The sequence below is a fragment of the Triturus cristatus genome, chromosome 6, assembly GCF_964204655.1.
Source record: "Triturus cristatus chromosome 6, aTriCri1.1, whole genome shotgun sequence".
Taxonomy (NCBI): Eukaryota; Metazoa; Chordata; class Amphibia; order Caudata; family Salamandridae; genus Triturus; species Triturus cristatus.
The window spans coordinates 1,882,838,895-1,882,910,983 of record NC_140589.1 but is presented as its reverse complement, the minus strand read 5'-3'; positions in this window follow the sequence as shown (position 1 = coordinate 1,882,910,983).

The following is a 72,089-nucleotide window of genomic DNA, read 5'->3' as shown; positions in this document are numbered from 1 at the left end:
GGGCAAAGTAGCCGCCAGGTGCTTCCAGTAAGCGCCACTACTCTGCGTTGCAGAGAGGTGGTGCAGGCCATGCCCCTTTTTACACCTCTCTGCAATGGAGCTTACTGGACGTACCTAGTGGGCTATTTTGCCCCTAGGAACCCTCAGGATTCAAGGGGACTTCATCTCCCAACTTAAAAAACGGCCACATCGCGTGTTTACACAGTGGAGAAGGGAGGGGATGGGGCCTGAGGTGACGTGTGCAAACAATCCTATTTTAACTCACCCACTCACGTTATTATACACATAGCACCAGTTGCCCACAAACATCCTTCACATACGCGATCTCAGATCAAAAGAACTCTGCCAAAGCAGCCACCAGGCCCGTTGGACACTGCAGCGCCGGTCCTACAAGGAGCGCCCTATGATGAAGCATGACACCCTAACAGGTGTGTGAGGGCATTATGATCTGAAATTCAGATCTCCCAGCGACAAAACACTCCTGGCATATAGTGACACCTTTCACATACATGCCATTACAGAGGAACTGTTTACCCACTGTGTCTTGCATACACTGTAAATGCACCCACTATCACAGTGCAATTCTATACAGGATTTTAGCATTTAGAATAAATCGCAAAGGTGCACCTCGTGTGTTTTTGCACCGGAACGCCTACTCTGCATCTCATTATCAGCACTTTAATGCAACTACAGTTGAGATAAATCTAACACACTATTCAGAAGCTGATGCAAACTGCAGACATCACCAGTATTCCCGCGATAACTGCCTCAAAATTTAACACCATGGTGGACACCACCAAATAACAATAATAAGAATGAGAAAAAGTCACACAGCACTTAACTAACAACCAAAAACTTTACAGATTTTTTTTTCCAACTTTATTTTCTCATAAACGTATATATAAAGGATAAAGAAAATTTAACAAAATGAACACAAAACAACAAGGCAGAATACTCCTGTCGGGAGCATGAATGTCGACGACACACCCTGGAAACTAAAGCACAAAATAGGGACGTGTGTAATGTGCATATCAAAGGAACGAGACACAGAGAAGGAAAAATAATCCAAAGAGAATAAGAGAGGGAAGGAAAAAAGGGAGTGAGAAAGGGAGAAGGGAGATCGAGAAAGAGAAGGAAAGGAAGGCAGAGAGTGACAGAGAGAGTGAAGAGAGGGAAGTGAGAAAGATAGAGATACTGCCATCCCTGTGCATCCATGACCAAATAATTACCTGTTGCCACGGAGTGTGTACCAGTGGGCACTCCACGTGCCGGTCAAAGCTCCGTGGCCCGGCCGATCTCACACATGTCGCTGAGTCCTGAGTCATCAATGGTGGAGACCACATCAGCTTTGGGTGCCGCTAACCCTGTGCAACGCAAGTCAGCGGCAGGTGGGGGTAGGCCGCTGACGGCCATACAACTTAGGGTGCGACTAACCCTGTGTAACTCAAGTCCGCGCCACGTGATGGTAGGCCCCTGACGGCCACATCAGTTTCGGGTGGCACTAACCCTGTTCAAGTCAAGTACGGGCCATGTGGTAGTAGGCTCCTGATGGCCATACAGCTCAGGGTGTGACTAACCCTCTGCGCAACTTTTCATGGGCTCTTTATGATTGAGACCCGTGGAGTGTCTGCCATCCAGTCACCACCGGCAATAAAGGACGTGATGTCATCGATGTATTATATTTGCGAGGTCACATGGTCTGTGACGTATGTGCCGGATGGGTGTGATGTGTGTGCAAACCTGCCCTCGGGGAGTGACCATGATATGTTGACAACTAGAGCACTGACCTGCACACCAGCAGCGAGTACGCGTGCGTCAGGTAGCTAAGTGGGGGTGTGACAATGTGTTTTCTCAATGGATTTTCCATAGGAAACTTTAGACAAGGCTACAGGTCAAACTGCTGAAATGAATTACGCCAAGTTTGGTAGGGAGAATGGTCATGGTCCAGAAAGCGCACTTTCTTGCATCAAGTGAAAATATAAAAGAAAGGTCCCAGGGGCAATTTAATATACCGGAGATCTGTCTGTGCGAGATAACCCTTTCACGCTCCCTCTTCCCAACATCACCACTTCGCAGCTATAGCGTTAGAAACCAGTCCGTCGGGTCGCATCTCTCTACCTTTGCGAGCTAGTACGCTGCTGTGCCTGTACCTCTATGAGCTACTACGCTGCTGTTCCTTTGGGAGCTGATGGGTCATAGTACTGTGTCTGTGAGTCAACCAGACAGGCGGCAGTTGTCCCTCTGCGAGCCTGGGTGCGAACTGTTCATAAGTCACACTACATAAGCATTAAAAAAGCCATTTTGTGATTCAGTCTGTCAGCTGGCATCTATCCAAGGCATTTCTGAAAACATACCGGAGTTCTTTCTGTGAGAGATACCCCGTTCACATCAGCAAGTAACGCACCCTCCTCCCACATTACTAACATACCCCCAACAACCTTCTTGGTCCCAGAATTATCCCTGTGTGGTTGGACACACAAGAATCTTAGTCATGTATAGATTTACATAAAAAATATTTTATTTAAAGAAAACAACAACAAATAAAACTGAAGGGAGTCTGGTTCTGTGGTCACTGCCACGAAGTTGGGGTTACTGCCATTCAGGACTCAGGACACAGTTCCACATGTGGGATCAGCTGGTGTTGAAAAGGGTTAGTGGCACCATGTGTCACCGGCCTTGCATATGGAAATATGCCTAACTGATCAAAGGGAGTATGCTGCTGTGGTCGCTGCCATGGACTTGGGGTTACTGCCATTTAGGACTCAGGACACAGTTCCACATGTGGGATCGTTCGGCTTGTGTTGAACAGGGTTAGTGGCACCATGTGTTGCCAACTTCTGTTGAACAGGGTTAGTGGCACCATGTGCTGCGGCTTGCGTTGAAGTCTGCCTCAATAAGTCCATGTGGTGATGACTTGTGATGCAGTGAGTTAGTGGCACCTGAAGCACTCAGGTTGTGTGCACCCTGTGATGATGCATGGTCCGGGTGGGCCTCACTGGTAGCAATGTCTTTATATGCTTTGAAAGAATCTTCATAGTAGTCAAAATCTCCAAGTAATTCCATTTCAGTCCTCCAAGGTTTGAAGAGTTGCAGAAGATCTAAATAAAAAAACTCTCTCTTATCTGGAATATCACAACTTAATTTCCTGTGATTAATCAAGTTTCCCTTGGCATTCTTTAAGAAACATCCATCAGATCCAATTACAGCATATTTCCCTTCATTTATTTTTTATGTAACATTTTTTCAAAACTATAATGTTGCTGTATTTCATACAGACATATGTTTTCCAGGTATGGACTTCTATTTGGATAGTATGCGAGGAACAGTAATTGAGTTATCTGCAACTTATTAAATGTCCATATTTGCATTCCACATCTTCAAAATTACTGGATTGTAATCATTAATGTACTTCGATTCTTGTGTTCTTTTTATATATTAAGTATTTTTGCGCGATTTTTGAGTGACAGTATGCCTCACTGCTGACATAAAACTGTTCACTCTTCCTTGCAATGACTTATGGTGTACTGAGTTAGTAGTACCTTTGGAACTCAGAGTGTACGTACCCTGCGATGATGCGTGGTCTGGGAGGGCCGCATTCGGAGCAATGTCTTTTGTCTATTGGATTCTGGCTCAATAAGGCCACGTGGCGATGACTTATGGTGCACTGTGTTAGTAGTACCTTTGGCGCGCAGCGTGTATGTATCTTACGATGGTGTTTGTCTAGGAGGGTCGCACTCGGATCAATTTCTTTTGTCTATTGAAGTCTGCCTCAATAAGGCCACGTGGCGATGACTTATGGTGCGCTGAGTTAGTAGTACCTTTGGCGCTCAGTGTGTATGTACCCTGCGATGATACGTGGTCTGGGGGAGCCTGCACTTGGAGTAATGTCTTTTGTATATTGAATTCTGCCTCAGTAAGGCCACATGTCGATGACTTGTGGTGCACTGAGTTGGTGGTACCTTTGGCGCTCAGCGTGTGTGCACCCTGAGAAGATTTGTGGTCCAAGAGGGCCGTATTGGGAGGAATGTATCTTGCGTACTGGACTGCGTCATCTGCAATCACTACTCCATCTGAATTGGGATGCCTGCTGTCCGCAGTGTAGATCAAAGGAAGTAGTCTATACAGACATAAATCTGAGGTGCTGTGCTGCTGGTTTCACAGGAACCTGTGTCGAGGAGACCCGCGGTCATGGCAGCAGCCTCGTGGCAGGGTGAGACCAGCCACTCTGGCACAGTCGTTGGTCTTCACAGTTCACAAGTGAACCACTCCCAGAGCTCCAGCCTATTTATTCACACTCCTACGCTGAAGTGGTGTACGTCGGACCAGCCCACTCCGGTTATGCTTATGCTTACAGGGGGGGCCATACAGCTACATGACTGAGATCGTCCCTTGTGTTTGACGTAACATGGTTGGGTCCACTGTCCACAACACTACAAGAACCAGTAGTATTTGTGCAAATGGAGAGGTGTGTGTTCTGCATACTGAGATGTGTCCAGCACATCACCGCTACTCTTTGCATTGTGTGCATTGTTATTTATGGGTGAATTGCTTCCTTCACATAAAATTTGCTCACACCTGTCCCAATATTCAGCTATTGTGTGGCTGAGGGGCCATGCCTTGGTCGGAAAGTTTGCTGTCTTGTTTTGCACTGCCTTGGTGGTAGAGGGGGGGGGTCCTGGGCGGGTGGTGGCTGTTGTGGCGTTCTTGGGTGTCGGAGCTGCTTGATCAGTAGGTCTATGACATATGTTGGTCTTCAGATGTGGCTCTGGGCTGGGGTCCCCTTCATACTGTATGTAGTTGTTTAATATTTAAAAAACAAGAAGACATTAAATAATAAATAACAAAATACAAAAGCAATTTTTAGGATATTAAAGTTACAAAATATCACATTTTTTTAAAAATAATTATGAACATTATAATTAGAAATTAGTATTTAAATAACCTTTGAAACTCACAAAAAACATAGGTCTTAGGTAGATTAAAGTTAGAAATTAGTATTTAAAAAAAAAATCAACTTTACTGAAAAAACGATTGCCACATTTAACAACATGGAGCTATTATATGGCTAAGGGACCATGCCATTTTTGGAGGGTTTGCTGTCCTGTTCTGCACTGCCTTGGTGGTAGTAGGGAGAGGGGTTGTATGGGGGGGAGGTCCTAAGGGTTTTGGCAGTGGGTGTTGTTCTTCTTGGGTTAAATGAACATTATAACTAGAAGTTAGCATTAAAAAATACTTTGAAATTCACTGAAAAAATAGGTTTTAGGCACGTTATAGATAGAAATTAGCATTTAAAAACCTTTGAAGTTCACTGAAAAAACCATAGGTTTCAGGGACGTTATAGTTACTTGGACATTTGACTCAGATAAAACCAGCGAAATTTGCCTGTTATAGTTAGTTGAGCTAACTATAACTTGCGCGCCCGCAATGCACTGGTTATGAAATCACATATTACATCACTCATGACATGGTCAGTGACATCACTGATGACATCTTAAATTACATATATATATATATATATATATATGCAAACGCCTTTTTTCTGACATGCCTTTCGGTTTGGAGTGACGCGCAAGATTTGCGAAGTGTGGTGTGGTGTTTGGAAGACACAGCGCGTCACCCCCCCTGATGGTTTGATGGACTCACCTGATCTTGTGACCATTGGGGGAGAGAGCAGGCAGCTGACAGAAGTGGTCCGCTGCTTGGAAGTGGCCAAAGTTGAAACTGACTTATTTGCCTCCTTAAGGGACCACCGGAGCAAAAGTGCTTTCCACAGCCAAACAATGGTTTGGAACACCACTGGGTGTTTGAAGATGCCGATCATTGTATCTGCATTTTGCAGTGGAGGACACGGAAAATCCGACATGGACTGTCACGGGATTGTGTGGGGCCAAAAGCGAGGAGGTTGGGCTAGTGTGATGCTCCAATTAGTGAGGAGTTAATAAGACCTCATTTAAAGAACCTCCAGGTGTAACATCAGTAAAGTGAAGCGGGCACTGAAGAAAGCCGCAAGGCTGAAACGCGTCTGCCCAGGTGTTTCGCTATTCCAGCATTATGGGAGCCCCCCATTGCAATAAAGTTACCTTTGGCCACCGAGCATGTGTCGGACCCGTTCCTGTGGAGTGGTATGGTTTTTATATATATATATATATATATATATATATATATATATATTCACTGAAAAAACCATAGGTTTCAGACATGTTATAGTTAGGAATTAGAATTCAAAAAACCTTAGAAATTCACTGAAAAAAACATAGGTTTCAGGGCTGTTTTAGTTAGCTGGACATTTCACTCGTACAAAACCATTGAAATTCCTCCGTTATAGTTAGTTGTACTCACTATAACTCGTGTGTCCGCAATCCACTGCTGATGATGTCACATATTACATCATTCATGACATGGTCAGTGACATCACTGATTACATCACTGATGACATCTCAAATGACATCACTGATGACATCATCCACGTGACAATAATACAGCTCATCATACACTAGTGTAACCTTTCATCACTCACTGTAAAATACAGAGTACCATATTAGAATCTATTGACACACCAATACAAGTTTCTAAAAACCCACTCAGTGATTCCTAGGTCTACACACACATCTAATCAGTTACCTATAGATTCACTCATACATGCTGTCAATGATCAATAGAACACTATCAAATATACTTATACACCTATATCGACATTAAACACCAGCTCACATCCTATTCACTTATGCAGTCATCCTACTAATTTATGCAAACAACGAATCCTACTTACATTTACTCAGCTACACACATATACAAACACCACTTCATTTATTCATATAGATAGTAACTCACACTTAGTGTGTCATTAAATCACTATTACAAGTATATAGTTATCCATACAGTCACTCATACAATCACTGAGTCTTATGTATACTTATTTATATACAACAACTGTCACATACACTGCCTTTTATTTTTCTAGTTTGTTGGACATGTACCATTAAGAGATATATTTGCTCATCAGCACACCCATAAAGATATTCACTCACCCAAACAACTGTTATAACATGTAGTCTTGACGTCATATACCAACTGAATCAACTATTCACACATCTTTCGGCAATCACACCCCCTCACCGAACCACACACACATTTACTCTCCCATACAAATACTCAGTTAACTAATCAACAACTAATATAGACTTTCGCATAGCTAGTAACCAACTGGTACAGCAGTTTACACAACAACTGACAAAGTGATATAGATATTCACACAGTTTAGTCACTATCCAATATATTTAGTGAGACACTATAAAATAGGCAGGTAAACAGTCAATCACACTGCTACTAAATCCTCCATCCAGATATTTATATTTATATATCCACTGATTCGTCAATGCAGATTGCTATAAATATCATATATATTTAACTAACTAACCAAACCACATTCACTGGATGATGTCATCAGTGATGTCATTTGAGATGTCATCAGTGATGTCACGGACCATGTTATGAATTATATAATATGTGACATCATCAGCAGTGGATTGCGGGCGCGCGAGCTATAGTGAGTACAACTAACTATAATGGAGGAATTTCAATGGTTTTGTACGAGTGAAATGTCCAGCTAACTATAACAGCCCTGAAACCTATGGTTTTTTCAGTGAATATATATATATATAAAGTCCACAAGAGCCAAACCACCCCCCCAGGCAGACCAATTGTTTCTGCCAAGGGTAGTCTTCTAGAAAATACTTCTATTTTCCTAGATTCTTTCCTTGCACCCTATGTGTGGTCTCTCTCGTCATACTGCAGGGACAGCACATATTTTATCAATAAAATTGAAAGTATACTGTGGCAGGAGAACTTTTGGCTTGTAACGGTTGATGTGGTGTCATTGTACACCTGTATAAGACACTCTGATGGAATACAAGCATGCAAATACTTTTTCAGGGACAGATCCATTTTTTTATATGACCAAACAAACATGCTGTTGGATATGTTGACATTTTGTCTGGAAAATAACTTTTTTCTCTTTGAGGATCAATGGTTCAAGCAAGAGGTTGGCACGGCGATGGGAAGTTGCTTTGCGCCAAGCTACGCTTGCATGATGATGGGGTGGTGGGAGGAGCAACTATTGTGGACTGATGTGAATGAATTTTTGACGAAAGACATTGTCTTTTACACAAGGTTCATTGATGATATTTTTTTGATTTGGGGTGGATCCAAATCAGATCTTGACAGGCTATTTGAGACCTTCAATAGTAATGATGTGAACCTTCGCTTTACACACAAAGCTACTCAGGATGAGATGGACTTCCTTGATATACGAGTCAGGATTGAGGAGGGGGTTTTGACTACCAGCCTGTTTAGAAAGTCCACAGCTGGGAACAGCATTCTCCATGCTAGGAGCCAGCATCCCCCGAAACTTAAGTGGAGCATCCCCTATGGGGAACTACTACGGGCTGGACGTAATTGTAGCTCCGAAAGTAGTTTTGAGAAAGAACAGGAGACCATGTTACACAGGTTTCGTGATAGGGGTTACCCTGAGGATATCTTTTTAAGTGCAATGGACAAAGTATCCAAACAGAGGAGAGCTACATTATTGATAAAGAGACCTGTTGCTGACAAAGTGGGCAATAATGTCAGGATGATTACCACATTTAATGTGGCAGCAAGGGCTGTAAGATGTGGCAGCAAGGGCTGTAAGTGATACTCTCAATAAACACTGGCATCTGATTAGAAACGACCCAGTTGTGGGTGCAAGTGTTAATACACATCCACAAATAACTTACCGCAAAGCACGTTCCTTACAGGATATGCTTGTGAGAAACTATTTGGGAGCAAGCAAGAGACTGACATGGATACAACAGCAAAAAGGCTTTTTTAAATGTGGGAAATGTAAAGCCTGCAGTACCAGCAAAATTTTTAAAACCTATCCCTTACCCACAGGGAAGATTGGTACGATTAAGAAATTTATGAATTGTAATTCAGATTTTTGTGTGTATGCCATCAGATGTCCATGTGTCAAATTGTATATTGGGAGTACGATTTTTCCTGTAAAAAAGCGCATTCTTGAACATCTCAGAGCGATCAAAAATGTGGATTTGAACTATTCAACTGCTAGGCACTGGTTGAAACATCACAACAAGGATGTTAATTGTTTTTCATTCTTTGGAATTGACAGGGTGCCGGCAAACCCCAGAGGGGGAGATCGTGAGAAACAATTAAGAGTTCTGGAGTCACAGTATATCATTCTTCTTGAGTCTAAGAATCCTTATGGCCTGACTGAAGATGAGGAACTTTTTGTTCATATTGGATAAGCAGTCATTGGGTGAAAATACCTGCTCCGCACTGATCTGTGAAAATGTTTATCTGTTTTGAATAATATAAAAACAAGAACCCAAGAATGTGGTTTGAATATTAATTTTGTGAAGTAAACAAGAAATATATCATAGTCTTGACATGTGTTTCTGGGATTACGTTTTGCGGATTGGATGCCCTCTGCCGTCTCTTGCTGCATTCATAACACTGCATTAAATTTCCTTTGTGATTTGTAATTTCACTCTAATTTTTTCTGTTTAGGACCATATGACCACTTGATCAGGTTTTTGAGAGTATGTAGGGGGAAACACTGAATGTATGTCAATTATAGATGTTGTTTTCAGAAATTTCATTGCCACTTGGCAATTATATTCATAATCCAATACTCTTGTGTTATAAATGTGAAAATACTGCACTTGCGTTGGAAAGTATTGAGAATCATATATGTTTCTTTTTTTTTTTATTTAAAGTTATGTGAAAGTCCTCTTTCTTTTACCATGTTTTGGACTTTAAGGACATTTTTGGTCCTTCCTTTATGTTTGTAAACACACTAGAAATGGTGGACGAGTGATTTACCATTGTGGCTAGTGAAGAAGAGCGTTTGCTCGAAACGCGTTGCCATTAAAACGTTTTTCAAAACAACGAGCCTTGGAGTGCGAGTATTCCTTTACTGGATTCAGTATTGTGGAGTTTTCGAAAAAAAAAAAAAAAAAAATATATATATATATATATATATATATATATATATATATATATTCGCAGAAAAAAACATAGGTTTCAGGCACGTTATGGTTAGGAATTAGCATTTAAAAAACCTCAGAAATTCACTGAAAAAACCATAGGTTTCAGGGGTGTTATAGTTAGCTGGACTTTTCACTTGTACAAAACCATTGAAATTCCCCCGTTATAGTTAGTTCAGCTAACTATAACTCGCGCGCCCGCAATGCATTGCTGATGACGTCACATATTACATCACTCATGACATGGTCAGTGACATCACTCATGACATCGCTGATGACATCTCAAATGACATCACTGATGACATCATCCAGTGAATGTGTGTTTTTCTGAAAATTAAATATGTTTTATATATGTATATCTCAAGGTTGATTGAAGAATAAATAGGTATATAAGTGTCTAAATGGATGATTTATTTTTGAAAAATTGATTGTGTAACTGACTGATTAAGTGTATCATAGTGAATACATGGCTTAGTGAGTAATGTTTAAATATGTAAATATCTGTATCAGTCTCTCACTTTGTGTATAAGTGGCTTCATGAGTTGGTGAGTAGCTACATGGGTGTCTATATAGGTTATTTGAGTATCAGTCTGAGTGTCTGCATGGTTCGGTGGGGGGTATGAGTGACTCACTGTTTGAATGTGTTGAAGACAGCATGTGTGCAGGACTGTATGGGTGGATGAGTATGTGTATGGGTGTGTTAGTGAGTGAATGACTGTCTCAATAGTGTCTTTATGAGTAACTACATATGATTTAAACTAGTATATGGTGTATATAAGTGAGTATATGTGAGAGTGAGAGATTGAAAGAGTTCCTGTATGAATAAGTATGTGTTTCTATAAGGGATTGTTTAAAAGACTAAGTATGTGTAAGTTTCCGTAGAAGTAAGTGTGGTGGTGTGTGTATAACTGTATATGCAAGTAAATGTATGTTTGATTCTTTATTAGCATGAGTGACTATGTGTGTGAGTAACTCTATGGATGAGTGGCATTGTGTAACAGAATGTATAGGTGTATGAGTACATATGATGAGTGAGTACATGTATGAGTGACTGTATAGGACTGTTAGTGAATGAGTGTATGTGTATGTGGATCTTAGAATTACTGAAGAGGTTGTTGTAACTGGTATTGGTATGTCCATTGTTTTGAAAATTGTAGTCTCTATTTTTGAATGTGTGTATCAAAGGTTATATTAGGGTGAGAGGAGGTCTGCCACTCTATCACAAGGATGATGTCATCAGTGATGTCATCAGTGATGTCATTTGAGATGTCATCAGTGATGTCATGAGTGATGTCACTGACCATGTCATGAGTGATGTAATATGTGACGTCATCAGCAGTGCATTGCGGGCGCGCGAGTTATAGTTAGCTGAACTAACTATAACGGGGGAATTTCAATGGTTTTGTACAAGTGAAAAGTCCAGCTAACTATAACACCCCTGAAACCTATGGATTTTTCAGTGAATTTCTGAGGTTTTTTAAATGCTAATTCCTAACTATAACGTGCCTGAAACCTATGTTTTTTTCTGTGAATTTCAAAGGTTTTTTAAATGCTAATTTCTAACTATGCCTACAGAGATAGTACATGTGAAGAAAGAAGAAAAGATGCACAGAAAGAAAAAAAAGAAGTGCAGAAAGAAGCAGCAGAAGTCCTCAAAGACGAAGAAAAGTGCAGGAAGAAGGATAACGTGCAGAAAGAACAAAAAGAAGAGCAGAAAGAAGCCTTGTTGCAAAATCATCCTGTACCTTCAACTTTTTCAGACGGATACTGGTGGTAACTGAGTCTGACTAACCAGTCCTAGAGCCAGTGCTATGTTAAAAGACACTTAGAATACAGTGAAAACACCTACATACACGAGGGAACATTATGCGTTGGGGTCCCCCTGTGATTAGCATGACCTCCTCTGTAAGCCCCTAGTATATAATAGGGCAGGGGGATTAAAACTACCTCTTAAAACAGGCCACAGGGCGTTTTTGCACACGTTAACTCAGGCCCCGTCCCCTCCCTTCACCACTGTGTAAACACGCCCTGTGTCCGTTTTTAGTTGGGAGATTAAGTTCATTTGAATCCTGAGGGTCCCTAGGGTCCAACTAGCCCACTAGGTACCTCCAGTAAGTGCCACAGAGCTGCATTGCAGAGAGGTGTAAAAAGTGGCACGGCCTGGACCACCTCTCTGCAATGCAGCTCAGTGACGCTTACTGGAAGCACTTGGCCCGCAGTATTGAAGGGAAATTATATCTTCAATTTAAAACGTGCCATAGTGCGTGTTTGCACACGTCACCTCAGGCCCCGTCCCCTCCCTTCACCACTGTGTAAACGCACCCTGTGGCTGTTCTAAGTTGAGAGATTAAGTCTCCTTGAATCCTAAGGGTCCCTAGGGTCACTAGACCACTAGGTACCTCCAGTAAGCACCACAGAGCTGCGTTGCAGAGAGGTGTAAAAAGGGGCTTGGCCTCAGAACACCTGTCTGCAGCGCAGCTCCCTGGCGCATACTGGTGATGCCTGTTGGGCTAGTTGGCCCTCAGGGACCCTCAGTATTGAAGAGGAATTAATTCCTCAACTTACAACTCGCCAGGGGGCGCGTTTGCAGAGTGCTGAAAGGAGGGGGCGTCGCATCCGGCACGATGCCAGTCTTTTATTTATTTTAATTTTTTAAGAAGGGGGGCTGTGTGGTTCCCCTTCTTATTCTAATTTATTGGCCCTGATGACCCCATCCCCCAGGGCCTGTCTCCTAATTATATTTTTTTGACCCCAATCCCCAGGGCCGGCCACTGTTTTTTATTATTTTTAAAAAATATATATTTGTAGACACACCTAGGACATGCTGGACAAACTGTACGTACATATCACCATGACGATTTGCATGATATTCATTAAAAGGCGACTATGCATACAATGAATCCACGTGGAATGTATTTACACCACTAGTGAAGCTCTGACATGTCTGATGCCCTACCGTGCCTAATCCCGGTAGACACCCTTGTCGTTTATTTATACAAACATGGGTAGCTATTGACGGGCACATTTAATACACATGCACACCAAGCCATTCAAAGGGGATTCGACAAAAAATCGACCAAAACTATGCAAGAAACCCCCCTCACGATTAATAAAACACACATACACTGCCGGATGTGTAATACTTTTTATTTTACTCTCTGGAAAGGGGACGAACATCACTTGAGAGTCACAGCGCGCTCCTGGCAGAGCCCAATGCTGTGTTACACCCACCATTGCCTGCTGAGTGCCACACACCTCTGTGTTGTATTCCACTAGCTAGTGCATATGCTATGACACTCTCTAGCCCATGTGCACTGTAACACCACCCCGTGAATATGTCAAGCCACACTTGTCTTCGTACTGGTTATATTGCCCCATCTAACGTGCCTTCCTCGATGCCTATGTTATAACGCACAGTGCTATGCCATACATATTACAATCTGGGATCCATATTTTTGTCACAGTGCATGTGCAACGTTACACTCCCCAGCACATATTTTATATTGCAACTTTAGAGACTAGTTAGGTTACACAACACTGCCCTGTGCATATTACACTCCAAGGCGCATATCGCATAGCACGCAATAGTGCCTGTGCTATCTCGCGCTCTCCAATGAATCTGTCACTGCGCACAATGTATTGCATGATATATTTCACGCCCGGTTCATCTTATATCACAACTTTTGGTGCATAGTTTATACCATACACTATATCTAGTTTTCATTTTCAATCGTGCTCTCAGGACTATGTTCTATATAACACTGTGTTCACCTACTCTTTTCACGGGCATTACATTTTGTGATAGGGGGTGGAGGGTCAGGGGGTGTTTCTGCCAAGTGAGCCCGGAGTCACAGTTACAAACGTCCTCTTCTTCCTGAATAAAAGTGAGATTATGCTGCATACTTGTTCATATTTTAAGTAGTTCGCACAGACACACGTTTTAAAAACAATAAAGTTTCTAATACCCGCCTTCTCTGAACAGTTAGCTTGCTGCCCCATCCCCCTCCTCCCTATCCTCTTTTGTGTGAATCCATGGACTAGCCTCCTCCCTCCTGCCATGCATGGTCTGATGTGCTGCCACTGCCCTCAATTTAGTATGATGTACAAGTCCACTCCTCCTGCCATCAGTGATGTCATTTGAGATGTCAAGAGTGATGTCATCAGTGATGCCACTGACCATGTCATGAGTGATGTAATATGTGACATCATCAGCAGTGCATTGCAGGGGCGCGAATTATAGTTAGCTGAACTAACTATAACAGGGGAATTTCTAGGGTTTTGTACGAGGGAAATGTCCAGCTAACTATAACACCCCTGAAACCTATGGTCTTATCAGTGAATTTCTAAGGTTTTTTAAATGCCAATTCCTAACTATAAAGCACCTGAAACCTTTGGTTTTTTCAGTGAATTTCAAAGGTTTTTTAAATGCTAATTCCTATCTATAACTTATCTCTGAAGATATCATGAAAAGCATTCTTTTTTAAAAGTAGGGTGCACATTAGTTTTGTGGAAAAGCATCTTTGTGATTGGTTAAGAAAAAGCAGTTTCAACGTGGAGTACATATCATAGGATAAAATTTGCTCAGCTCAACCACACCTGCTACTTACATTTGGAAGGCACTGTTCGAAGTTTAAACAATCGTCAACTTTTAACCTGCACGTGTCGTTAAATGTTCAAGAAAATGTTACAAAAAACATATCGTAAAGTTTTAAAAAATTGATGAACTTTTAACCTGCACTTATTGTAGAATGTTCTAGAAAGTGTGTTGATAGAATACGTTGCACTTCTGACTTCTATGTGTTGTTGAATATTGAAAAAAACGGTTCATATGGAAAATTAAAAAGAAACCAATAGAGAAGTTTTGAAACCTAAAGGAATCAATGAACAATTCTAATTTCATTCTTTACATGTATTTATGTGTGCAGCAACAAAATTATAGACACAACAGCACTAGGAAGAGGAAGAAGCAGGGAGTGGGGGGAGGGGGGGAGATGGGCAGAATGGCACACATGCACAATTAAGTACAACACACATATAGACTAACAATGGCCAAAATGAAACACATGAACAAGGAGCACAAGTCACACAACCTGCCAACATCACACCACTGAATGAGCATAGAAGTGAAAACCACGCTGCATTCATACAGGATGTGTACAAAGGCCAGTCGTTGGTGTTGTGGGATGTCTGCGACCGGGGTCATCATGGATGAGATACCCAGCATGTGGCACATGGTCGAGTTCACTGTGTGTTATGTTGCCAAACGGCTGCTCCTCCCACCCACGAGCCCCCACACTTTTGTACGGTGAGCTGTTGTATTTCGTGCACTCGTACAGCAAGCCATTGTAATGCCTATTTGCGCATGTCCTGCTACATTCCAACTACAACATCACAGTGCCGTTTGGAGGTGGTGCATGCCACTTTACAACATCGACTGCTGCGGCTCTTGTAACAGGCCACACCAGAACACAGAGACACACTTACTGCACTTCCTGTACACAGACATGTCCGAGACACCCCGTTCCCCTTGCCGGATAGGCACACCCCTGCACTGACCTGTGAACAACAGACCAGCACACGCCAGTTGTGCATGCAGGAGGATGCGTACGTAGCTACACATCCAGGCTCACTGCCAACGCTGAGGTGACAGCACACTGTGATGTTGCAGGGCTCGTGCCCATCATGCTAAGACAATGACCACAGGGACACACTTACTAAGATGTGGGTTTGGGGGGCCTTGGCGGTCCTGGAGTTGTTGAGATGAGTCTTCTGGCCCTCATGGGTATCCCTGTATCATGCTCATTGACTCTATGGCACCTGTTGGTGTTCTTGTGTGGGTCTTGGCTGCGTTCCCTTTCATGGTGCAGGTAGTTGTCCTGCTTAACACCAGCAGAAAGCAGGTGTAAAAATGTGTCTTATCGCCGGAATTTGTTTCGCATTGCAATTGGCGTGAAAGTTGTGATGTGATTTTTTTCGTGTGCACAGCAATATACGAACTGAGCAGTGTATCTCGTCAAGATCCAGCACCTGACGCACTATTCCCAATCAACATAAATCCAATGAGATTTCTTAATAGATTTTGTGTGTACACTGTAAGTGCAGCCAATACCTCAGTGCAATACAATACAGGATTTTAGTATTTAGAATAAATCGCAAAGGTGCCCTCGTGTCTTTTTGCACGGGAACGGCTACTCTCCATTTCATTATCAGCACTTTAACGGAAGTAAAGTTGAGATAAATCTAACACACTATTCAGAAGTTGGTGCAAACTGCAGATATCACCAGTATTCCAGCGATAAGTGCCCCAAAATTTAACACCATGGTGGACTCCATCAAATAACAGTAATAGGAACAAGAAAGTGTCACACAGCAGTTAAGAGAACAACCAAAAACATTATTCATTTTTTTTTCAAACTTTTTTGTTATAATAATAAATATATAAACGATAAACTATTTTCAAACTTTCTTTTTTTATTGACATAAATATAAATAATAAACTAATAAACAAAATGTAACAACAATAATACAAAACAACAAGGCGGAACACTACTGTGGGAACCACGGATGTCGACGACAGACCTGGAAAATCAGAAATATTGTTAAAAAAAAACCAACATGGTATTCTCAACAAAATACCACAAGAAACAAATCACAGATATATAAAATGTATACAGCTAACAAAATTGTATGAGTTTAACTTACAAAAACTGTCAATTTTGCCACTTTAAAATATTTACCGAATCTGAGGAATTTTTTTTGCCGAAGGCACCACGCCCACAACGTTTTTCTTCAGTGGTGAAGAAATGTTTAACTTTTTCCAAGGGGCAAACAAAGACCAATGCCACCTTCTTCATTCGCAAGATTTGCCAAAGAGTTCTGTTACGAGGTGATCCTAACAAAAAATACTCGTGCGGCACAGCAAGTATGATGAAACACCTAAGGACCCTTCATCCAAACAATCTTGCACGAGAAGAGTGCAAACAGATGAGAAACACTCCTGTTCTGTATCTGTAAAAAAGAATCACAAATAAATGTATATTAATAACTTTCAAATGTATACTATTCCATTACTGAACAAACACATTTTATATAAAAACTGACTAAGAAACTATAGCCCTGAACCACAAGTGTGACAATCGTTAAAACACTACATGCATAGTGCATACTACTTTGAAGCAGTTCATGCCCTAAAGCCTACCTCACTAAAAGACTACATGCTAACTGACTAAATGATTACAGTATTATAAGGAGACACACTGGGTGAGTGACAGGGTGTTTGCTAGAAGAGTAATACTAACATGGGATATTAAACGTGTGAAACACAACTGTGTAGGTGATTAGAGGACTGCATCCATACTGCATAGGGATTTAAAGCAGTCCAAGTGCTAAGGCCTGGCTCACTGCATCACTACTTGGGTACTGACTGAATGAATAGAGTACAGCAAGGAGAGTGCCTAGGTGAATTTATTAGTGCTAGGCTTTTCGCACAGGGAATGGATTAGTACTTGGTACTGAATGGGTCACTAGAGGAGTGCAAAGGCAGTCACAAGTGCTGGACTGTATGGGTACTGACTAGGAAATTGAAAGTGTGAAGGACAAGTGTCTAGGTGGTTAGAAGACTGCATGCATAGTGCATAGGGGTTTGAAGCAGTCCATGTGCTAAGGCCTGACTCAGTGTATGAATACTTAGGCACTGACTGAATGATTAGAGTACTGCAAAGGTAGTATCTTGGTGAATTTATAAGTGTTTGGGTTTTAGCACAGTGAATGGATTAGTACATGGTGCTGAATGGTTCACTAGAGGACTGCAAAGGGAGTGACAGGGTATTGCCTGGAAGTGTATGGATACTGACTAGGGAATTGAAGGTGAGAAAGACAATTGTGTAGGTGGTTAGAGGACTGCATGCATAGTGAAGAAGGGTTTGAAGCAGTCCATATACTAAGGCCTGGGTCACTGGATTTGTACTTGGGTACTGACTGAATGATTAGAGTACTGCAAGGAGAGTGCCTGGGTGAATTTATTAGGGTTTGGCGCAGTGAATGGATTAGTACATGATGCTGAATGGGTCACTAGAGGAGTGCAAATGGAGTGACAGGTTGTTTGATAGAAGTGAACAGATACTGACTGGGGAATTGAAGATGTGAAAGACAAGTGTGTAGGTGCTTAGAGGACTGCATGCATAGTGGATAGGGGTTTGAAGAAGTCCATGTGCTAAGACCTGGCTCAGTGCATGAATACTTAGGCAATGACTGAATCATTAGAGTACTGGAAAGAGAGTGTCTTGGTGAATTTATAAGTGTTTGGGTTTTGGCACAGTGAATAGATTAGTACATACTGTTGAATGGATCTCTAGAGGACTGCAAAGGAAGTGACAGGATGTTTCCTGGAAGTGTATGGATACTGACTAGGGAATTGAAGGTGAAAAAAGACAAGTGTATAGTATGTTAGAACACTACATGCATACTGCATAGACATTTGAAGCAGTCTCTTTGGTACTTAGAAACTGACTAAATAATCAGACTACTTCTAGGACAGTGCTTAGGTAAAACTTTTACATTTTCAGTTCTGCCACAGTGAACAGAATAGTACATGGTACTGCACCTTAGTGTCAAACCCTGACTCATTTTATCAATGCATAAGCAAAGACTAGCTTCTAATGCTACTAAAACTTGACAACATGATAGGTTTTAAATTAGTTATCTGTCAGCAAATACACAATGTTGCCAATTGCTTGTCTCACAGTGGTTCTCAAATGCACACAGACTCACAGTGTGATTCTAGACAACAACCACTATACCTAGGAGTTTTCCAAAAATCATTCACTACTGTGGAGGTGGTAAGCAAACTGCACACAATCTTCATATTTCAGGACTGCACTTTTATGTCAAAGTCTGACTCATATAATCAAAGCATAAGCAAAGACTGGCTTCTAATGCTATTAAAACTTCACAACATGACCGGTTTAAAAACAGGTATATGTCAGCAAATACACAATGTTACCAAATGCTTCTCTCACAATCCTTACCCAAATGCACACAGACTCACAGTGTGATTTTAGACAAGCAACACTATCCTAGGAGTTTACCAAAACTCATTCACTACTCTGGAAGAGTTAATGGTACTGCACACAATCTACAAATTTAAGTACACCACATCAGTGTCAAAGCATTACTCATTTAATCAACGCATAAGCAAAGACTGGATTCTAATCCTACTAAAACTTCACAACATGACAGGTTTTAAAAGAGTTATCTGTCAGCAAATACATGATGTTACCAAATGCTTTTCTCACAGTGATCCCAAATACACACCTTCTCACAGTGTGATACTAGACAAGCACCACTATCCCTCTGAGTTTACCAAAATTCATTCACTACAGTGCAAGTGGTAAGGGAACTGCACACAATCTACATATTTCACAACTGCAATTTACTGTCAATGCCTGACTCATATAATGAAAGCATAAGCCATAACGGTCTTCTAATGCTACTAAAACTTGACAACATGACATGTTTTACAACACTTATCTGTCAGCAAATACACGATGTTACCAAACACTTCTCTCACAGTGGTTCCCAAATGCACACAGACTCACAGTGTGATTCTAGACAAACAACACTATCCCTAGGAGTTTACCAAAACTCATTCACTACAGTGGAAGAAGTAAAGGAACTGCACACAATCTACATATTTTGCGACTACACTTTAATGTCAATGCCTGACTAATTTTATCAACTCATAAGCAAAGACCGGCTTCTAATGCTACTAAAACTTCACAACATGAGAGGTTTTAAAACAGTTATCTGTCAGTAAATACACTATGTTACCAAATGCTTCTCTCACAATCCTTACCCACATGCACACAGACTCACAGTGTGATTTTAGACAATCAACACTTTCCTAGGACTTTACCAAAACTCATTCACTACTGTGGAAGGGGTAAGGGGACTGCACACAATCTACATATTTAAGTACAGCACATCAGTGTCAAAGCATGACTCATTTAATCAACATATAAGCAAAGACTGGATTGGTGAGCAGTCTATATATCGACTTTTTAATATCGAGGGACATAAATATCGAGTCAAAAATATTGAATGTACAAAATATCGAAATAGATAATATCGATGTGAAAAATATCGTTTTTTTTTTACTTATATGTCGATGTAAGTAATATCGTTAGTAATAATATCGACATGTGAAAATATCGTTATTGTGTGTTTAGTAAATATTTTGAAGTTGTTTGTATAAATAGTTAAAATGTATATAATATGAGAAATATTTATATTGTTTTAGGGGCGGGATGTTGGGTTATAGGGGATAAGGGTGGGGAGTGTTTTAAAAAAGTTAATTTATTTGTTAATTTAAAAAAAAAAATTATTTAGAAATTGTAAATTAAATTTAGAATTTTACAAATAATTTTAGGAGCGGGATGTTGGTTTATAGGGGATAAGGTTGGGAAGTGTTTTAAAAATGTTTATATATTTGTTAATTTAAAAAAAAAATATTTAGAAATTGTAAATTAAATTTAGAATTTTACAAATCATTTTAGGAGCGGGATGTTGGGTTATAGGGGATAAGGGTGGAAAGTTATTTAAAAATGTTTATATATTTTTAAATTTTAAAAAATATTTATTTAGAAAATGTAAATATAATTTAGAATTTAACAAATACCATAATTAAAAATAGATTTGAGTCAGAATAGTAAATTAATTAATTTCAGTGTCCAGCACTTATCTTAATTAAATATAGACTGGAGTGGGAATAGTAAATTAATTAAGTTCATTGTCCAGCACCTACTGTAATTTAATATAGTTTGGAGTGAGAATAGTAAATTAATTAAGTTCAGTGTCCAGCACTTATCTAAATTAAATATAGACTGGAGTGGGAATAGTAAATTAATTCAGTTCAGTGTCCAGCCCATACTATAATTAAATATAGGTTGGAGTGAAAATAGGAAATTAATTAAGTTCAGTGTCCAGCAGTTATCTTAATTTAATATAGACTGGAGTGGGAATAGTAAATTAATTAAGTTCAGTGTCCAGCACATACTCTAATTAAATATAGGTTGGAGTGAGAATAGTAAATTAATTAAGTTCAGTGTCCAGCACTTATGTTAATTAAATATAGACTGGAGTGGGAATAGTTAATTAATTAAGTTCAGTGTCCAGCACCTACTCTAATGTAATATAGGTTGGAGTGAGAATAGTAAATTAATTAAGTTTAGTGTCCAGCACTTATCTTAATTAAATATAGACTGAAGTGGAAATTATTAATTAATTCAGTTCAGTGTCCAGCATATACTCTAATTAAATATAGGTTGGAGTGAGAATAGTAAATTTATTAAGTTCAGTGTCCAGCAGTTATCTTAATTTAATATAGACTGGAGTGGGAATAGTAAATTAATTAAGTTCAGTGCCCAGCAGCTACTCTAATTTAATATAGGTTGGAGTGAGAATTGTAAATTAATTAAGTTCAGTGTCCAGCACTTATCTTAATTAAATATACACTGGAGTGGGAATAGTAAATAAATTTAGTTCAGTGTCCAGCAGCTACCCTAATTTTATATAGGTTGGAGTGAGAATAGTAAATTAATTAAGTTCAGTGTCCAGCACTTATCTTAATTAAATATAGACTGGAGTGGGAATAGTAAATTAATTAAGTTCAGTGTCTAGCAGCTACTCTAATTTTATATAGTTTGGAGTGAGAATAGTAAGTTTATTAAGTTAAGTGTCCAGCACCTACTCTAATTTAATATAGGTTGGAGTGAGAATAGTTAATTAATTATGTTCAGTGTCCTGCACTTATTTTAATTAAATATAGACTGGAGTGGGAATAGTAAATTAATTAAGTTCAGTGTCCAGCAACTACCCTAATTAAATATAGATTGGAGTGAGAATAGTAAATTAATTAAGTTCAGTTTCCAGCACTTATCTTAATTAAATATAGATTGGAGTGGGAATAGTAAATTAATTAAGTTCAGTGTCCAGCACATACTCTAATTAAATATAGGTTGGAGTGAGAATAGTAAATTAATTAAGTTCAGTGGCCAGCAGTTATCTTAATTAAATATAGACTGGAGTGGGAATAGTTAATTAATTAAGTTCAGTGTCCAGCACCTACTCTAATGTAATATAGGTTGGAGTGAGAATAGTAAATTAATTAAGTTCAGTGTCCAGCACTTATCTTAATTAAATATAGACTGGAGTGGGAATAGTAAATTAATTCAGTTCAGTGTCCAGCACATACTCTAATTAAATATAGGTTGGAGTGAGAATATTAAATTTATTAAGTTCAGTGTCCAGCACTTATCTTAATTTAATATAGACTGGAGTGGGAATAGTAAATTAATTAAGTTCAGTGTCCAGCAGCTACTCTAATTTAATATAGATTGGTGTGAGAATAGTAAATTAATTAAGTTCAGTGTCCAGCACTTATCTTAATTAAATATAGACTGGAGTGGGAATAGTAAATTAATTTAGTTCAGTGTCCAGCACCTACTCTAATTTAATATAGGTTGGAGTGAGAATTGTAAATTAATTAAGTTCAGTCTGTAGTGGGAGTAGTATGTTAATTAAGTTTGGTAAATAGCAAATATTAGACTTATATATAGAGTTGAATAGGAACAGTTAAATTAATTTGTTTTAATTAAGAAAAAATCTGTAGATTTTAGTTTAGGTTGGATAAAAGATAGAAGTTATATCAGAATGCAAATTCCAATTTTTTTTATAAAATAGTAGAAAGGAAAATAAGATTTGTTTTATAGTTGTTGGAATGTATATTAATTAGAGAGAAAATATTGTTTATTATTACGCATATTCTAATAATTAAATCATTGAAATAAATATGTAATAAAATAATTAATATTTAACATTTGTATTATTGTCATAATTTTTTTATAATGGATATATAATTGTTTAATGTATATTTTGGACATGAATATATGAACACACAAAATATTTAAAAATAAAAAAATCAGATTTTATACCTGTTTAATATTTTAAAATTTATATTGTGTACTCTCAATATTTTTAGACTTTATTTTAATTTATAAGAAATTGTATGTTTTGAAATATATGATAAATATATTTTAATTATTAATATTTATATTAGATAATTAATATTGAAATTGTTTACATTTTAGAATATGTATTTTTATTTTTAGTTTTGGTATGTTGTAGATACAATATATTAATTATATCATGTTCATCAATTTATTTTGGTAATATATACAGTTTTATTATTATATTAATAAATATTTTTTATATATTATATTTATTTGTATACATTAAAAAAATTTCACATAGATAAAAAAAATAGGTATTCTTTTTGAGTATTTTATTCTAATGTTTTACTAATTTTTAAAGTAATGTGTAATGTTAAATAAATAGTTAGGGCATTTATTGGTATTTTTTTAGTTGTTATGTTTGTTTGGGTCTTTTATTTTGTAACCGCTCGCTGTTGTTTTGGGTTATTTTGGTCGAATCCAGGTCGCGGTCGGGAGCTGTTCCGCGTTTGAGAAGGTAAGAGTTATTTTCTTTATTATTAAATAGTTTTAAGTGTTTTGTGGAAGTAGTAATGTTGTAATAAGTGTGTATGGATTGATGTTTGAGAAGTTAGGGTGTTAGTAATAGTTTGAATACGGTTTTATTATTTACGTTGTGTTCCGTGTTTGTGGCTTTGTTAGTGTTTTGTTATTTCGGTGTGTTAAAGTTTTATAGTGTTTGAATAATGTTTGCAGTGATGTTTTTAGGTGCCTTATGTGTGTTTGTGTGTGGGTGGGAATGTTTGTTTCTCTTTTGTAGGTTTTACGGAGAAGATATTTTCGTCGGTTTCAAACACCTTTTTTTTTTAAAGGAAGTGTGTATTAGTTGTGTTTACTAATCTTTATTTTACACTTCCTTTATTGTTCGGGTTTCCAGGAGCGGTTATTTACCTTTTTAATATTTTTCGGGATTTTTATGGTTAATGGATAGTCGTTTTTTTGCGTAGACGTTGTTTTCGATAAACAGTTGTATTTTTACATTTTATTTGGATTTCTTTTTGATACCTATGGATTTTGAACTACCTGGATTTATTTGGAAGGAATGTTATTATCCCATTGGAGCAACTACACAGGTAAGTTCATTTAAATATTTTTATTGTTGGTGGCCAAATCTTATATATTTAATATTGTTGTTGTGTACTTGGTTTGTTTAATTATGTTGTCTAAATATATGTCGATATAAATTATTTATATATTTTAGACAACATAATTAAATATGTGATATAATAAAGTGGTTTATTTATGTTGTGATAGTTGTTTTAGTAGAATTGTGGGATAATATTTAGGAAAGGGTTTAGAAGAGAGTTTGAGCTATTATATTTAAGTACTCAAGTCCTCTTGTGGATGGGTATAGCTGTACCTGTTGTTGTAGGTAATTATACATTTGAGTAGTTTGTCTAGATTGTTTTGGTTTTAATTGTAGGACAGATTGTTGCATTCTTAATTCTTGGAAACTTTGTTCCTTTTGTATGGCAATTAGTAGTTTTTGTAGAGTTGGAGTTGTTCTCCCAGTAGAAGTTAGGAATGCATTATGCCAGCCCTCGACGGCGTTGTTAGTTTTGGCTTGTTGGTTGAGTGTACTTACATATACATTCCACCAAGGTATTTGGAACTTGGGCTGACGTCTATGGCCTGATCTGTGTAGTCTCCCCACCCAGGTATCCTCAAAATAATCTAATAGGGGAGATAACTTTACTTCATTTTGTTTGTAGAATGGACTTTCTAATAAAAGATTGTAATGTTCTGCAACATCTGTGGGTGGTACATAAGCTAGGGCTGTTAGAAGTTTTATTTGATGTGCAAAACTTATGTTAGTGGCATATTCTACACTTAGTGAAGATTTTTGTAAATGTCTCCATATACATTGGTTTAGATGGAAGTAACATCCTTGGATAGCTGTATGAGGGTACAGTTTTAGAATGCAATTTATCATGGCTTGCTCAAAATCTATGATAATTCTTTGAGGGTAAAAATCATTTGATTCTTGTTTTAGTTTTCCTAGCATTTCATTATATGTTGTGTTTTGTTTGTTAGGTAATAGTGCATAAATTAAAGGTATGGAAGTGTTGTGATATTGACCGTGTATTGTGTAAAGCTGGTAGAATGGTTTTGGGCATATTGTAAAGGTGCCATCCATCATCCATGTTTGGCATTGTTGGAGTTTTGTTATATCGTTTGCAGTAGCAAACATTATGATTCTTTTTTCTGTGCTTTTGTTATCAAAAAAAATAAAAGGTTCATTATTGTGGGTCATAGTTAATTCTGGTGGAATGATGATATCTTGAAAAGTTTTAGGGGATGGTACAGTTGTCGTGGTTGCTTTTTTGGTCCTAGCAATAGTTCTTTTTATAGAAGCAATTGATGGTAATTGGCCTCTTGCTTCTTTGGGCACTCTAGGTAATAGTTCTTTTAGGATTACACTTGTAGCAGTTTGTGAACCAGTGCTTAATTCTTTGATATTTTCGAGGGTTGATCTGACTTCTATTTCAGAGAGATTGGGTGGATGGTTATGCTCTCTTGTATATAGTACAGTTGTTTCTCTTGTTGTTGCTCGTCCGTAGCATTTGTTCGAATAATATTTAGAACACTTCCAGTTCACTTTTCGGTCCGTCTGCTTTTCTTGGGTGTATGTGTAACCCATGTAACACAATAGGAATTTTCCTTTCTGCGAAGTTATAAATTGGGCTTCTTCTGTCATCGTGATGTGTTAGAAATCTGCAATGTATATGAAAATATATGCAATAGTACTTTATATATTTCTATAAAAATAGGAAACAAACTACTTTTTTATATATACTTACCAAGTGTTTTTGATTGTATTTGAATGAAGATGTTGTTTGTAGACAAAATGCTGTTTAGTTGATGTAGTCTCTGAAAGTTAAAGAACATATATTGTTATGGTTGGTTTAGGGTTTTTAAGTGGGGTGGTATTGCTGTTTGGTATAGACTATATTTTTTTTGTTGAAACGTATTTTATTGTTTTACAAATCAACAACTCAACAAACATTCCCCCGCCTTCACCTGTCCCGGAAGTACCACACATTTATCATCAAGACCAATTATTCAGGAGAAGGAACAACCTTATCACCCAGTTCTCTACCCCCCCTCCCCCACCACATGGCAATGCACCCCCGTCCCCTACCCCTCTTACTATGTGCCCCTCCTCCCTAATAAATAAGATGCAGGAGCCCAACCTCTCCCTAAGCAAACAGAGCCTTCCCTCATGCCCAGTGGTATAGACTATAGGTGTTAATTTATACAGGTTTTTTAAAACTTAAAAAAGAGAACATGGATTTGTTTAGGGGTTTAGGATGTTTTGGGGTTGGAGTAGGATTTAATTAATATTTTATAAAGTATTTTGATAGTATACTTACTTTTTAGTGAGTCTTTTCTGGCAATCTTCAATATTTTCTTTAGCTGTTTGGAGTAATATCTGTAGTGGAAACATAAAGAGATGGAAAATATAAGTTAGTTATTTATTTGAGTAAAGATAAATTAGTGTTTTAGTTTAATTTGGCAGTTTAGTTAGAAAAGAATATTTACTTACGTTTTTAGAATAGTAGTAGGATGTAGGTTTCTTCTGTTTAGCAGAGTTTCTTCTTCATTCAATGCTTTGGTTTAAGGCACAGTAGAAGACTTGTTTTAATTGGTTTATATAGTGGTTTTAAATTGTTTCTTGATTGTTATTGGTTGTTTTCTGTATGTGGCCTTTCTATTGGATGGTTTGAATTTTTTTTAGTTAATTGGTTTCCTTTTATGGAAAATGCTAAGTAAGAGTATATTTAGTTTTAAAGGAGGAGAGTTTTAAATAATTATATATAAAATGATTGTTTATAATGTGTTGTAATTTTTTTTAAATGTGTTCGAAATGCCAATGTGAGAATTATTTCAGTAATTTTTTATTATGTTGTTAAATATTGAGATCGTTATAAATGTTATGTTTATGTTTAAGTAGAATCTCATTTGAAAATGTATGTTTTCGGAAAATATTGTCTTTATGTTGTTTAAAGTATTGGTTTTATTAGTATTAGAATTGTCGATATATTTAAAAAAACGATATTATTGATGTCTATATTTTGGTTATCGATATTTGTGACACGTGTCATATTTATTTACTTATGTCGATATTTAGTATTGCGATATTTATGTGTGCGATTTTTGTGTGATCGATATAATTGTATTACGATATTGTAGTGTCGATATTAGTGTAGTTTTTTAAATAAGTATACAATGTCGATATTTTTGATGTCGATATATTTGATGCGATATTTGTGTAGTTCGATAATGTGTCTTTCGAAAATATGTCAGGGATCCACTGGATTCTAATGCTACTAAAACTTCACAAGATGCCATATTTTAAAACAGTTATCTGTCAGCAAATACATGATGTTACCAAATGATTCTCTCACACTGATCCCAAATACACACTAACTAGATTATATATAATCTAGTTACTGCGTGACCGAAATGCATAAGGAACTGCCGGTTTTCAATAAAATTGGTCACCATAAGGATTGAATCATATTTTTCGGCTTGGTCCAGCCGCGAGTTAACGCACCACCGAAGAAGGAGCGCCATTACTGACCCGAATTGGAACGTTGTTGTATTTTGGTGAAAGCCGTTTAGGGTCAGTGGGTGCCGCCAGAGACTGAACTTTGGATGGACTCCAGCACGCAGATTTGGTGTGCGAGGGAGCAGGTGACCAAAGCAAATAAAGAACTTTGATGGTATCACCCACCAGAGGGCAATGATTTACAGACAATCTGGGCACTACAAATACCATCATGCTTTGATGTGAGCCGATCGAGGCGCCCACCAGGCGGCAAACACTAGAAACAAAAGCAAATGTTTGTGAGTGCTTAGAGAGTCTGCCGATGCCGTGGTATTCCTCGGATGAAGGTCACTGCGTGACCGAAATGCATAAGGAACTGCCGGTTTTCAATAAAATTTGTCACCATAAGGAGTGCGACTCTTCCTTTCTCAGGTGAGAGGATTGAATCATATTTTTCGGCTTGGTCCAGCCGCGAGTTAACGCACCACCGAAGAAGGAGCGCCATTACTGACCCGAATTGGACCGTTGTTGTATTTTGGTGAAAGCCGTTTAGGGTCAGTGGGTGCCGCCAGAGACTGAACTTTGGATGGTCTCCAGCACGCAGATTTGGTGTGCGAGGGAGCAGGTGACCAAAGCAAATAAAGAACTTTGATGGCATCACCCACCAGAGGGCAATGATTTACGGACAATCTGGGCACTACAAATACCATCATGCTTTGATGTGAGCCGATCGAGGCGCCCACCAGGGGGCAAACACTAGAAACAAAAGCAACTGTTTGTGAGTGCTTAGAGAGTCTGCCGATGCCGTGGTATTCCTCGGATGAAGGTCACTGCGTGACCGAAATGCATAAGGAACTGCCGGTTTTCAATAAAATTGGTCACCATAAGGAGTGCGACTCTTCCTTTCTCAGGTGAGAGGATTGAATCATATTTTTCGGCTTGGTCCAGCCGCGAGTTAACGCACCACCGAAGAAGGAGCGCCATTACTGACCCGAATTGGACCGTTGTTGTATTTTGGTGAAAGCCGTTTAGGGTCAGTGGGTGCCGCCAGAGACTGAACTTTGGATGGACTCCAGCACGCAGATTTGGTGTGCGAGGGAGCAGGTGACCAAAGCAAATAAAGAACTTTGATGGCATCACCCACCAGAGGGCAATGATTTACGGACAATCTGGGCACTACAAATACCATCATGCTTTGATGTGAGCCGATCGAGGCACCCACCAGGGGGCAAACACTAGAAACAAAACAACTGTTTGTTAGAGAGTCTGCCGATGCCTTGGTATTCCTCAGATGAAGGTCACTGCGTGACCGAAATGCATAAGGAACTGCCGGTTTTCAATAAAATTGGTCACCATAAGGATATATATATTATCTACTGGCGGTCGCCAGTAGATAGTTATAGTTACAACCTAGTTTCCATAGGAAATCTCAAAATTCTATTTTGAATAACTTTGGCGCCGGTTGACGAATCCTCGCGAAATTTTCAAAACTAATGGGGCGCTTTGTTCAGCTCCTACCCTGAAAGTCTCGGGATGATTCGTCAAGCAGGGGCCGAGAAAAAGGGGGGTCCCAAAACGCGTTTTCCCCATGCATTTTTCCATAGGACCTTTAGACACAGCTACAGCCCGAACGGCTGAACAGAATTACTTGAAATTTGGCAGAGAGGTAGCCATAAGGTCAATGAAGTGCCTTTTGCAGGTCTGGTGTAAATCTGTTCAGTATTTCCTGAGAAAATAGCATTTAAAAGCATATATATATGTGGGTGGAGCCTAACCACACATCTAATCCTGAGATCGTATTGGCTGTCAGCACTTCATACAAGAAGTGTTGGCAGCCATCTTGGGACCAATATACATGATAGCACCTCATTAAAAAGCATTGCAGTTAATAGAAGGTTTTAAGACTTTAGTTACATTATAAATCATTTGTTGATGGTACCATACTCATTTTAGGAATTGTGGTATGTTCTAAGGTGATTTCACCATGTGAAAAAGCCTTCTGCTGGGATATCATGATTGAGAGAAAAATATTTTCTCATGCTTTTACCACAGAGGTTTGGAAGGTGATCTATAAGCTAAACTGAGAGCTTATTTCTGTAAATTCACATTATCTTTCTCAGTCATGTGAGAATGAAGTCTGACATTCTCAGTAAAACATGTACATCCAACGAGGGCAGAGACTGTCAGTTGATTCCTTTGTGTTCTACTGCAGCTTCCCAGAGTGTTCCAAAGAACTACTAGAGCGCTAACAGTCCTACTTATGATAAACGTATTGCACACCTGAAGCCATCTTGCTTGGATTAAAGTGGTAAGTATGATTAGTGCTGCAGAAAGAAAAATTAGGGCACATTTTGAGTGACTTCTCAAATCCTCTTCTATTTCATTAAAAAATTCTGACATGCAGACTGAAACATGCACTTTCAATACCAGCAGCAGTTTTCCCTGGTGAGCAGTAGCTTTACTACAGTGATCTAATGAGCAAAAAGAGTGCTAACATTCTGAATTTATGGCAAATGTGTGACACATCTGAATGCCTTCTTGATGGAATCAAAGTAAAAAACTGAAAGTATTTCCTACTGAGGAGACTGCAGTAAATGAGGAAATTAGGAAACTTCATAACAAATAAGTCTCCCAAGATGGCCACCAGAGACAAAAGAGCCCAAATGTAGCCCAAAATCACCCAGATGTAGCCCACATATAGCCCAATGACAGAAGTGTGCAAAACACTTATTATTTTGTGTTTTTGAAGTGTTATATAGTGCAGACTTGTCAGGTATTGGAGTGCTTTACATGAGCATTGGTTACATCACACAAGAACAAATTCATTTTGGTTGTAGACATGGGGAGACTAAGTGATTTGACCAGAATCACAGAATGTCGAGCTGAAGCAGAAACTCCAACCTGGTTCCCCAGTTGCAAAGTCTGCAGTTCTGGAAGTAACACCACATCCTCTCCCCTAAGTGCAACATTTAATCAAGTGGTCAACTGGATAAAAAAACATAAAGATAACAAATAATTTAAAAGTGCTTTGTCGCTATTTGAAAACTCAGAAAATATGTCCTTATTTTAGTCTTTTAGAGCACTAACCATAATTTTGATGCCAATAAGACCCTCTCATATATGTAATTTCTAAAGGAAATGCTCTAGGTATTACAGTTTTGATTACATCAAGATGATGTCAGACGTTCCACACTTTTGTAATAAATATAGAATGTTAGCAATCTAGTTGTTCATTAGGATACTGTTGAGAGGCAGAGGCCAGGGGCACGGACTCTGAAAATTGAAGGCAGGTAGGAGGGTGCAAAGGCAACAATTTAACCACACTGAGCAGGCAGGAAGGGCCGTGGAAGCACAACAGACTATGGAGGGCAGTGGAAAGGGGGGCAGGGGCAACAAACCAACAATACAGGACTTGCAAGAGAGGCTGTGGCAATGTAATAGACCATTGTGGGCAGAAGGAAGAGGCAATGGTAGTACAACCATGCATGCCAACAGACCAGATTCAGCCAGGAAACGTCCAATGTTTTTAAGCTCAAATGGGCTTTATTTGCTCTGTCTCCTGTCTACAATCTCCTCTTTTTTAATGTAACTCAAAGGGGAAAATCAATACCCCGGTTCTTTTTCAAAATCTCCCTCTTACCAAGTTCAAAATGTTCGCAAGTATGGTACATTGGATCATGGAAGGAAATGGGATAGGAACATGGACTTGGAGAACAGAGGAAAAAAGGGACATGGAGAGGTGCACCAAACTGACCCTGCAGGGCAGGCATCAGGGTTTGCAGCAGCACAATACACCACACAGGGCATGCAGGACGGGAGTGCAGCACAACAATCCATAGAAAGCAAGAGGGAGGGGACAGGACCATGCACATGGACAACAGAGAACAGAGGGGCAAGAGGCAATGATAGCTAGCTGACCATAATGCAGAGGCAACAATTTGACCACACTGGGCAGGCAGGAAGGGCAGTGGCAGCACAACAGACTATGGAGGGCAGTAGAAAGGGGGGCAGGGGCAACAAACCAACAATACAGGACTAGCAAGAGAGGCTGTGGCAATATAATAGACCATTGTGGGCAGAAGGAAGAAGCAGTGGTAGTACAACCATACATGCCAACAGACCTGTTTCAGCCAGGAAACGTCCAATGTTTTTAAGCTCAAATGGGCTTTATTTGATCTGTCTCCTGTCTACAATCTCCTCTTTTTCAATGTAACTCAAAGGGGAAAATCAATACCACAGTTTTTTTTCAAAATCTCCCTCTTACCAAGTTCAAAATGTTCGCAAGTATGGTACATTGAATCATGGTAGGCAGGAGGAATTGGGGTAGGGACATGGACTCGGATAACAGAGGACAGGAGGGACATGGAGAGGTGCACCAAACTGACCCTACAGGGCAGGCATCAGGGTTTGCAGCAGCACAATACACCACACAGCGCATGCGGGACGGGAGTGCAGCACAACAATCCATAGAAAGCAATAGGGAGGGGACAGGACCATGCACATGGACAACAGAGAACAGATGGGAAAGAGGCAATGGTAGCTAGCTGACCATAATGGACAGACAGGAGAGAAAGCTGCAGCATAACAGACCATAAAGGGCAGGAGGGACGCATCAGGGGCATTACAATGGAACAGACAAGCCAGGAGGGAGGGAGAAGGGGTCTGCACATGTAAACAGAGGGCTGGGGGCAAGGGGGCAGAGCAGGAGCAGCACGATGACCATGGAGGTCAGGCAGGATGGGCACTAGAAACAAGACACACCATGGAGAGCAACAGTGAGACTATGATGGCATACACCCAGACCATGGAGGGAAGGTGGGAGGGGGTCAGGGGCAGCTAGCTGACCACACAGGGAAGGTGGGAGGGGCCATGGCAGCACAGAAGACCATGCATGGCAAGCGGGAGGATTAGTGGCAGCACAATGGCTATGATGGGCAAGAAGGAGGGTGCAGGGGCATGCACAAAGGACGATGGAGGATAGAAGGGAGGGTCAGGACCTGTGCACAGAAAGTTCAGGGGAAGGGGCCTCACAACAGACCACACGGGGCAGGCAGGAGGAGCAGTTGCAGCACAACAGACCAGGGAGGGCAGAAGGGTGTGGCAGTACAATGGACCATGTAGGACAGGAGGAAGAGGATAGGGGCATGGCATGTGGACAGGCAGGGTGGAGGTGGCAGGGACAGGTTACAGTCATCTGACAATGCCAGGCAGGTGGGAGGGGAGTGGCAGCTCAACAGAACACTCAGAGTAGATAGGAGTGGCAGGTCCATGGAACATGGTGGGCAAAAAGGATGGAGCAGGGGCATGCACAAAGACATCGGAGGGCAGGGGGAAGGAGAATAGGGGCAGCAAGCTCAGCACAGAGTTTAAGCAGGAGGTCAATGATGGGGCATAGAATTGGGCAATGGAGGGCAGGAGGAGTGGACTGGTACATCATACTAAATTGAGGGCAGTGGCAGCACATCAGACCATGCATGGCAGGAGGGAGGAGGCTAGTCCATGGATTCAGACAACAGAGGATAGGGAAGAGGTGGATGGGGCAGCAAGCTAACTGTTCATAGAAGGTGGGTATTAGGAACGTTATTGTTTTTAAAATGTGTGTCTGTGCGAACTACTTAAAATATGAACAATTATGCAGCCTGATCTCACTTTTATTCAGGAAGAAGAGGACGTTTGTGACTGTGACTCCGGGCTCACTTGGCAGAAACATCCCCTGACCCTCCACCCCCTATCGCAAACTGTAATGCCCGTGAAAAGGGTAGGTGAACACAGTGTTATATAGAACATAGTCCTGAGAGCACAATTGAAAATGAAAACTAGATATAGTGTATGGTATAAACTATGCACCAAAAAGTGTGATATAAGATGAACCAGGGCGTGAAATATAATATGCAATACATTGTGCGCAATGACAGATTCATTGGAGAGCGCGAGATAGCACAGGCACTAGCGCTTGCTATGTGATATGCGCCTTGGAGTGTAATATGCACAGGGCAGTGTTGTGTAACCTAAGTAGTCTCTAAAGTTGTAATATAAAATATGTGCTGGGTAGTGTAACATTGCAAATGCACTGTGACAAAGATATGGATCCCAGATTGTAATATGTATGGCATAGCACTGTGCGTTATAACATAGGCATCGAGGGAGGCACGTTAGATGGGGCAATATAACCCGTGCGAAGGCAAGTGTGGCATGACATATTCACGGGGTGGTGTTACAGTGCACATGGGCTAGAGAGTGTCATAGCATACGCACTAGCTGGTGGAATACAACACAGAGGTGTGTGGCACTCGGCGGGCACTGGTGGGTGTAACACAGCATTGGGCTCAGCCAGGAGCACGCTGTGACTCTCAAGTGAGTTTAGTCTCCTTTCCAGAGAGTAAAATAAAAAGTATTACACATCCGGTGGTGGATGTGTGTTTTATTAACCGTGAGGGGGTTTCTTGCATAGTTTGGTTGAATTTTTGTCGAATCCCCTTTGAATGGCTTGGTGTGCATGTGTATTAAATGTGCCCGTCAATAGCTACCCATGTTTGTATAAATAAACGACAAGGGTGTCTACTTGGAGAGTACCCACCAGCGGGGGCGCCGGGATTAGGCACGGTAGGGTGTCAGACATGTCAGAGCTTCACTAGCGGTGTGAATACATTCTACGTGGATTCATTGTATGCATAGACGCCTTTTTATGAATATCACGCAAATCGTCATGGTGATAGGTACATACGGTTTGTCCAGCATGTCCTAGGTGTTTCTATAAATATATATATATTTTTTTTAAATAAAAAACAAAGGCCGGCACCGGGGGATGGGGTCCCCGGGGCCATAAGTGGCCTGAGGAGGGGGGCAACACAGCCCCCCCCTCCTAAAGAATAAAACAATTTAAAAAAGGCCATGACCTGGGGGTTGGGGTCCCCGGGGCCGATTAAGGCCTTGGGAGGGCCACATTCATTTTTTTCAACAAAAAAAATTAGGGTGCAGGCCCTGGGGGATGGGGTCCCCAGGGCTAATAAATTAGAAAAAGAAAGGGGGCCACACAGCCCTCCTTCTTAAAAATAAATAAATAAAAGACTGGCATCGCGCCGGAGGCCACGCCCCCTCCTTGCAGCACTCTGCAAACACGCCCCCTGGCCAGTTGTAAGTTGAGGAATTAATCCCCCTTCAATACTGAGGGTCCCTGAGGGCCAACTAGCCCAACAGGTATCTCCAGTATGCGCCAGGGAGCTGTGTTGCAGACAGGTGTTCTGAGGCCACGCCCCTTTTTACACCTCCATGCAACGCAGCTCTGTGGCGCTTACTGGAGGTACCTAGTGGGCTAGTTTGACCCTAGGGACCCTTAGGATTCAAGGGGACTTAATCTCTCAACTCAGAATGCCCACAGGCCCTGTGGCGCGTTTTAAGTTGGGGAAATAATTCCCCTTCAATCCTGAGGGACCCTGGGGGCCAACTAGCCCACCAGGTGCTTCCAGTAAGTGCCACTTAGAGGTGGTCTAGGCCGTGCCACTTTTTACATCTCTCTGCAACGCAGCTCTGTGGCGCTTACTGGAGGTACCTAGTGGTCTAGTTGGACCCTAGGGACCCTCAGGATTCAAGGGGACTTAATCTCCCAACTTAAAACGGCTACAGGGCGTGTTTACACAGTGGGGAAGGGAGGGGACGGGGCATGAGGTGACGTGTTCACACACGCCCTGTGGTGCGTTTTAAGAGGTAGTTTTAATCCCCTGCCCTATTATATACTAGGGGCTTACAGAGGAGGTCATGCTGATCACAGGGGGACCCCAACACATAGTGTTCCCTAGTGTATGTAGGTGTTTTCACTGTATTCTGAGTGTCTTTTAACATAGCACTTGCTCTAGGACTGGTTAGTCAGACTCAGTTACCACCAGTGTCCGTCTGAAAAAGTTGAGGGTACAGGATCATTTTGCAACAAGGCTTGATTCTGCTCTTCTGTTTGTTCTTTCTGCACGTTATACTTCTTCCTGCACTTTTCTTCGTCTTTGAGGACTTCTGTTGCTTTTTTCTGCATTTCTTTTTTTTCTTTCTGTGCGTTTTTTCTTCTTTTTTCACATGTTCTATCTCTGTAGGCATAGTTAGAAATTAGCATTTATAAAACCTTTGAAATTCACTGAAAAAACCATAGGTTTCAGGCATGTTATAGTTAGGAATTAGCATTTAAAAAACCTTAGAAACTCACTGAAAAAACCATAGGTTTCAGGGGCGTTATAGTTAGCTGGACTTTTCACTCGTACAAAACCATAGAAATTCCCCCGTTATAGTTAGTTCAGCTAACTATAACTTGCGCGCCCGCGATGCACTGCTGATGCCGTCACATATTACATCACTCATGACATGATCAGTGACATCACTCATAACATCACTGATGTAAGTAATGGCACGTTTTAACTTGCAACTCAGGACTATGTAATAAACTGTTGTGTAGTATTTACATTGCTGAAAAATGAAGCTAGATATCGGATTAAACTTCCATTTTTGTTTGCTATCATTCCGCGACAATTGCGAAAACATTGCAAAAACACGCCAAGAAGATCATTGTTTCAAAAGAGAGGGAAAGGATTACCAGATGCTAACCAGATGCTAACCATTCACAAGCAGAGATGCGGTAGTCTAAAATGAAAGACATGATTTAATTTGCTGCCTTTCTCATGCTGATAGAATGGAAAGTTGAAGTGGTTTCCATTTTTGAGTTGCTTTGTATGAGAGTGGTGTACCATTCTTGTGCTTAGTTTTTACAAATCTTAACAGTGTCCAAACTATGCAGAAAGAGCTAAAACAACAATTAAATATACAAACTGAATTCAGTGTAATGAATATTACTTTGTAAATATTTTATAAATGTACATTAGAAATGAAGATGTATATGGGAGTTTGATTAAAAAGAGTATCACAGTGATGAGAAAAAGTATATTTATTTATTTATTTATTTGTGTATTTTGTAAAGCGCACAGCTGCCCCAACGGGGTGTCCCGGCGCTGAGAACTCTGGAAACAGAGAGCATAGGATCAGAAAGCCTGTTTAAGAAGAGAAGAGATGGGTCTTCAAGGATTTACGGAATGCTGATTCTGTTTGGGAGGTGCGTAAGGCTAGCGGGAGCTTGTTCCAACGCTGAGTGGCACAGACCTCAAAGGTTTTTCCACCTGCACGAGATCGTTAAAATCGTGGAGTTTCCAGGAAAAATAGGGAATTGGAGCGTAATGTCCTGGAGTTGACATACGGTCGCAAGGTGTTTTTCAAATGGGCCGACCCATTGCCTTTTGACGCTCGGAAGGCCAGCGTCATGGCTTTGAAAACGCATCTTTTAGCAATGGGTAGCCAGTGCAGTTTACGAAGGTGTGGAGAAATATGATGTCTAGCAGGGATTCTCTCCACCAGCCGGGCAGCAGCGTTTTGGACCGTCTGAAGTTTATGACAAAGGCCTGCTGTGATACCAAGGTAAAGTTCATTGGCATAGTCAAGATGGGATGTTATCAATGCCTGGATCACAGTCTTACGGCAGTCCGCCGGCAAGTAATTAATAAGCCGTTTAATAGTCCTGATCTTTGCGAAGAAGGAGGCTGCTACTGTTTGTACCTGAGTGTTGAAACTGAGGTGGTTATCCCAACGTACTCCTAGGTTTCTCACCGAGTCTTTGGGGGTGGGGACTTGGCTCAGATCTTCTGGCCACCACAGACTAGAGTCCAGAGGGGATGGTGAGTTGAAAAACAAGATCTCCGTTTTTCCTGCATTAAGTCGGAGGGAGTTGGCATCCATCCAACTAGAAATGTCCCTAAGGCAGGATTTCAGCGGATCAAAGGCTGAAACGGAGGGGGTGTCGAAGGTGAAGAGTAGCTGAATGACGTCAGCATAGGAGGTGCATTTAATCCCAGTCTGGGCGATCAGCTTGGCCAAGGGGGTGAAATAAACATTAAATAGGAGCGGGCTCAGGGAAGAACCCTGTGGGACTCCCCATTTGAGTGGTCTGGCGGGGGAAGTGTAGGGAGGGGTGAAAACCTGCTGTGTGCGGTCCGAGAGATAAGATAAGAACCATTTCAACACAGTGCCGCCCAAACCTAAGTCCTCCAGCCGTCTCAGCAAGATCTTATGAGAGACGGTGTCGAATGCTGCTGAAAGATCCAGCAGCACTAACACCGCCCTCGACCCCCGGTCAAGCGTCCACCTCACCGAGTCAGCCATTTCAATAAGGGCTGACTCCATGGTGTGGCCCGACCTGAAGCCGTGTTGGGAGTCATGGAGAAGCCCATTGGATTCAATGTAATTCGCCAACTGAGAGTGTACCAGCTTTTCCAGGATCTTAGCTGGGGCAGGCAGGAGAGAAATAGGCCTATAGTTGCTGGGGTGGTCCGGATCCAGATTGGGCTTCTTAAGGATGGGGACCAGAGAAGCATGTTTCCATTTAGCAGGGAAACTGCCCGTTCTGAGGGAGTCATTCCAAATGTGGTTCAGGTAGGGATTAAGTAGGGGTGCTAGTTTTTTATATTGCTTGGCTGGCCAAGGGTCATTTGGAGAGCCTGATTTGCATTTAAGTAGTTCGGCCATGGAGTCGGCTTCTGAGACGGCTGCAAATTTGAATAGGGTGGACAGCGGTGGCGAGAGAATAGTGGGCTCCTCTTCCCGTCGTTCTGTATTGGGGGTGGGGAAGGAGGAATAGATAGTCTCGATTTTGTCCTCGAAAAATTGTGAGAGTTTATCGCATAGCGACTGTGAGGCGGGCTGAGCTCGAGTCAACGCGTTGGGGTCTGTGAAGGATCTAACTATATTGAAAATCTCCCTAACGCCATTGCTGACGAGTTTAATTCTAGAGGCCAGAAAATCCCGTTTGTGCTCCTCGATCATTCTCCGGTATTCTTTGAGGGCTGTTTTGTAGGTGATTTTACTATCCGGGGAATAATTCTGTCTCCAGAGGCGTTCAAGAGATTTACAGGAGGCCTTTTTCTGCCAGAGGTCGTCAGAGTACCAAGGTGCTACGTTTCAGTTAGGAAGAGCAGATCCCAGTTGTTGTCCCGAAGGGACTGCCAGATGTCAATGGCATGTTTGCTCAGTGATCTACAGTTGATCAGCGCAGCTCTGAGGGTCAGGGAGGACTGAGCTCTGCGGGTGGAGGCAGGGTTCAGAGCGTACGCCGTACTGATAGTGTGATCTGAAGCAGGAAGGGAGAAATTGCAGACTGTGCAGGCATAGAGATGAACTGTATCTTTTAGAGAGGGTATGTTTTTAAGAGGTTAGTGGTGAATGTTTTGGGAAGTAAGAGAAAAATGAATTAGTGCCTGTTTATTAGATTGTGTATTTTATTGAAAAATAAAAGCATAGGGGCATATCAGCAACAACCGGCGATAATTATCGTTAAGCACACTTAGCGCTAGGAAAATTATCGCCGGCTAACGTGGATTTTTATCGCTGAGATAGCGTGCTATTAGCAACGCTTATCTCAAAAGTGCTAAAAATCCTAGCGCTAACTGCCTAACGTGAGATTATCGCTGGAAACCCAGCGATAATCTCACAAAATGTGGCATGAGCTTGTTGATAGGGCCTCATAAACTTAGCCATGATATCCACCTTCCATAGGATATCATGGCTAAGTCAGTCCTGAAGCAGGCGTAAGGAAAGTAGCGATAACAGGGGTTATCGCTACTTTTCTTGCCGCTATGCTGCATAGCGTGGGACTTGATGATATGAGAAATGTCGCTTAGCGACATTTCTCCTGTCATGTCAGGTCAGGAACGCCCACTTTGCATCGCATTAGAGATGCAAATCTGGGCGTTAGGAATTTGTGCGCTAATGCAAGGTTTCACGCGTTAGCGTGACATTGCTAATTAGGCGACAAAATTATCGCCGCTTTCCGGCCGAAAACGGCCGCAAAAGCGGCGATAATTTTCTATCGCCGCATTGTAGATATGCCCCATAGTTTTGTGGAAAGAGGAACTAAGAACGTTTTAAATGTCTAAACATCATGTGCAGAATAGATGCATCTGTCATTTGCATTCTGAGAGTTGTAGTACTTTTAGTAACATTATTAAACAAGAATAGTGTAGTGAGAAAGAACAGATGAGAATATGTTGTCTGGCTGCATGTGAATTAGAAAGAAGTCTTATTTGTTAGGTATGTTTCGAGAAGTGTTTGTCAGTGCCGTTTTTAACTTATATGACCGCTTTGCATATGCTTAGATGGTGAGATATGGTTTTTGTGCTTTCACATAACTATCTATACGGTGGAACTTTGAGTTTGCTTAAAGATGCAGAGAGGTATATATTTTGGGAAAGATGACTTGAAGGTGGATACATAGTTAGGCTGACATTTCACTTGCACAAAACCAGACAAATTCAGCATTTAGCTTAGCTAACTATAACTTGCGCCCCAATGCACTGCTGATGACATCACACATTAAATCACTCATGACATGGTCAGTGACATCACTGATGACATCTCAAATAACATCACTGAAGCCATTGTTCACTTAATCTCTGATTCACATACTCACATCAATACAGCCACTGATATATGCACTCGGTGCATTCTTATGGAACCACCTATTCTGGTTTAAATAAGAAAACCTATCTGTTGTGTGAATAGATGAGTCAATGGATAGTGTCTGGTTGGTTGGGAGAGTGCGTAGGTAGAGTGTGAGTGATTGGATGAGTAAATGAGTAGTGCTTGAGTGAATGGACGAGTGCAAGGTTAGTACCTCGGTAATTGTGAGACTGAATAGATAGTGCCTGGGTGATTGGAAGAATGTTAGAATATTCCTGGATTAGATGACTGCATGCGTAGTGCCTGGGTGAATGGATTAGTGCAAGGCTAGTGCCTGGTTCATTGGATGAGTCTATGGGTAGTGCCTGGGTGATTGGATGAGTGCATGAGTACTGTCTGAGTCAATGCATGAGTGCATGGGTAATACATGAGTGAATGGTTGAGCTGAAGGATAGTGCCGGAGCGATTTTATGAGTGAATGGATGGTGCCTGGGGGATTGGATGAGTGCATGGGGAGGGCCTAAGTAAATAGATTAGTGCTAGGGTAGTGCCTGGCTCATTGGGTAAGTGCATAGGTAGTATCTGTGTGATTGGATGAATGCATGGGTACTGCCTTGATGATTGCATGACTGCATGGACAGTGCCTGAGTGAATGGATAAGTGCATTGGGAGTAGCTAGATGAATGTGTGAGTGCAAGAGCAGTGCTTGGGTGATTCCAAGAGTGCATGGATAGTACCTGGGTGAATGAATGAGTGTATGATTAGTGTCTGTGTGATTGGATGAGTGCGTGCATAGTGCCTGGGAGATTGGATGAGTGCAAGAGCAATGCTTGGGTGATTCCATGAGTGCATGGTTAGCACCTTAATGAATGAATGGGAGTATGGTAGTGCCTAGGAGATTGGATGAGTGCATGAGTACTGCCTGAGTGGATGCATTAGTGCATGGATACTGCATGAGTGAATGGTTGAGTTGAATGATAGTGCCTGAGTGATTGGATGAGTGCATTGGTAGTGCCTGGATGATTGGATGAGTACATGAGTACTGCCTGAGTGAATGCATGAGTGCTTGGGTAGTGACTGAGTGAATGGTTGAGTGCAATAGTAGTGCCTGAGTGATTGGATGAGTGCATGGGTAGTGCCTGAGCTAATGGATTAGTGCAAGCGTAGTGCCTGGCTCATTCAGTGAGTGCATTGGTAGCATCTAAGTGATTCACGGACAAGACGGAGGTCCTCATCCTCGGACCCACCAACTCAGCCTGGGATGACTCCTGGTGGCCGACCACTCTGGGGACAGCACTGACACCAACCGACCAAGCACACAACCTAGGATTCATCCTCGACTCCTCCCTCTCCATGTCCAAGCAAGTCAACGCCGTCTCCTCCTCCTGCTACAACACCCTACGCATGCTCCACCGGATCTACAAATGGATCCCGACCGAAACAAGAAGAACAGTGACACAGGCCCTCGTCAGCAGCAGACTGGACTACGGCAACGCACTCTACACAGGAATCCCAGCCAAACACCAACGGCGGCTACAACGCATCCAAAACGCCTCCGCCCGACTGATCGTCAATGCCCCCAGCCACATCACCCCCCTCCTGAGAGACCTGCACTGGCTCCCCATCTACAAGAGGATCACCTTCAAGCTCCTCACCCACACACACAAAGCACTCAACAACGCCGGACCAGCCTACCTGAACAGCAGACTCAGCTTCTACACCCCCACCCGCCAGCTCCGCTCCGCCAGTCTCACCCTCGCAGACATCCCCCGCATCCAACGAACGACCGCCGGTGGCAGATCCTTCTCCTACCTCGCCACCAAAACCTGGAACACCCTCCCAACCCACCTACGAAAGAACCGAGACCTACTCGCCTTCAGAAGACTCCTCAAGACCTGGCTCTTCGAGCAGTAGCGGCACCCCCCAACCCCCAGCGCCTTGAGACCCCCATGGGTAAGTAGCGTGCTTTACAAGTTCCCCTGATTGATTGATTGATTTATTCAATGAATGTATGGGTACTACATGGATGAATGAATGAGTGTATGGGTAGTGCCTGGGTGATTGGATGAGTGCATGGGTAATGCCTCGATGACTGTATGAGTCCATATGCAGTGCTTGAGTAAATTAATGAGTGCATGGGTAGTACCTGAATGAAGGGGTGAGTGCCAGAGCAGTATCTAGGTGATTCCATGAGTGCATGGATAGTAGCTAGGTTAATAAATGAGAATATGGGTAGTCCATGGGTGATTGGATGAGTGCAAGCACAGTGCCTGTTTGGTTGCACGAGTGCATGGGTAGTCCCTGGGTAATTCCATGAGTGCATAGGCAGTGCCTGGGTGAATAGAGGAGTGAATGGGTAGTACCTGGGTGAATGACTGAGTGTATGGGTACTGCCTGGGTTATTGGAAGAGTGCAAGAGTAGTGTATGGGTGATTGAATGAGTACATGAGTAGTATCTGGGTGATTAGATGGGTATATGCATAGTGCCTGAGTGCATAAATGAGTACAAGGATAGTGTTGAATTATTGGATGAGTGCATGGGTAGTGCTGTATACAATAGATTCTATCCTTTAAAACTTAGGCCTATTAGCTCTATAATATATCTTAAAATAGTTCTTCAAATGAGAAGATACACCATACTTCAAAACTGTCCCATTTTCAAATATAATAAAAAGCACTTTCAATACCCACCTGTCTTGGAGGAAATTACAATTGACCAGCAATTCTCGAGTGCTGGTAGGACGTGCATGCAATTGTGCAAGGAGGAGGGCGTGGACGCGGAGAGCTGCAGCCGTGGCCTGTGGTGAGCTTACTTGGAAACTTCAGCCTGCCAGTGATCAGGGGGGAGATACCAAGTGAGTTACCAGCTCGGCTCTTAGCTTGGACTCCAGTAAATGTGGCAACACCTATAGAGGCGAGTGTGGCCACAGTCAGTCGGCAGCCGCAGAGAGCCTGCCTTAAGCAGGTGCAGAGGCAGCCTGGTTAGTTCAGGGTGCAGCCTGCATTCACCTGTAGCCCTGCACTTGGCCCAATACCCCCACAGCCCTCCCCATTCCTACCACTATACCCTGCTATCCCCTGCTACTAGATCCTCTCCACCAAGTACTCAAATCTCAGAGGTAACCCATCGAGGGGGGGAGGTAGAAGAATCAGAGACTACCCCCCTGCAGACCAGGGACCAGGGTGGCCATCTCCAACCAACCTGATGCCTCGCAAGTTTTCACACTCAGCCAAGCCAAGGATTGACTTTTAGATGGAGCATTTAGAAATGAGAAAGTGAGAGCGAGAGCAAGCACCCTTTTTGCTATCACCTTCTTAGCATAACACAGCAATGCCAGCCCTGGCCGAGGTAATTTAGATCTCTAAAAAGTCCCCAAAAGTCCTGGCAAGACTACCTAGAACCCCAGCATAACAAAGGATTCAAAATAAAAATTTGCACCAGTCTGGTCAAAAAGAGAGGCCAGGTCAGAAGCACACTCAGAAAGAGACAAACAGACCTCGCAAGTGAGAGCCCGGATGCAAGACAGCCCACCCCAGAACCTTTAGACACCAGCTATAACCAACTACAACTTCATCCCATAATGGAACAGACAACGGGAACTGACAATTTGCAGTACAAGAGCCCATTTAAGGAACAACCACCAGATACGTCAGACTTACCATTGTGCCCCCTTTCACAGCGCAAAATTCAAAGCTATTTCCAAAGAATCATACCCCAACAGCCCCTAAACTTAACTCCAATTCCAAACCTAAACCTACTCTGATTGGAAACCATGAGAAGGGCAAGAAGGTTGTGACCAGGTGCTCCCAATCCTTAAATAGGGCAGTCTCTCTGAGCCCATAGCCGTCCAAACCTACAGAGGGCAACCTAAGGAGATCAAACTCTCACCACACTTTCAGCCAAACCCATGACCTACAAAGACTTGTGGGGGAAATAATCACATCAAAACAACAGTGCAAGTCTATAAAAATCACTCAGCACAGGGAGCTGTCGCTCAAGTAAACCTGACAGCTTCCACCAAGGAACAATCTTCAAAAGAGGACCAACATTTTCAGGGGCCCCTTTCAAAGGGATTCTTAACCACCCTAGAATCCCAAATAGATGCACAAATGGAAGCGTCCTTAGCCCAAATACCAATGTCAGCAAGCACACAAGCCACAAAAAGTGAATATTATCCGTTACTTCGGCTGCATGAAGAGAGCAATGACTAAGGGCCCGATTCACAGAACAAACTTAAGACTAAATCCTAAACTTAGTACCAATCTGGTATTCACAGAATGCACCTAGTACTTCTGGTATTCACAGAATGAACTTACTACTTTTGCGATTCACAAAATGAACTTAGGACTTTTGCTATTCACAGAATCCATTTACGACCACTAAACTTACGTCCGCACTCGGGCCGGAATTTCCGCACCCGGAGCGGAATTTCCGGGCCTGGAGCGGAAAGTCCGCACGCGGGCCGGAAAGTCCGCTCCGGGCACGGAATATCCGCTCCCGGGCTGGAAACTCCGGCCTCGGGCCGGAAATCCCGCTTCCGGGCCGGAAGTTACGATTACGGGCCGTAAAATCTGGTTTGGTGGCCATTGATCATGTGAGCCAAGGGTGAACCTGTCCAAGTCCCTACCATTCCCCACCATGCATCAGCTGACACACTCCAGCCAATCCTAGCTCGGCAGCACGTATAACTGCAGAGCAGACACACACAAACCCTTTCAACATGTCACTGAATGTGTTTGTTGCACTGCCCCTTGCCATGCAGCACAACCACTTGAGGAGGAGGAGGAGGAGGAGGAGATCCAGAGCAGAGAGGATCTTCAGACAGAGGATCAACTTATTTGGAATGTCCAGTCAAGATATAAGGGCCAGGTACCGTTTCCCTCCAGAAATCATCTTGGATATGGTATGTGAGTGGGAGCAGGAACTTGACTCCGTGACCTGCTGCTCACATGCAATACCGTTACAACAAACAATTGATGGACGGAATGCTGACAATGCAGACATTCTCCCCCAGTCAAGAGATCTGGGTTAAATCCATCGTTCTTTTGCCCACTACACCACCCCAGTTTAGACATGGCCATATGCAAATCAGTCTTGACCCTGTGCCTCATGGGAACAGTCCAGCCCGAACTGCCAAGCCATGTCTTCCCTGGACCGGAATCAAGCATCCTAGGACCGGTTTCTGGCTATCAGCCGTCATCAGCCAGGATAGCTTGATTCCAGTGGCGTAGTGAGCACGGGTCCCACGTCTGGGAATACCCATCCCACTTAGGGCGAAAAGCGTTACAACAAACAATTGATGGACGGAATGCTGACAATGCAGACATTCTCCCCCAGTCAAGAGATCTGGGTTAAATCCATCGCTCACTATGCCACTGGAGTCAAGCTATCCTGGCTGATGACGGCTGATAGCCAGAAACCGGTCCTAGGATGCTTGATTCCGGTCCAGGGAAGACATGGCTTGGCAGTTCGGGCTGGACTGTTCCCATGAGGCACAGGGTCAAGACTGATTTGCATGTGGCCATGTCTAAACTGGGGTGGTGTAGTGGGCAAAAGAACGATGGATTTAACCCAGATCTCTTGACTGGGGGAGAATGTCTGCATTGTCAGCATTCCGTCTATCATTTGTTTGTTGTAACGCTTTTCGCCCTAAGTGGGATGGGTATTCCCAGACGTGGGACCCGTGCTCACTATGCCACTGGAGTCAAGCTATCCTGGCTGATGACGGCTGATAGCCAGAAACCGGTCCTAGGATGCTTGATTCCGGTCCAGGGAAGACATGGCTTGGCAGTTCGGGCTGGACTGTTCCCATGAGGCACAGGGTCAAGACTGATTTGCATATGGCCATGTCTAAACTGGGGTGGTGTAGTGGGCAAAAGAACGATGGATTTAACCCAGATCTCTTGACTGGGGGAGAATGTCTGCATTGTCAGCATTCCGTCTATCATTTGTTTGTTGTAACGCTTTTCGCCCTAAGTGGGATGGGTATTCCCAGACGTGGGACCCGTGCTCACTATGCCACTGGAGTCAAGCTATCCTGGCTGATGACGGCTGATAGCCAGAAACCGGTCCTAGGATGCTTGATTCCGGTCCAGGGAAGACATGGCTTGGCAGTTCGGGATGGACTGTTCCCATGAGGCACAGGGTCAAGACTGATTTGCATATGGCCATGTCTAAACTGGGGTGGTGTAGTGGGCAAAAGAACGATGGATTTAACCCAGATCTCTTGACTGGGGGAGAATGTCTGCATTGTCAGCATTCCGTCTATCATTTGTTTGTTGTAACGCTTTTCGCCCTAAGTGGGATGGGTATTCCCAGACGTGGGACCCGTGCTCACTATGCCACTGGAGTCAAGCTATCCTGGCTGATGACGGCTGATAGCCAGAAACCGGTCCTAGGATGCTTGATTCCGGTCCAGGGAAGACATGGCTTGGCAGTTCGGGCTGGACTGTTCCCATGAGGCACAGGGTCAAGACTGATTTGCATATGGCCATGTCTAAACTGGGGTGGTGTAGTGGGCAAAAGAACGATGGATTTAACCCAGATCTCTTGACTGGGGGAGAATGTCTGCATTGTCAGCATTCCGTCTATCATTTGTTTGTTGTAACGCTTTTCGCCCTAAGTGGGATGGGTATTCCCAGACGTGGGACCCGTGCTCACTATGCCACTGGAGTCAAGCTATCCTGGCTGATGACGGCTGATAGCCAGAAACCGGTCCTAGGATGCTTGATTCCGGTCCAGGGAAGACATGGCTTGGCAGTTCGGGCTGGACTGTTCCTATGAGGCACAGGGTCAAGACTGATTTGCATATGGCCATGTCTAAACTGGGGTGGTGTAGTGGGCAAAAGAACGATGGATTTAACCCAGATCTCTTGACTGGGGGAGAATGTCTGCATTGTCAGCATTCCGTCTATCATTTGTTTGTTGTAACGCTTTTCGCCCTAAGTGGGATGGGTATTCCCAGACGTGGGACCCGTGCTCACTATGCCACTGGAGTCAAGCTATCCTGGCTGATGACGGCTGATAGCCAGAAACCGGTCCTAGGATGCTTGATTCCGGTCCAGGGAAGACATGGCTTGGCAGTTCGGGCTGGACTGTTCCCATGAGGCACAGGGTCAAGACTGATTTGCATATGGCCATGTCTAAACTGGGGTGGTGTAGTGGGCAAAAGAACGATGGATTTAACCCAGATCTCTTGACTGGGGGAGAATGTCTGCATTGTCAGCATTCCGTCTATCATTTGTTTGTTGTAACGCTTTTCGCCCTAAGTGGGATGGGTATTCCCAGACGTGGGACCCGTGCTCACTATGCCACTGGAGTCAAGCTATCCTGGCTGATGACGGCTGATAGCCAGAAACCGGTCCTAGGATGCTTGATTCCGGTCCAGGGAAGACATGGCTTGGCAGTTCGGGCTGGACTGTTCCCATGAGGCACAGGGTCAAGACTGATTTGCATATGGCCATGTCTAAACTGGGGTGGTGTAGTGGGCAAAAGAACGATGGATTTAACCCAGATCTCTTGACTGGGGGAGAATGTCTGCATTGTCAGCATTCCGTCTATCATTTGTTTGTTGTAACGCTTTTCGCCCTAAGTGGGATGGGTATTCCCAGACGTGGGACCCGTGCTCACTATGCCACTGGAGTCAAGCTATCCTGGCTGATGACGGCTGATAGCCAGAAACCGGTCCTAGGATGCTTGATTCCGGTCCAGGGAAGACATGGCTTGGCAGTTCGGGCTGGACTGTTCCCATGAGGCACAGGGTCAAGACTGATTTGCATATGGCCATGTCTAAACTGGGGTGGTGTAGTGGGCAAAAGAACGATGGATTTAACCCAGATCTCTTGACTGGGGGAGAATGTCTGCATTGTCAGCATTCCGTCTATCATTTGTTTGTTGTAACGCTTTTCGCCCTAAGTGGGATGGGTATTTCCAGACGTGGGACCCGTGCTCACTATGCCACTGGAGTCAAGCTATCCTGGCTGATGACGGCTGATAGCCAGAAACCGGTCCTAGGATGCTTGATTCCGGTCCAGGGAAGACATGGCTTGGCAGTTCGGGCTGGACTGTTCCCATGAGGCACAGGGTCAAGACTGATTTGCATATGGCCATGTCTAAACTGGGGTGGTGTAGTGGGCAAAAGAACGATGGATTTAACCCAGATCTCTTGACTGGGGGAGAATGTCTGCATTGTCAGCATTCCGTCTATCATTTGTTTGTTGTAACGCTTTTCGCCCTAAGTGGGATGGGTATTCCCAGACGTGGGACCCGTGCTCACTATGCCACTGGAGTCAAGCTATCCTGGCTGATGACGGCTGATAGCCAGAAACCGGTCCTAGGATGCTTGATTCCGGTCCAGGGAAGACATGGCTTGGCAGTTCGGGCTGGACTGTTCCCATGAGGCACAGGGTCAAGACTGATTTGCATATGGCCATGTCTAAACTGGGGTGGTGTAGTGGGCAAAAGAACGATGGATTTAACCCAGATCTCTTGACTGGGGGAGAATGTCTGCATTGTCAGCATTCCGTCTATCATTTGTTTGTTGTAACGCTTTTCGCCCTAAGTGGGATGGGTATTCCCAGACGTGGGACCCGTGCTCACTATGCCACTGGAGTCAAGCTATCCTGGCTGATGACGGCTGATAGCCAGAAACCGGTCCTAGGATGCTTGATTCCGGACCAGGGAAGACATGGCTTGGCAGTTCGGGCTGGACTGTTCCCATGAGGCACAGGGTCAAGACTGATTTGCATATGGCCATGTCTAAACTGGGGTGGTGTAGTGGGCAAAAGAACGATGGATTTAACCCAGATCTCTTGACTGGGGGAGAATGTCTGCATTGTCAGCATTCCGTCTATCATTTGTTTGTTGTAACGCTTTTCGCCCTAAGTGGGATGGGTATTCCCAGACGTGGGACCCGTGCTCACTATGCCAAGGGAGTCAAGCTATCCTGGCTGATGACGGCTGATAGCCAGAAACCGGTCCTAGGATGCTTGATTCCGGTCCAGGGAAGACATGGCTTGGCAGTTCGGGCTGGACTGTTCCCATGAGGCACAGGGTCAAGACTGATTTGCATATGGCCATGTCTAAACTGGGGTGGTGTAGTGGGCAAAAGAACGATGGATTAGATGACTGCATGCGTAGTGCCTGGGTGAATGGATTAGTGCAAGGCTAGTGCCTGGTTCATTGGATGAGTCTATGGGTAGTGCCTGGGTGATTGGATGAGTGCATGAGTACTGTCTGAGTCAATGCATGAGTGCATGGGTAATACATGAGTGAATGGTTGAGCTGAAGGATAGTGCCGGAGCGATTTTATGAGTGAATGGATGGTGCCTGGGGGATTGGATGAGTGCATGGGGAGGGCCTAAGTAAATAGATTAGTGCTAGGGTAGTGCCTGGCTCATTGGGTAAGTGCATAGGTAGTATCTGTGTGATTGGATGAATGCATGGGTACTGCCTTGATGATTGCATGACTGCATGGACAGTGCCTGAGTGAATGGATAAGTGCATTGGGAGTAGCTAGATGAATGTGTGAGTGCAAGAGCAGTGCTTGGGTGATTCCAAGAGTGCATGGATAGTACCTGGGTGAATGAATGAGTGTATGATTAGTGTCTGTGTGATTGGATGAGTGCGTGCATAGTGCCTGGGAGATTGGATGAGTGCAAGAGCAATGCTTGGGTGATTCCATGAGTGCATGGTTAGCACCTTAATGAATGAATGGGAGTATGGTAGTGCCTAGGAGATTGGATGAGTGCATGAGTACTGCCTGAGTGGATGCATTAGTGCATGGATACTGCATGAGTGAATGGTTGAGTTGAATGATAGTGCCTGAGTGATTGGATGAGTGCATTGGTAGTGCCTGGATGATTGGATGAGTACATGAGTACTGCCTGAGTGAATGCATGAGTGCTTGGGTAGTGACTGAGTGAATGGTTGAGTGCAATAGTAGTGCCTGAGTGATTGGATGAGTGCATGGGTAGTGCCTGAGCTAATGGATTAGTGCAAGCGTAGTGCCTGGCTCATTCAGTGAGTGCATTGGTAGCATCTAAGTGATTCACGGACAAGACGGAGGTCCTCATCCTCGGACCCACCAACTCAGCCTGGGATGACTCCTGGTGGCCGACCACTCTGGGGACAGCACTGACACCAACCGACCAAGCACACAACCTAGGATTCATCCTCGACTCCTCCCTCTCCATGTCCAAGCAAGTCAACGCCGTCTCCTCCTCCTGCTACAACACCCTACGCATGCTCCACCGGATCTACAAATGGATCCCGACCGAAACAAGAAGAACAGTGACACAGGCCCTCGTCAGCAGCAGACTGGACTACGGCAACGCACTCTACACAGGAATCCCAGCCAAACACCAACGGCGGCTACAACGCATCCAAAACGCCTCCGCCCGACTGATCGTCAATGCCCCCAGCCGCAGCCACATCACCCCCCTCCTGAGAGACCTGCACTGGCTCCCCATCTACAAGAGGATCACCTTCAAGCTCCTCACCCACACACACAAAGCACTCAACAACGCCGGACCAGCCTACCTGAACAGCAGACTCAGCTTCTACACCCCCACCCGCCAGCTCCGCTCCGCCAGTCTCACCCTCGCAGACATCCCCCGCATCCAACGAACGACCGCCGGTGGCAGATCCTTCTCCTACCTCGCCACCAAAACCTGGAACACCCTCCCAACCCACCTACGAAAGAACCGAGACCTACTCGCCTTCAGAAGACTCCTCAAGACCTGGCTCTTCGAGCAGTAGCGGCACCCCCAACCCCCAGCGCCTTGAGACCCCCATGGGTAAGTAGCGTGCTTTACAAGTTCCCCTGATTGATTGATTGATTTATTCAATGAATGTATGGGTACTACATGGATGAATGAATGAGTGTATGGGTAGTGCCTGGGTGATTGGATGAGTGCATGGGTAATGCCTCGATGACTGTATGAGTCCATATGCAGTGCTTGAGTAAATTAATGAGTGCATGGGTAGTACCTGAATGAAGGGGTGAGTGCCAGAGCAGTATCTAGGTGATTCCATGAGTGCATGGATAGTAGCTAGGTTAATAAATGAGAATATGGGTAGTCCATGGGTGATTGGATGAGTGCAAGCACAGTGCCTGTTTGGTTGCACGAGTGCATGGGTAGTCCCTGGGTAATTCCATGAGTGCATAGGCAGTGCCTGGGTGAATAGAGGAGTGAATGGGTAGTACCTGGGTGAATGACTGAGTGTATGGGTACTGCCTGGGTTATTGGAAGAGTGCAAGAGTAGTGTATGGGTGATTGAATGAGTACATGAGTAGTATCTGGGTGATTAGATGGGTATATGCATAGTGCCTGAGTGCATAAATGAGTACAAGGATAGTGTTGAATTATTGGATGAGTGCATGGGTAGTGCTGTATACAATAGATTCTATCCTTTAAAACTTAGGCCTATTAGCTCTATAATATATCTTAAAATAGTTCTTCAAATGAGAAGATACACCATACTTCAAAACTGTCCCATTTTCAAATATAATAAAAAGCACTTTCAATACCCACCTGTCTTGGAGGAAATTACAATTGACCAGCAATTCTCGAGTGCTGGTAGGACGTGCATGCAATTGTGCAAGGAGGAGGGCGTGGACGCGGAGAGCTGCAGCCGTGGCCTGTGGTGAGCTTACTTGGAAACTTCAGCCTGCCAGTGATCAGGGGGGAGATACCAAGTGAGTTACCAGCTCGGCTCTTAGCTTGGACTCCAGTAAATGTGGCAACACCTATAGAGGCGAGTGTGGCCACAGTCAGTCGGCAGCCGCAGAGAGCCTGCCTTAAGCAGGTGCAGAGGCAGCCTGGTTAGTTCAGGGTGCAGCCTGCATTCACCTGTAGCCCTGCACTTGGCCCAATACCCCCACAGCCCTCCCCATTCCTACCACTATACCCTGCTATCCCCTGCTACTAGATCCTCTCCACCAAGTACTCAAATCTCAGAGGTAACCCATCGAGGGGGGGAGGTAGAAGAATCAGAGACTACCCCCCTGCAGACCAGGGACCAGGGTGGCCATCTCCAACCAACCTGATGCCTCGCAAGTTTTCACACTCAGCCAAGCCAAGGATTGACTTTTAGATGGAGCATTTAGAAATGAGAAAGTGAGAGCGAGAGCAAGCACCCTTTTTGCTATCACCTTCTTAGCATAACACAGCAATGCCAGCCCTGGCCGAGGTAATTTAGATCTCTAAAAAGTCCCCAAAAGTCCTGGCAAGACTACCTAGAACCCCAGCATAACAAAGGATTCAAAATAAAAATTTGCACCAGTCTGGTCAAAAAGAGAGGCCAGGTCAGAAGCACACTCAGAAAGAGACAAACAGACCTCGCAAGTGAGAGCCCGGATGCAAGACAGCCCACCCCAGAACCTTTAGACACCAGCTATAACCAACTACAACTTCATCCCATAATGGAACAGACAACGGGAACTGACAATTTGCAGTACAAGAGCCCATTTAAGGAACAACCACCAGATACGTCAGACTTACCATTGTGCCCCCTTTCACAGCGCAAAATTCAAAGCTATTTCCAAAGAATCATACCCCAACAGCCCCTAAACTTAACTCCAATTCCAAACCTAAACCTACTCTGATTGGAAACCATGAGAAGGGCAAGAAGGTTGTGACCAGGTGCTCCCAATCCTTAAATAGGGCAGTCTCTCTGAGCCCATAGCCGTCCAAACCTACAGAGGGCAACCTAAGGAGATCAAACTCTCACCACACTTTCAGCCAAACCCATGACCTACAAAGACTTGTGGGGGAAATAATCACATCAAAACAACAGTGCAAGTCTATAAAAATCACTCAGCACAGGGAGCTGTCGCTCAAGTAAACCTGACAGCTTCCACCAAGGAACAATCTTCAAAAGAGGACCAACATTTTCAGGGGCCCCTTTCAAAGGGATTCTTAACCACCCTAGAATCCCAAATAGATGCACAAATGGAAGCGTCCTTAGCCCAAATACCAATGTCAGCAAGCACACAAGCCACAAAAAGTGAATATTATCCGTTACTTCGGCTGCATGAAGAGAGCAATGACTAAGGGCCCGATTCACAGAACAAACTTAAGACTAAATCCTAAACTTAGTACCAATCTGGTATTCACAGAATGCACCTAGTACTTCTGGTATTCACAGAATGAACTTACTACTTTTGCGATTCACAAAATGAACTTAGGACTTTTGCTATTCACAGAATCCATTTACGACCACTAAACTTACGTCCGCACTCGGGCCGGAATTTCCGCACCCGGAGCGGAATTTCCGGGCCTGGAGCGGAAAGTCCGCACGCGGGCCGGAAAGTCCGCTCCGGGCACGGAATATCCGCTCCCGGGCTGGAAACTCCGGCCTCGGGCCGGAAATCCCGCTTCCGGGCCGGAAGTTACGATTACGGGCCGTAAAATCTGGTTTGGTGGCCATTGATCATGTGAGCCAAGGGTGAACCTGTCCAAGTCCCTACCATTCCCCACCATGCATCAGCTGACACACTCCAGCCAATCCTAGCTCGGCAGCACGTATAACTGCAGAGCAGACACACACAAACCCTTTCAACATGTCACTGAATGTGTTTGTTGCACTGCCCCTTGCCATGCAGCACAACCACTTGAGGAGGAGGAGGAGGAGGAGATCCAGAGCAGAGAGGATCTTCAGACAGAGGATCAACTTATTTGGAATGTCCAGTCAAGATATAAGGGCCAGGTACCGTTTCCCTCCAGAAATCATCTTGGATATGGTATGTGAGTGGGAGCAGGAACTTGACTCCGTGACCTGCTGCTCACATGCAATACCGTTACAACAAACAATTGATGGACGGAATGCTGACAATGCAGACATTCTCCCCCAGTCAAGAGATCTGGGTTAAATCCATCGTTCTTTTGCCCACTACACCACCCCAGTTTAGACATGGCCATATGCAAATCAGTCTTGACCCTGTGCCTCATGGGAACAGTCCAGCCCGAACTGCCAAGCCATGTCTTCCCTGGACCGGAATCAAGCATCCTAGGACCGGTTTCTGGCTATCAGCCGTTATCAGCCAGGATAGCTTGATTCCAGTGGCGTAGTGAGCACGGGTCCCACGTCTGGGAATACCCATCCCACTTAGGGCGAAAAGCGTTACAACAAACAATTGATGGACGGAATGCTGACAATGCAGACATTCTCCCCCAGTCAAGAGATCTGGGTTAAATCCATCGCTCACTATGCCACTGGAGTCAAGCTATCCTGGCTGATGACGGCTGATAGCCAGAAACCGGTCCTAGGATGCTTGATTCCGGTCCAGGGAAGACATGGCTTGGCAGTTCGGGCTGGACTGTTCCCATGAGGCACAGGGTCAAGACTGATTTGCATATGGCCATGTCTAAACTGGGGTGGTGTAGTGGGCAAAAGAACGATGGATTTAACCCAGATCTCTTGACTGGGGGAGAATGTCTGCATTGTCAGCATTCCGTCTATCATTTGTTTGTTGTAACGCTTTTCGCCCTAAGTGGGATGGGTATTCCCAGACGTGGGACCCGTGCTCACTATGCCACTGGAGTCAAGCTATCCTGGCTGATGACGGCTGATAGCCAGAAACCGGTCCTAGGATGCTTGATTCCGGTCCAGGGAAGACATGGCTTGGCAGTTCGGGCTGGACTGTTCCCATGAGGCACAGGGTCAAGACTGATTTGCATATGGCCATGTCTAAACTGGGGTGGTGTAGTGGGCAAAAGAACGATGGATTTAACCCAGATCTCTTGACTGGGGGAGAATGTCTGCATTGTCAGCATTCCGTCTATCATTTGTTTGTTGTAACGCTTTTCACCCTAAGTGGGATGGGTATTCCCAGACGTGGGACCCGTGCTCACTATGCCACTGGAGTCAAGCTATCCTGGCTGATGACGGCTGATAGCCAGAAACCGGTCCTAGGATGCTTGATTCCGGTCCAGGGAAGACATGGCTTGGCAGTTCGGGATGGACTGTTCCCATGAGGCACAGGGTCAAGACTGATTTGCATATGGCCATGTCTAAACTGGGGTGGTGTAGTGGGCAAAAGAACGATGGATTTAACCCAGATCTCTTGACTGGGGGAGAATGTCTGCATTGTCAGCATTCCGTCTATCATTTGTTTGTTGTAACGCTTTTCGCCCTAAGTGGGATGGGTATTCCCAGACGTGGGACCCGTACTCACTATGCCACTGGAGTCAAGCTATCCTGGCTGATGACGGCTGATAGCCAGAAACCGGTCCTAGGATGCTTGATTCCGGTCCAGGGAAGACATGGCTTGGCAGTTCGGGCTGGACTGTTCCCATGAGGCACAGGGTCAAGACTGATTTGCATATGGCCATGTCTAAACTGGGGTGGTGTAGTGGGCAAAAGAACGATGGATTTAACCCAGATCTCTTGACTGGGGGAGAATGTCTGCATTGTCAGCATTCCGTCTATCATTTGTTTGTTGTAACGCTTTTCGCCCTAAGTGGGATGGGTATTCCCAGACGTGGGACCCGTGCTCACTATGCCACTGGAGTCAAGCTATCCTGGCTGATGACGGCTGATAGCCAGAAACCGGTCCTAGGATGCTTGATTCCGGTCCAGGGAAGACATGGCTTGGCAGTTCGGGCTGGACTGTTCCTATGAGGCACAGGGTCAAGACTGATTTGCATATGGCCATGTCTAAACTGGGGTGGTGTAGTGGGCAAAAGAACGATGGATTTAACCCAGATCTCTTGACTGGGGGAGAATGTCTGCATTGTCAGCATTCCGTCTATCATTTGTTTGTTGTAACGCTTTTCGCCCTAAGTGGGATGGGTATTCCCAGACGTGGGACCCGTGCTCACTATGCCACTGGAGTCAAGCTATCCTGGCTGATGACGGCTGATAGCCAGAAACCGGTCCTAGGATGCTTGATTCCGGTCCAGGGAAGACATGGCTTGGCAGTTCGGGCTGGACTGTTCCCATGAGGCACAGGGTCAAGACTGATTTGCATATGGCCATGTCTAAACTGGGGTGGTGTAGTGGGCAAAAGAACAATGGATTTAACCCAGATCTCTTGACTGGGGGAGAATGTCTGCATTGTCAGCATTCCGTCTATCATTTGTTTGTTGTAACGCTTTTCGCCCTAAGTGGGATGGGTATTCCCAGACGTGGGACCCGTGCTCACTATGCCACTGGAGTCAAGCTATCCTGGCTGATGACGGCTGATAGCCAGAAACCGGTCCTAGGATGCTTGATTCCGGTCCAGGGAAGACATGGCTTGGCAGTTCGGGCTGGACTGTTCCCATGTGGCACAGGGTCAAGACTGATTTGCATATGGCCATGTCTAAACTGGGGTGGTGTAGTGGGCAAAAGAACGATGGATTTAACCCAGATCTCTTGACTGGGGGAGAATGTCTGCATTGTCAGCATTCCGTCTATCATTTGTTTGTTGTAACGCTTTTCGCCCTAAGTGGGATGGGTATTCCCAGACGTGGGACCCGTGCTCACTATGCCACTGGAGTCAAGCTATCCTGGCTGATGACGGCTGATAGCCAGAAACCGGTCCTAGGATGCTTGATTCCGGTCCAGGGAAGACATGGCTTGGCAGTTCGGGCTGGACTGTTCCCATGAGGCACAGGGTCAAGACTGATTTGCATATGGCCATGTCTAAACTGGGGTGGTGTAGTGGGCAAAAGAACAATGGATTTAACCCAGATCTCTTGACTGGGGGAGAATGTCTGCATTGTCAGCATTCCGTCTATCATTTGTTTGTTGTAACGCTTTTCGCCCTAAGTGGGATGGGTATTCCCAGACGTGGGACCCGTGCTCACTATGCCACTGGAGTCAAGCTATCCTGGCTGATGACGGCTGATAGCCAGAAACCGGTCCTAGGATGCTTGATTCCGGTCCAGGGAAGACATGGCTTGGCAGTTCGGGCTGGACTGTTCCCATGAGGCACAGGGTCAAGACTGATTTGCATATGGCCATGTCTAAACTGGGGTGGTGTAGTGGGCAAAAGAACGATGGATTTAACCCAGATCTCTTGACTGGGGGAGAATGTCTGCATTGTCAGCATTCCGTCTATCATTTGTTTGTTGTAACGCTTTTCGCCCTAAGTGGGATGGGTATTTCCAGACGTGGGACCCGTGCTCACTATGCCACTGGAGTCAAGCTATCCTGGCTGATGACGGCTGATAGCCAGAAACCGGTCCTAGGATGCTTGATTCCGGTCCAGGGAAGACATGGCTTGGCAGTTCGGGCTGGACTGTTCCCATGAGGCACAGGGTCAAGACTGATTTGCATATGGCCATGTCTAAACTGGGGTGGTGTAGTGGGCAAAAGAACGATGGATTTAACCCAGATCTCTTGACTGGGGGAGAATGTCTGCATTGTCAGCATTCCGTCTATCATTTGTTTGTTGTAACGCTTTTCGCCCTAAGTGGGATGGGTATTCCCAGACGTGGGACCCGTGCTCACTATGCCACTGGAGTCAAGCTATCCTGGCTGATGACGGCTGATAGCCAGAAACCGGTCCTAGGATGCTTGATTCCGGTCCAGGGAAGACATGGCTTGGCAGTTCGGGCTGGACTGTTCCCATGAGGCACAGGGTCAAGACTGATTTGCATATGGCCATGTCTAAACTGGGGTGGTGTAGTGGGCAAAAGAACGATGGATTTAACCCAGATCTCTTGACTGGGGGAGAATGTCTGCATTGTCAGCATTCCGTCTATCATTTGTTTGTTGTAACGCTTTTCGCCCTAAGTGGGATGGGTATTCCCAGACGTGGGACCCGTGCTCACTATGCCACTGGAGTCAAGCTATCCTGGCTGATGACGGCTGATAGCCAGAAACCGGTCCTAGGATGCTTGATTCCGGTCCAGGGAAGACATGGCTTGGCAGTTCGGGCTGGACTGTTCCCATGAGGCACAGGGTCAAGACTGATTTGCATATGGCCATGTCTAAACTGGGGTGGTGTAGTGGGCAAAAGAACGATGGATTTAACCCAGATCTCTTGACTGGGGGAGAATGTCTGCATTGTCAGCATTCCGTCTATCATTTGTTTGTTGTAACGCTTTTCGCCCTAAGTGGGATGGGTATTCCCAGACGTGGGACCCGTGCTCACTATGCCAAGGGAGTCAAGCTATCCTGGCTGATGACGGCTGATAGCCAGAAACCGGTCCTAGGATGCTTGATTCCGGTCCAGGGAAGACATGGCTTGGCAGTTCGGGCTGGACTGTTCCCATGAGGCACAGGGTCAAGACTGATTTGCATATGGCCATGTCTAAACTGGGGTGGTGTAGTGGGCAAAAGAACGATGGATTTAACCCAGATCTCTTGACTGGGGGAGAATGTCTGCATTGTCAGCATTCCGTCTATCATTTGTTTGTTGTAACGCTTTTCGCCCTAATTGGGATGGGTATTCCCAGACGTGGGACCCGTGCTCACTATGCCACTGGAGTCAAGCTATCCTGGCTGATGACGGCTGATAGCCAGAAACCGGTCCTAGGATGCTTGATTCCGGTCCAGGGAAGACATGGCTTGGCAGTTCGGGCTGGACTGTTCCCATGAGGCACAGGGTCAAGACTGATTTGCATATGGCCATGTCTAAACTGGGGTGGTGTAGTGGGCAAAAGAACGATGGATTTAACCCAGATCTCTTGACTGGGGGAGAATGTCTGCATTGTCAGCATTCCGTCTATCATTTGTTTGTTGTAACGCTTTTCGCCCTAAGTGGGATGGGTATCCCCAGACGTGGGACCCGTGCTCACTATGCCACTGGAGTCAAGCTATCCTGGCTGATGACGGCTGATAGCCAGAATCCGGTCCTAGGATGCTTGATTCCGGTCCAGGGAAGACATGGCTTGGCAGTTCGGGCTGGACTGTTCCCATGAGGCACAGGGTCAAGACTGATTTGCATATGGCCATGTCTAAACTGGGGTGGTGTAGTGGGCAAAAGAACGATGGATTTAACCCAGATCTCTTGACTGGGGGAGAATGTCTGCATTGTCAGCATTCCGTCTATCATTTGTTTGTTGTAACGCTTTTCGCCCTAAGTGGGATGGGTATTCCCAGACGTGGGACCCGTGCTCACTATGCCACTGGAGTCAAGCTATCCTGGCTGATGACGGCTGATAGCCAGAAACCAGTCCTAGGATGCTTGATTCCGGTCCAGGGAAGACATGGCTTGGCAGTTCGGGCTGGACTGTTCCCATGAGGCACAGGGTCAAGACTGATTTGCATATGGCCATGTCTAAACTGGGGTGGTGTAGTGGGCAAAAGAACGATGGATTTAACCCAGATCTCTTGACTGGGGGAGAATGTCTGTATTGTCAGCATTCCGTCTATAATTTGTTTGTTGTAACGCACATGCAATACCAGCATACCTCAAGATCCTATCAGCGCTCCATTTCTTCGCCACTGGCTCATTCCAAAGGGTCTCCAGTGACCATGTGGGCATATCCCAGGCGAGCCAGTCGCGGTGCCTGCATCAGGTACTGCGATGCATCACTGCAAGATCCCACCACCACATACATATGCCACCGACACTGGCCCTGAGACAAAGGGCAGCACGAGATTTCTTTCGCATTGCACAATTTCCACGTGTGCTGGGTGCAATTGACTGTACCCATGTGGCCCTTCAGCCACCCCGCCACATTGCATACATCTTCTGCAATAGACACCAATGGCATTCCATCAACGTGCAAGCTGTCTGTGATGCCAGAGGGAGGTTCATTGATGTGCATGCGGTGTTCCCCGGCAGTACCCATGACAGCTTCATATTCCGCATGTCACCTCTTGCCCGGCAGATAGCTGCGGAAGAATTTGGCAACATGTGGCTACTGGGTAAGTACCAAGCATTAGAAAGGAGGAATATGTGTTTTTGAAATGTCTGAATGCCCCCCAAAATTAACCATTGTACTATAAGAATCATAAAGCTAGATACAGGGCCCACCTGACAATGCATGTAATACAGTATAGATCATGTCCTGTGCAAGTCAAAGAGGGAAATCTAACCAACTGCCCTTTCCCCTCTACTCAGGTGACGCTGGGTATGCACTCACCCCACATCTCCTCACCCCTTACAGGCGTGCAGACACTGTACCACAGCGTAGGTACAATAGGGCACACATACGGACTCGAGCCATCATAGAGCGCACTTTTGGTCTGTTGACGTCGCGATTCAGATGTCTCGACCGTACAGGGGGTTGCTGCAGTACTCCCCAGAAGTAGTGTGCAAGATCATTTTAGCCTGTTGTGTCTTGCACAACATTGCCTTAACGCATGGCTTACAGATACCGCAGGAACCTCGGCTACCTATGAATCTGGGAAACCGGGCCATGGCACATAACCGAGGTCAGGGCATGCAAGTCCGTGAGCAGCTTGTTGCCACGTTCTTCACATGAGCAACCTGTAGTGGAATGGACCAAATGTGGATTGCTGTCTGTTGCCAATGATGAAACTTGGATATACACGACTGTGTCAATAAATTCCTTCCTGAGGCAACTTTGCAAGCCACACTAACTGCATGTTAATCACAGCTCTTGACAGTAGTCAAAAGGTTGAGCCTGCCTCAGCACATGTGCCCATGTCAGCGATCAGTGTAGTGGATGTCCCGAAAGAATCTATAGCCGCAGATGCAAGATGATACATGTACTGAGAGACACAGCCGGACCTCATGAGGATGGGTCTCTTAATCAGAAAAGGCCATAACCATAGCATTGTCGGCCCTGTGCCATCAACAGATGTGACTCCCCCACAAATGATGCGCCCACGACGTGAGTGATGCAATGGGTCAATCAGACACCATGGGGCAGATTAATGTGGGACTTGCGGCCCTTTCACGCTGCCGTTGCGTCACTTTTGTGATGCTGCGGCGGTGCAAAGCCAGCGCCATGCTGCGGGGTATGTATTATATGACGCATCTGGGAGATGCGTCACGTTGTAAAGGCCTGCGCCACATGTAGGCGTTCTGGCGCGGGGGGGGGGCCTTCCGGGCGCAGAAACGCCTCCTAAAAATCTACAATATTTCACTCAGTCACTTTTAAGGCCATGCTGCGTCAAAACCCTGTGCCTGCTTGAAGCAGGCGTAAGGACTGACGCAGCATCATAGGGATAGGGCACCCCGAGCCTTGCTGAAGCTGCGTTGTGCATGCGACGCAACTCCAGCAATGCGCCGCCTTTCCAACGGGGGATGCGTCACGCATCTGCACATCCGAGCAGCACGGTGCACCGAAATGTCAATGCGGTGCATCTGTGTTGGCGCACGGGCGGGCAGATGCATCGCAACTCTTCTGACGCATCTCTGCTGATTAGCAGAGATGCGCCAGAAGCCGTAAATCTGCCCCCATGTGTCTGTGATATATCCACACTTCTCAAACACAATGTTCCGGAACACATCACACAACTCTGCAAATGAGCACCTAATATGGACTACATGTACCATAATGCAAAGCATGAGAAACTGAAACAGAAACTGCAGAAATGTCTTGAAATGGTCACTTCACCCTCTTGTCACATTTAAATAATTCTCACATGCACTGTCTTTTCTTTTTTATCCAGAACAGCAGGATGGCAGTAGATGTGATTCCAGATTGTGGATGGATCTGGATGACTACAAAATGGCAGGCAACTACTTCCTGTGATGTATTTGCTGCCTCCCACTCCCTGTCAAACATTTCCTGTATGGAATTATATGTTCCGGGTCATTTTCGGAATTTGCGGCCAAAAAGCGGAAGCTCCGATTACGGAGCGTACGGCCTGTGTGCGGAAGCTCCGATTACGGAGCGTACGGCCCGTGTGCGGACCCCCCGCTCCGGAACCGGAAACTGCGCTCACGGGCCGTAAACTCCGAAAATGACCCGGAACACATAATTTCATTCAGGAAATGTTTTACAGGAAGTGGGAGGCAGGAAATACATCACAGGAAATAGTTAGCAGCCATTTTGTGTTCATTCTGAGTCATCCTCTATCACAGTCAGATCCTCTGACATCCTGCTGCTCTCATCCTTCTTATTATCCCCATAATGGCTGAGGGTTACGAAGAGAAGGCACCCCCTTTCACTGAAAGTGAGTTGGACATCTTGGCTGAGGGGGTGCTGGCCAAATTTTCTCAGCTATATGTGGACCCTGAACACCAGCTGAGCAATGCAGCCCGGGCCAGGCTGTGGGCCAACATCGCCGAGCGCTGTAGTGCAGTGGGAGTCCACACCAGGAGTGCGAGGGCATGCCGCAAGCGCTGGGAGGACCTAAAACGGTGGGCCTGGCACAAGGCTGAGGAGCTGGTGGGCCAGTCTTCCCAGCACCATGTGCATCGTCCTCGCCTATCCCCACTGTACAGGAGGGTCCTGCGATCAGCTTGGCCGACCCTCTATGCTCAGCTGGAGGAGCATGAGCAGCAGGGACATGGTAAGTGCATCATATGCTAAATGTGTCTGGGAGTTTGATGTGAGTGAAACAGTGCTGTACCATTGTGTGTCCGATGCCTCCATTCACAGATTCCGTGTCCATGCAGCAGTAACCAAGCTTAAAAAGGCACACTGTGGCATATGGACTGTACAGGGCAGAGTGCATTTTGGGAGTTGGAGTCTCGTCATGACAACTGGCTAAATGAGCCATATTTGTGCATTTGTACTGAAATCAGCTCTTCCCGCACCACTACAATTAGCACTAGGAAATCATGTGTGCATTGGATGAGCAATGGTACAGACACTGTCCAGTGTGCGCATGGCAGGCCAAAGGGTATTGGATGCTATGACTTGCATTGCATTTTTAGAGTTTGGGTTCCAATTGTGACAAAACATCATGTGCCATGGAGTCAAGACAGACTTTGACATCCTTGCATCACTCTTAAGCGCTTCTTAATTTACAAGGGGTGTCCACTGACAGACGTCTCAGCCTCAGTGGCCTGTTTCACATTTCACATGTACAGGTAGCTGTCACTAAATTCCCCCAGTGTTCAGCGGTGTACTGCATTACCATATCAGTCACCAAAGCCAATATGTGCCACTGGATTGTCAGTACATGTGTGGGGACAGCCAAAGGCTAGACTCACAATTTAGCTACAGAAATAGGCCAGAGCCCAGTGCATGTGTGACCCACATTCGCCACTTGTCGTGTCCCATACAATGCTACAAAGCAGATGACACTTGTCCAGACCTTCAATAGCTGCGACTCCCTATGAATGGCCATAATCTGAGATTCGGGACTTCATGTTCTCCATTGGTGGACTGCTTTTGGAACCTGCACATGTAGCTGTGGCAGGACACACAGATCCCCAGAATGCCAGGTTGAGGGTTGGCCAATACAGTTGTGTAAGCCACACACATCCACGTGAGATGGCCATGTCAGACTCAATCCAGGAAATGACGGTGAACATACACGTAATGTCAGCTCATAGGCATTGACAACTATTGAGTGTGATCAGAGGAAAATAAGTCTGACCTTGGCTCCTATGAATGTGTCTCGTCCTGCATGACACAAACATAACATTCGGATTTTGCTTACATTTCAGCAGGCACAGCTGGCGAAACAGAAGGGCAGCAGGACCAGGTCCGGAGCAAGAGGCCACCAGTGCGGCGGCGGCTACACCCTCTTTCCACCAGCGAGGAAGAGGAGGATGAGGAGGGACCCTCACCATCAAGAGGCAAGGGGATTGCGCTCACCCGGACTGACAAGGGACACCCTGATGCTGGTGCCACATCCCAGGTGGAGGCTGCAGACATTGAATCGGGGGGGGGTGAACACGACACCTCGGACCATGAGGTGTTGGAGAGCTACTCTCCTCAGGAATCTTCACCTGTGGTCCCTGAAAAGGTGTCCTCGGGGCAGGCCAACAAACAATCTGGGCCATCAGCCCCTCCCTACCTCTAGAGTTACCCATTCCATCGGGGGACCCAGCTGCATCCCCTGCAACCAGTCCCCCTCATCGTAGCCGCCAGCTCCCCAACATCATTGGCTCCGGGCCTCAGGCACCACATCCCTCCTTTTCCACCCAGGCCCCTCCCGGTGTTGTTCCTCCTGTGGCTGTGCCAGTGGACTTGATGTGGATGTGTGAGGGTCAGCCAGACATGTCCGCTCGCATCCAGCTACAAGTGTGTATGGAGGTACACATGATGCGAGAGGACATGCTCCGAACAATGGCCACCCTCACCACCAGCATCAATTCACTGTCCGCAGCCATCTCGTCTGTTGTCTCCCCAATCCCTTCCCATACCACTGTCAATGTCTCCCCCTGTCCGTTGCCCCACACTGTTTCCCCCCGTACTCCTCGTGTGGCACGAACCCAAGTGGTGCCTGTTCCTGCACCCGCCATACGTGTGCCTGCATCGGACTCTGAGGATCTGGACATTGTGGTCCTAGATGATGACCAGAAGGACACTTGAGTTTTGACGTGAACAATTATTTCATTTTGTAAATAGACTGTTTTCCCTGACGCTCCCTGACGTGTTATATTTTTTTTGCCCCACCCCAATCCAGGTTCCCATCTCCCTCTGCATTAAGATCATCATTTATTTTCCTTTCTCCCTTCCAAACGGACGGTTGTTCTTTTGTACCTTCTTAAAATACAATTCTGAATACTAATAACATCCACTTGTTTTACTTCATTCTGAATGTCTGGTTCTGAATATGGACACATATTTGGTGAGTCATCTGCTATGCACATAATGGCTGGTTGCAACTATGGGTTACACTTGTAACTGTGTCACACACACACATACCTTCTCACATCTCGAGGCCACCTGCAACGTTACACAGGACATGATACACAACAGATTATTATTTTTGGTAGGTGTTTATTTGGTGCACTCACAATCACGTGATCACATTGTCCTGGGTTCCTGTCACTGGTGAGTGCGACGCCGCAATTTGGGGGGGGATGACCGCTCCGAGTGCTCAGGTCTGGCTTGCTGCCTACGTGGAGGTGGGTACTGTCCAAGGGACTGTCCAGGGTCATCCACATGTGCTGGGGCAGATGGTGTATGCACACTTGATGGTTGTGCCTGGACAAGGGCAGGTTGTGCACGTGGTGGGAGTGCCTGTACAGGTGGTGGTGGTGGTTGTGCAGGTGGCGGGAGTGACTGTACAGGTGGTGGTGGTTGTGCAGGTGGCGGGAGTGACTGTACAGGTGGTGGTGGTGGTTGTGTAGGTGGCGGGAGTGACTGTACAGGTGGTGGTGGTTGTGCAGGTGGCGGGAGTGACTGTACAGGTGGTGGTGGTTGTGCAGGTGGCGGGAGTGACTGTACAGGTGGTGGTGGTTGTGCAGGTGGCGGGAGTGACTGTACAGGTGGTGGTGGTTGTGCAGGTGGCGGGATTGACTGTACAGGTGGTGGTGGTTGTGCAGGTGGCGGGAGTGACTGTACAGGTGGTGGTGGTGGTTGTGCAGGTGGTGGGAGTGCCTGTACAGGGGGTGGTGTTGGGAGTGCCAGTTCAGCCCGCTGGTGTGGATGTCTCCCTTTGCTGTGTTGGTGTGCAGTTGGTACAGGTGTGGGGATGTGCTGTCCTGTGGGCAGATATGATGGCTCCCCTCCCTGCGTTGACCGTGAAGGGAAAGGTTGGCTCACTCTCAATATGCCCTCCATCATCTTCATGGCCAAGGCATGGTGTCTTGCACTCTCTTCCCTCTGGATGGATAGCATGTCTCGCATATTTCTGGACATGTCCTGCCAAGTCCTATCCATCCTATCCAACACTTGGCTCAGCCTCTCCACCGCCTGAGGGAAGTGGACCATGTCCTGCAGGGAGTCCGACATGGCGGACAGGGTAGCCCCTATGGCACTAATGTCCTGCCTCACATCGCTCTGCTGTTGGAAGAAGTCCTGCTCCCACTGGTCATCACAGCCAGGTGCAGGCCCTCTCTGCAGCTGTCTGCCATGGATGGGATGTGCAGGTCCTACGGCAGGGGGTGGGGTGGGAGGTGGGAGCCTGTGGGCAGGTGAATGGTGCCCAGGGGATTCCAGCAGCACAACAGGGCTGGTACTACCCCCAGATGGTGGAGAGGATGGCAGGGATACACTGTCTAGGGAAGAGTGGGTAGGGGAACCACCATGTTGCTCCTGGACGTGAGGACTGTGAGGGAGTGATGTCTGTGTTGTGATGCGTGTGTGCTGTGGCTGGTTTGCTCGAGTCTGGGGACAGGCCATGGTATGCCTGGGAGGAGGCGGAGGGACGTTGCTTGGCAGAGGAGTTGATGCACTGACCGATTTAGCCAATCTGGCACGATATCGCGCATTGGCATCTTCATCGTCAGACATGTAGTCCTCATCATCCACCAAGTAGAGGTCCTCAGGAAATTCTTCCTCCTCCTCCTGAGCAGTGCTTGCAGCCGACATCACAGCTTGGAGGATCAGGGGATTCTCCCCTCTGATTCCACGTCGGCCCGCACTGGTCATAGGCCTGTCATCCTCGTCATCAGCATCCCCTGGAACAGAGGTTGCAACCGTATTAGGGATTGACCTGGTATGACATGTGGTGCAACACAAGGGTTTGTATCAACTGTACTTTGCATCAACAGATGAGGATCATGTGACCTGTGTAGGGTACCACCACAAATGACAGCTCACACCATAGCACTGAGGTGTTACACAGATACAGGCAAACTCACCAGCTCCAGCCACAACTCTCTGTCCCTTGGTGTTCCCCCCTAGTGTCACCTGCTGGACCTGTCTCCTCACGGGCCTAGCTGTCCCTGAACCAGCAGCTGTAGAGGGAAGTGACAACATTCTCAATTATCTGCATCACCAATTGTCAGACAGGCATATGACACTCCTGATTTGTATTTCACTTTGTACACAACAACTGCTGATTACATGCAGAGGGGAATCAGGATCTCTGACATGGCTTTGGAGTCTAAGCCAGTGACACACCTCATGCTATAATTACCTGAAGGACGGCTGCGCGAGGGTTGGATGTCATTCAGTCCCCGGGATGGTGCATGCTGCTGGGGTGTAATCCGGTCAGCAGCTGTGATAAGACATACAGGTCTATATTTTGCAACAACAGATGGTAGCTCTGAGCCAACATGTCATTCTCAATGACCATTTGTGGGTAATACAGAACTATGTGCAGCATGTTTAGCTCCTGAACTTTACATTTGGGCACCTGCTCACATGCAGCAGTTGCCAGCCGTTCCCTCCACACAGCAGTGACATCAATCAGATGACACATCAACAGACACCTCATGCTAGAATTACCTGAAGGACGGCTGCGCGAGGGTTGGATGTCATTCAGTCCCCGGGATGGTGCATGCTGCTGGGGTGTAATCCGGTCAGCAGCTGTGATAAGACATACAGGTCTATATTTTGCAACAACAGATGGTAGTTCTGAGCCAACATGTCATTCTCAATGACCATTTGTGGGTAATCCAGAACTATGTGCAGCATGTTTAGCTCCTGAACTGTACATTTGGGCACCTGCTCACATGCAGCAGTTGCCAGCCGTTCCCTCCACACAGCAGTGCCATCAATCGGATGACACATCAACAGACACACATGTATGAGAAGATTACTGATAGGAAGGGATAAATGACCCGGATTCCTCCCCATTACACTGCTATCACCTTTGCCATTCAGACTTACATATTTCCAGAGTCTCATGTTGTTTGTTGTCGTCAGAAAGGGTTTCATGTGTGAGATTTACAATAGTCAGGGACATGATGTTGCTCATTTGTGCTTCCCCACGCATGAAGTCACACATATTTGTATGAGAGAACACAGATGTCTTATATCCGTCCTTTGAGTGTCCTCTCTTTGCGTACTCTATTTCCCAGATCATGGTACTACTTAGCTGACGACGATTGGTGTCTTGTACAGCAGACATCCAAACCTCTTTTGTCAAACACTAACCTATACATGTGAATACAGTAGGAGAGGAAGCAAGCAGAATGTAACATTTGGTTTATACTCACACATTGCGGATAGGCTGAGAGGCTTTGATGCCTTCAGCCTGCACTGGATCTGCTGTTATTTGTCAATTGCTACTTAGCGGGCTGGTGTATTAATGCAACTGGACAGTGGCCATGTTTTCAGAAGTGGGGGAGGGATTTGCCATTTCCATCGCTAAGGATTGTGGGACTTGTAGTGCTACATACAGAGGGTGACACAGGAGTCTCTGACTGATGGATTAATTTATACACTTTGGACTACCTCCTTATTCACACTAACAGTGCAACACAGACATTCTATTCATGCACTTTAACTTTTCATCCCACTTACCTGGTACCACGTAGCGGACGTCACTGACAGGCAGCCCATGGACCAAGTGGGGGTGTATGGTTGTCAGGATGTCCTCCTCCTGTGTGGTGAGGCGGATGCGTGGTCCAGAGTGTGCGGCTGGGAGGATCCGTTGTAATTCCATCCTGGAGTATTTCTCCTTTACCCTCAGCCGCTCATCCTGCCATTTTTTTTTAACGTCCTGGACAGTGCGCCTCTCCTCCCCCAAGGCTGTGACAGCAGTGGCTAATTGCTGCCACAGGGCTGCCTTCTGGGTCCCACTGGTGCAGTAGGGTGGGAGTCCATAGAGGCGTTTGTGGTGCCTGACAATGAACTCCACAAGCATGGTGGTCTCCTCTGCTGTATAGTTCCTCTTTCTCTTCAGGAGCTCCATTTTCTTAGCCGGTCTCTGCTTGCAAATACAAACTGTGTGTGGCCAAACCGGTTCCTTCACTGTGTGCTGCTTTTAAATGTTTTTTGCTGCTGGTCAATCTGTGTTAAGTGGCTTCAGCAGGATCATGGTGGGGGATGGTAGGCACTAGCAACATGTTAGCTAACTGGAGCTGTTGGCTGGGATTGGCTGGAGTGCGTCAGCTGATGCATGGTGGGGGGTGGTAGGGATTTGAACAGGTGTTTCCCCTTGGCTCAAATGATCAATGGCAACAGTTAATGTAGTCTGGTCCCAATTCTGATGTTCCGGCCCGGAAGCGGGATTTCCGGCCCGAGGCCGGAGTTTCCGGCCCGGGAGCGGATATTCCGTGCCCGGAGCGGACTTTCCGGCCCGCGTGCGGACTTTCCGCTCCGGGACCGGAAATTCCGCTCCGGGTGCGGAAATTCCGGCCCGAGTGCGGACGTAAGTTTAGTGGTCGGAAATGGATTCTGTGAATAGCAAAAGTCCTAAGTTCATTTTGTGAATAGCAAAAGTAGTAAGTTCATTCTGTGAATACCAGAAGTACTAGGTGCATTCTGTGAATACCAGATTGGTACTAAGTTTAGGATTTAGTCTTAAGTTTGTTCTGTGAATCGGGCCCTAAGCCTCCCCGTCAAGTCCAACGGCATCTGACCAGGGGGGTTTCTCCTTCCACAAACAAGACACAATAGCCAAAGCCCTACTCAGGTAGTCACAAATATTGATCTTCAGATTGACCTTATACATTCGATAGCAACAAGCTTAGTGGGCTTAGGTAACAGGCTAACTATTATTGAACTCAAACTTGACCAGACGGAAGTGGGCCAATCTTGTTTGTGGAGAAACTGAGTACACTCCCCGAAATCCAGTTGTCCTTATTAGATAACCTCAAGAAGAACAATCCACCCGCGAGTAATCAAAAGGAATAAGCTGCAACTAGAACCCCAGCAGCACTTCAGCCGGCAATTTCTCACCTGGCTGTAGACGTCCACTCCAAGGAAACCGCAAACACTCCCAACAGTCACCCGTAAGCTATATTAAGCAAGCATTTATTGTTCAAGCCTCTGCAGAGTCTGCCCTCAGCCCCCAGCAAGTTTCCAATGTTCCTGTTGCAGGTGTACCTCCTCTTTTGAGAAGAGCAAAAAAGAAACTTAAAAAATTCTCCAAATAACTGCGCCTACAAAAAAGACACCTTGGGGCTACAGGCCCTGGCCTAGGTCAAGAATAAATGCCACAAAAGATCAAGGAAAGTCAGGCAAATTCTTTCCAATCTTCAACAAGAGATTCCAACCAGGTATTAGCTTTAACTTAAACAACTTAGACAAAAAGGAAACAGAGGTTGGTAACCAGAAAAAGGAACTGACACTCATACAAGGAGTTTTTCAGAGTCAGCAAATATCATCAAACAAAAACTACTTAGCTCATGGCGTGTTACGCGACATGCAACCGAACTCAACCCAACATGTGACATTATCCAGGACTCTACAAGAAATTGCAGCCCCCGCATCACAAACAAGGGTGGTCCAGTCAAAAATACTTGCCCTGGTCGAGATAATAAGGAAGTTGGCCTGCCAGATATTGAAACCCAAGTAATTCAAAACCAGCAACCAAGAAAATCTTCACACCCCTGTCCCAAAGGGGATTGGCAAAAAAAAGTCAGAAAAAATCCTGGCAAGCCTAATATTTATCCCACACTATCCTTCCAGTGGCCCCGCGGACATCCTGAACATAGGGAAACTGCTAAAAGTACTTCACCACATACCATCTAACGACAGCGGAACTACACTCTGTAAAATGTGCCCATTTCCCTTGTACAAGGGAACCTGAATCCAATATCACACAATGGGATTCAATAGTAACAATAGATTCTATTTTGAAAGAGGCCTCGATCTTCAACGAATGGGGCATAGAACAAGAGCCCACCCACCAAATATCCCCAAGTCTTAATTGAGGATTCCCCCCAGAGGATGAATATTGAAAGGAGCTTGGAGTACACATCGCTGACTACAAACCCTTTAATGGTCTTCTTAGTGAAAAGTAATGGATCATTAGATGGTAAGCAGCAGCCCAGAATTACGAGGTGACATCCTCACACCCAAACTCCAGGGAAACACATCCCCATTATGACCCCTAGCCCATGGGAAGTTTCCTTCCGTCGATTCACCTCACCCGATCAGACCAGGAATTCGGCATCCAAAGATCAACTCTCCAACATATCTTGGAATGTGGCAGGGCTGGCTTCGATACTTCGCTCCAAACAGGGGCGTGACATTTTAAACAGCAATTACATTATTTGCTTGCAGGAGACATGGGCACTGACCCCCACGGTAATCTATAGGTTCTATGAAGTCTTCCAATCGGCAATGCAAACAAGCCTATTTGAAAGGCCCTCAGAGGGCCTCTCGATCTTTCTAAAACAAATAGTTAAAGCACCGATCTCTTTAACCATGCAGGTCTAGAAGAATGTACAAGTTATATCCATTGAAGGCCTGAAAAGCAGACAGAAGTTCTTCTCCTTGATCCTTTAACTTGGTATTTAAACACACACAAAACTCCAAAAACATGTGCCATGGGGACCTTGTGTTCGCACATCAAGGCACTCATTGAAACCTATCCCACACATGAAATTGTGCTCTTAGAGGACTTCAAAACCAAACACTAGGACCATCATCATAACCCCACTCAGAGAAGTAATGAGCAAAATCAATTTAACAACTTACTCACCACATTGGATCAAAAATCAGCAGACCGGAGTCTGACAAATGCTCGCCCGATGTTTAAGAACATTTCGACAATTGATTATATTTTCATGTCAGGTGGCTTAATCAACCCTCTGCAGAGCTTCGACATCATAAATCACACAGAAAGTGATCATAATCCTCTGGTTGCAAGCTTAATTTAAATTACCAGATAGCTGGCACAGGCCAAGACCTAAGCTATTCAACCGGAAACAAACAAATGACCCTGGTAAAACTAATCAAGTGGCACCCTTATTATTCACTACAGGTCACCAAATGGCTCAATGACTTGAGATCCCATCTTCTTCTAACAATCTGGGACCATATGAGCAGAGAGCTGGGAGTATCTCTCCAGAAGACCAGAGAGGTGGGACTGTCTCGCCAGGATCAAAGTGGCCCTTCAAAGAGAATCCAACAGTTAACAAGTTTCCCAAATAAACTGCCAGTACAATGGTGCAATACACTTAAGCGACGGAATTTGAGGAAGAAAACTCACCAGGAAACCTTCTGGCAGTAAAAGAAGCAAGGCAGGCTCACAAAAACAGTTTGGGCCCTGAAAGGTGCGTATCAAGAGAACAAATGGAACAAGATCTTTTTTATGCTTAAAGAAGGATCCCTAGCTAGATTCTGGCAAAACATGAGCACTCTAAA